At 42.2% G+C, this 72,089-nt stretch overlaps 1 protein-coding gene and 1 non-coding gene across 2 annotated transcripts; both read left to right on the top strand.

Moving 5' to 3' along the window:
* Nucleotides 1-22,352: 22,352 nt before the first annotated feature.
* LOC101596437 (cytochrome b5 type B) lies at nucleotides 22,353-64,140 on the top strand. Its single transcript, XM_004661655.2, has 5 exons — nucleotides 22,353-22,603; nucleotides 46,806-46,934; nucleotides 47,571-47,600; nucleotides 58,562-58,590; nucleotides 63,188-64,140. The coding sequence occupies exons 1-5, from the start codon at nucleotides 22,442-22,444 to the stop codon at nucleotides 63,276-63,278; spliced, it is 441 nt and encodes a 146-aa protein (XP_004661712.1). The 5' UTR covers nucleotides 22,353-22,441; the 3' UTR covers nucleotides 63,279-64,140.
* Nucleotides 57,837-57,956, top strand: LOC123457833. Its single transcript, XR_006635195.1, has one exon. It is a non-coding gene; the product is annotated as a small nucleolar RNA SNORA28 (small nucleolar RNA).
* Nucleotides 64,141-72,089: the final 7,949 nt, after the last annotated feature.

Here is a 72,089-nt window from a genome sequence, read left to right as displayed (position 1 = left end):
TAAACTTTGGAAACCTGTTAATTTTTAAAAATTTATTTGAGAGACAGACATAGAGAAAATGGACACGCCAGAGCCTCCAGCCACTGCAAACAAACTCCAGATGCGTGTACCAACTCGTGCATCTGGAGAATTGAACCTAGGTCCTTAGCTTCACAGCAAGTGCCTTAACTGCTAAGGCATCCCTCCAGCCCAAACTGCATTTTCAAGAATAAACCAAGGAACTTTCTTTAGTTATAGCTAAACTAATGCTGTACCATGGAGCTATCTCCCCAGCATCAAGATGCATTAAGTAAAATCAGAAAGGTCCAGACTTTGTGTTGTTCATTACCTTTGATAACAAAATGGAATAAAATGAGCATTCCTATATTTATTTGTATTTACATAAAGAAATAGGAAAAATTGCTGGGTGTGGTGGCACATGCCTTTAATCCCAGCACTTGGGAGGCAGAGGTAGGAGGATGGTCATGAGTTTGAGGCCACCCTGAGACTACATAGTGGATTCTAGGTCAGTCTGGACTAGAGTGAAATCCTACCTTGAAAACAACAACAACAACAACAACAACCAAAAAGGAAAAATCACTCAAAATTATTGTAACTGATAATTGGATTGGGTGGGTAGAAAGGAAAACTGGGTTAAAATGGTGGGTAATGCTGGCTGGAGAAATGTCTTAGTGGTCAAAGATGCTTACAAAGCCTAACAACTTGGGTTCAATTCCTGAGTACCCACATAAAGCCAGATGTACAAAGTGGTGCATGCATCTTGAGTTTGTTCACAATGGCAGGAGGCCCTGGTGCACCACACTCTCTCTCTTTTTGTCTGTCTCTTTCTCTTTCAAATATATAAGTAGCCAAAAGTGGTGGTTCACGCCTTAAACTCCAGCACTAGGGAGGCAGAGAGAGGAGGATGGCCATGAGTTCAAGGCCACCCTGAGATTACATACTGAACTCCAAGTCAGACCCTAGACTAGAATGAAACTCTATCTCAAAACACCACCACCACCACCAACAATATACATATATATATGCAGTATGTGTATGTATATACACACCTTTTTAAAATTATTTTTGGTTTTTCAAGGTAGGGTCTCACTCTAGCCCAGGCCTGACTTGGAATTCACTATGAAGTCTCAGGGTGGCTTCAAACTCAGGGGGATCCTCTTACCTCTGCCTTCCTAGTGCTGGGATTAAAGGCATACACCACTATGCCCAGTTTATTTTGTTTTATGTTATTTTTTCAAGGTAGGGTCTTGCTCTAGCCCAGGCTGACCTGGAATTCACACTGTAGTCCCAGGCTGGCCTTGAACTCACAAAGATCCTTCCACCTCAGCTTCCCAAGTGCCAGGATTAAAGGCATGTGCCACCAGGCCCAGCCAAAAATAATTTTATTTTGAGATAGTCTATTATCATTAGAATATGAAATGTCCCCCACAGGCTCATGTATTTGACTACTTGGTCCTCAGCTGGTGGCCCTGTTTTGGGAAGTTTGGAACCTTTAGAAGGTGAGGCATATGTGGAGGAAGTAGATCACTGGTAGGTGTATCTTATCCCTAGCTGCTGCCTATTTTTTAAATTATTTAATAACACTCTATACATACATACATATTTTTAAAATTTTTGTTCATTTTTTAAAATTTATTTGAGAGTGACAGACGCAGAGAGAAAAGGAGAGAGAAAGAGAGAGAGAGAGATCGAGAGAGGGAGAGAATGGGCGTGCCAGGGCCTCCAGCCACTGCAAACGAACTCCAGATGTGTGCTCCCCCTTGTGCATCTGGCTAATGTGGGTCTTGGGGAAGGGACCCTCAAACCGGGATTCTTAGGCTTCACAGGCAAGCGCTTAACCGCTAAGCCATGTCTCCAGCCCACGTACACTGATTTTAACACCATCATTTATTTATTGTTAAACATGAATTCAAAGCAAGTAGGTGGTTTGTTTTATAGTAGATGGAGCCAGGACAATTGGTGTCATGGAATCTTAATCTTCAGAGAACATCTCCACGAGGTTAGCCTGAAGGCACTCAGAGTCTACCAGGTTTTGAGGTGTTTCATATTTTAAATTTTATTAGCAAGGATAGAGGGAGAGAAAGAGAGAAAGGGCACACCTGGGCTTCTAGCCACTTTAAACAAACTCCACATGCATGCGCCACCCGATTTTTGGTGTGTGTGAGTATGGGTGTGCATACATGTCACAGCACACACGTAGAGGTCAGAGGATGTGTTTTTGTGTCTGTTCTTGCCTTCTACCTTGTTTGAGGCAGGGTCTTTCGTTCACTATTGCATTTGAAGGGCTGTTGGCCTGTGAACTCCTGACAGGTTCCCCCATCTCTTCCTCCCAGCATGCCACAGGCTCACTAGGATTACAGATACTACTTACTGCTGCATTTGGCTTCAGGTGGGTTTTGAACTCAGGTACTCATGTTTGAGCAGCAAGCACTTTATCCTCTGAGCCATCTCCCTACCCCCAACTCCCCATCCCTAAGCTATATTCATGACTCCATGTTTTAGGACTTTCTGTTTTGTTTCCTGGGTCTGTATGTTGGTTGTGTGCATTGCTGATAAGACTTTATGAAAGCAGTTATCCTTTTGCAATATTGGTAGGTATGTAAATTGACACATATATGAAAGGTAATTAAGTGGTATGTAACATAATTACATACTGTCTTTTTGTCCAGCTAGTCTCACTTCTTCACATTTCTGAGAACATTATCCTATAGATAGAATTATATATGAAGAAAATAGTAGGTGTAAACTGGGCATGGTGGTGCACGCCTTTAATCCCAGCACTGGGGAGGCAAAGGGAGGAGGATCACTGTTAGTTTGAGGGCAGTCGAGATTACATAGTAAATTCCAGGTTAGCCTGGGCTATAGTGTGACCCTACTTCAAAAACAAAAAAGCAAGAAAATAGTAGATGTACATATGTATTCATTGAAGTATGAAAGATAATACAAAGCTGAAGAAACAGTTTGGGGAGATGGCTCAGCAGTTAAAGGTGGTTGCTTGCAAAGCCTGCTGGCCTGGGTTCTATTCCCCGCATAAAGCCAGATGCACAAAGTGGCACATGCACCCGGAGTTCATTTGCAACAGTATACCTATACTCTCATTCCCTCTCTCTCAAATATATATATTTTGGTTTCTCAAGGTAGAGTCTCGCTCTAGCCCAGGCTGACCTGGAATTCACTATGTAGTCTCAGGTGGTCTCAAACTCACAGTGATCCTCCTACCTCAGCCTCCCAAGTGTTCGGATTAAAGGCGTGCGCCACCATGCCCTAACTAAAAAAAATGAAGCAAAAGAAAAAAAAGCCACACCAGGGAGATGGCTTAGTGGTTAAGGTGCTTTCCAGCAAAGCCAAAGGACCCAAGTTCGATTCCCCAGTATCCATGCAAAGCCAGATGTACAAGTTGGCACATGTGTCTGGAGTTTGTTTACTGTGGCTAGATATGGTATGTCTTGGTATGCCCATTCTCTCTCCCTTTCTCTGCCTCTTTCTCCTCTTAAATAAATAAATAATAATAAATTTAAATGAGACTACATAGTGAATTCCAGGTCAGCCTGAGCTAGAGTGAGAAGCTACCTTGAAAAACTAAAAAAACTTAAAAAAAAAAAAAGCCAGGCATGGTGGTATACACCTGTAAACCTTTAATCCCGTCACTGAGAAAGGCTGAGTTAGGAGGCTCATGGTGGTTTAGAGACCAGACTGGGCTAGAGTGAGACCTAGTCTCAAAATAAAAAATTTAACAAAAAACCACAAAAAATCTCCAGGAAGGGAAAAAATGTTAAATAGATAAAGCAACATGCACAAAGTCTGTAAAATGAGTTATGCTTTGTATGCAAAAGGTGTACAGAAGATAAATAAGCAAAAGAAAGTGATGGGGATTAGAGATCAATATCTAGACAGATAAGAAAGATGTAGATATTTGCATACTTTTTTTAATTTTTTTTTTATTTTTTTTTGTTTCTCAAGGTATGGTCTCACTCTAGCTCAAGCTGACCTGGAATTCACTCTGTAGTCTCAGGGCGGCCCCGAAATCACAGCAATCCTCCTATCTCTGCCTCCCGAGTGCCGGGATTAAAGGCGTGCGCCACCACGCCTGGCTTAAGTTTTTATTTTTATTTATTTATCTGCAAGTGGAGAGAGAGGTGTGTGTGTGTGGAGCGGGGGGGGGGTGCTCACTAGGGGCTCCTGCCTTGCAAAGGCACTCCAGATGCATGCACCACATTGTGCATCTGGCTTTATGAAGGTTCTGGGGAATTGAACCCCTGTTGTTAGACTTTGCAGTCAAGCACCTTAACCCCAGTCCCTCTCTTCAGGTTTTTTTTTTTTGTTTGTTTTTTGAGGTAGGGTCTCACTCTGGCCCAGGCTGACCTGGAAGTAACTCTGTAGTCTCAGGGTGGCCTCGAACTCATGGCGATCCTCCTACCTCTGCCTCCTGAGTGCTGGGATTAAAGATGTGCGCCGCCACGCCTGGCGGTTTTTTCTGTTTTTAATATTACCTTCAATATATCTACTATTTCCTTCATATGCTAGAAAGCCATCTCTCTAGCCCCAATTATATCTAAGTCCATGCTGACATGACACTCATTCTAAAGTCTCCAGGTGGTCTTGAACTCATGGTGATCCTCCTAACTTGGTCTCCGGAGTGCTGGGATGAAAGGTGTGTGCCACCATGCCCAGCTCCAAATGTTTAAAAAAATATTTTTGGTAATGCCAGGGGAAGAGATTGAGTAAAAGAAGGGTGGGTCAATCAAAATTCAAGATATTTTGGGTTGGAGGGATAAGCTTAGTGGTTAAGGCATTTGCCTGCAAAACTAAAGGACCCAGGTTCAATTCCCCAGGACCCACGTTAGCCAGATGCACAAGGGGGCACATGCGTCTGGAGTTTGTTTGCAATGGCTGGAGGCCCTGGCGCACCCATTCTCTCTCTCTCCCCCTCTTTCTCTATCAAATAAATATTTGAAAATGCAAGATACTCTGAATAAGACATATGAAAGCCTACTTTTTTGGATAATGGCACATCCAGAAGCCATAGGTTGTTACTAGAAAATTTTCAGTGCTAGGGATGGTATACCTTCCAGCGAGTTGTTGGCCAGGGAGGTCCCTGTTGCCTCCAAAACATTATAGGCTATTGCCAAGGCCCTTAGTTTCCCATGAGAAACAGATGGCAAGACCCTATTGCTGGAGACTTCATATTGCCTGGGCATCAAGGTCACTGAGAAATCAAGGTGGTGCTGAGTTGAAAACCTCTTCCCTGTAGACCAGCCGATTGCAAGCTGGAAAAAGCTGTACTGTATGCAGCTCTATGGGAGACAGAAGTCATCAGCGGTGAAAACAGTAGACACTGGAAGCCTCAAGTTTGGCCAGATAGGCCAAGTGACTGAACAGGTGCAATAGTGACATGTCTGCTCTGGGGAAAACCAACAACTCTTTAATTGGACTGGAGGCTCACTCTATTGGAGGGAATACATGCTTGGTACTGAAAACTTAGTCAATGGCCTATGGCAGGGGAGGTCATGAGCCTTAGGGGTATAAAGTCTGCTCTTGTCTGGTTAAATGCATATATAATGCTTACCAAACTTCCCTGAATACACTACACTTAATGTTCATATTTATATGTTAATGATACTCTCACTTCTGGTTAGAGAAGCTTCTCTTTTCAGATGGTAGTGACCTTGGGATGACCCAAAAGGCAACATAGTGCTGAGAAGAAGTGACAGAGGAGGGTCCCGCACTGAAACAGCTCTACCACACCTTCCAAGGCTCAGGGTCCAATGCTGAAGAGGTGGCAGAAAGAATGTGAGAGGCAAAGGAAAGATACCACTCCTTACAATGCAACTGTCCAGACAGACACTGGCCTCGATATCCACAACCTTGTAGTGCCTAGCGATACCTTCACAAGACCCTCATAATAGGAGAAAAAGATGATGACATCAAAATAAAAGAGACTAATGGAGAGAGGAAGGGGATATGATGGAGAGTGGAGCTGTGAAGGGGAAAGTGGGGGAGGGAATTATCATGGCTTGTTGTCTGTAAGTACAGAAGTTGTAAATGAAATAATTATACATTTTTAAAAAAGTATTTTGGAGGCTGGAGAAATGGCTCAGCTGTTAAGGCATTTTTCTTGTGAAGCCTAAGGACCCAGGTTCGATTTCCCAGTACCCACATAAGCCAGATGCACAAGGTGGCACATGTGTCTGGAGTTTGTTTGCAGTGGTTAGAGGCCCTGGCATGGCCATTCTACCTGCCTCTTTCTCTTTCAAATAAATAAATAAATAAAATATTAAAAACATTTCTGAGAAGCCAGGTGTGGCGGTGCAAGCCTTTAATCCCAGCACTCGGGAGGCAGAGGTAGGAGGGTTGCCATGAGCTGGAGGCCACCCTGAGACTACATAGTGAATTACAGGTCAGTCTGGGGAGAGTGAGATCCTATCTCAAAAAAAAACAACAAAAAAAATTTTTTGTTTTTTGAGGACTTCTGGTTTAGATGGCGGCGTAGGTACCATGCTACGGCAGCCTAGGGGAGAAAAAAACAAAACAAAACAAAAACCTCAGCAAAATATACTCTTCTACTAAAAAGTGAATGAGTACAAGAAATTATCAACCACAACAGAGAAGTAGGAGAGATCCAGATGGTCTAGAGCCCACAGAAGCAGGCAGAAGCAGTTCCAGTAGCAGGGGCACCAGGTGCCTGTGGCCACCAGGCTTGGCCTGAGCCACAGGAAAAGCCAAGTGAGGGGATTTTTCCACTCACACCAGCCTCCTTGCAAACCTAAGAAATGTGAAGGGTGGACGGCAAGGACCAGCAGAATGGCTCATGAGGAAGAGGATCGTGAGGACCAGTAGGAGAACTTGAGCCACCATCCACAGCCTCCCTTTCCCCCACCACCAGCACAAGAACCAGAGACCTGAGGAAGGGAACTGACCGACACAGCATCTGGCAGAGGCTATCAGAGCAGTGACCCACACTGTGGTGCTTTGATTCAGGTGTCCCCCATAAACTTAGGTGTTCTGAATGCTAGATTTCCCAGCTGATAGAGTTTGGGAATTAACACTACCTGGAGGCAGTGTATTGTTGGGGGCGGGCTTATGGGTGTTATAGCCAGCACCCCCTTGCTAGTGTTTGGCACTTGTTCCTGTTGTCCACCTTATGTGGGCCAAGGGGTGATGTCCACTCTCTGCTCATGACATCATTTCCTCCTGCTATCATGGAGCTTCCCCTTGAGCCTGTAAACCAAAGTAAACCTCTTTTTCCCATAAACTGCTCTTGGTTGGGTGATTTCTACCAGCAATGCAAACCTGACTACAACACCCACTGGCCCAAACAGCCTACCTGAGCCCACAGTGCAGCAGAGTGGGACCCAAGAGGAGCGCAGCATAACTGAGACCAAAGCCATCCCAAAAGGTAATTGGGATTACACCAGGTCAGTACCCGCCAAATAAGCCTAGTATATAGGCTTGCAGTGGAAATGCTAATTGCATGTTCCATGTCAGGGTAAATTATGTGTTAAATCTGATGGATGGTTGGATTTTCCATTCTTTTTTATTTTTTCTAACATTTTATTGTTATTTATTTATTTATTTGATAGAGAAAGAGGGAGGGAGGGAGAGAGAAAGAGAGAGAGAATGGGTGTGCCAGGGCCTCCAGCCACTGCAATTGGACTCCAGACTCATGCACCTCCTTGTGCACCTGGCTAATGTGGGTCTTGGGGATTCAAACCTGGGTCCTTTGCCTTAAATGCTAAGACATCCCTCCAGCCCTAGGTTTGTCATTCTTAAATAAGCTATATTTTGGGTTTGTCATTTGTTACTTCCTGATTTATAGTACCTTTTCCTCCTCTTCTGTCATTTGTTGGGGCAGGGTCTCAGTCACAAGCTGACCTTGGAATCCTCTACAGATCAGAAATCTCAGCCTCCTAGTTGACAGGATTAAGGGTGTGGGGCAACACACATCCTAGGAGCCATGACTTTGTTGGAGGATCTGTTTGTCGTGATACCTACTTTTGATAAATACTCTGCTGGTTTTCATTGAAGGTGTATATTGTTCAGTTAAATTTTAGAAATTGCCTATTTTTTGTTTCACTTAGTCTACTAGAATACTCTCATAGTAGGCAAACCAACACCTAGGGTCACTTTTGTGTTTACTTTGAGAGTCTTAAAAGCCACACTTAGCACCTTAAGCTCCTACCCTGAAGATATGTAACTTCATATTGATTGATACATCTAATAATACTGCAGCTAATTAGAAAAAAACAAGCATTAAATTAATCCAAGATGCAAAAATCTCTGCATTATAATACAAGAAACACAAAAAATCAAGACAATATAAATCCACCAAAAATCATAAATCCATCAGAAATGACCTCTAGTGAGACTGATTTAGAGGAAATGCCTAAGAAATATTTCAAAAGAATGATTGTAAATGTGCTCAAAGAAATCCGAGAGGAAATCAAAGGAATCAAAGAAGACATAGGAAACCAATTTAATGAAATAAGGAAGTTAATACAAGATATAAATAAGGCAATTGAAATAATAAAGAAAAACAAGTCAGAAAAACTAGCATGAAAAACAAGTCAAATAAAAAACTCTATAGAAAATCTCATCAGTAGAATGGATGAAGGAGAGAACAGAATATCTAAACTATAAGACCAGGCGGCAGGTCTAATATGGTCCATCAAAAAGAAAGTAGGAATGGGAATTTCAAAATATTTGGGACACTATGAAAAGACCAAACATAAGAATTCAGGGTATAGTAGAAGGGGAAGAATTTCACTCCAAAGGCATAGTAAGCATTTTCAACAAAATTGTAGGAGAAAACTTCCCCCAAATTGGGAAAGAGATGCCAATGCAGATACAGGAAGCCTTTAGAACACCAAACAGATAAAACCTGGCAAGAACCTCTCCTCACCATATTATAATTAAACTATCACGCATACAAACCAAAGAAAATATATTGAAAGCAGTTAGAGAGACAAATCAAGTCACATACAAAGGCATTCCATCAGGATAAGAGCAGATTAATCAATATAAACTTTAAAAACCAGAAGGGAGCCGGGCATGGTGGCACACACTTTTAATCCGAGCACTGGAGAGGCAGAGGTAGGAGGATCACTGTGAATTTGAGGCCAGCCTGAGACTACATAGTGAATTCCAGGCCAGCCTGAGCTGGAGTGAAACCCTACCAAAAAAAAAAAAAAAAAAAAAGCCAGAAGGGCTTAGAATGATGTACTCCAAGTTCTGAAAGATAACAACTGTCAACCAAGGTTGCTTGATCCTGTAGAGCTATCCATTCAAATAGATGAAAGAATAAGGACATTCCACAACAAAAGCAGGCTAAAGGAATATTTGAAGACAAAACCAGCTCTAAAGAAAATACTTGACAGGATCCTCCATGCTGAAGACAGTGGAACAAAATATAGCAGATGCTAAAATTTAACTAAACAACATACACATTCAATGAAAAGCAGCACAGAGTATTTATGCAAGAGTAGGTATTCTAACAACCAGATCCTCTAACAAAGTCACTGTCCCTTTGGGTGTGTGGTGCCCCACACCCTTAATCCTGTCAACTAGGAGGTTAAGACTTCTGGTCTGTTGAGGGTTCCAAGTCAGCTTGTGGCCAAGTGAGACCCTTCTGTAATGTACACAGAAGAGGAAAGAAAGCCACTATAAATCAAGAAGCAACAAATAACAGTCCCAAAATATAGCTTATTTAAGAATGGCAAATATGACCATCCATCAGATTTAACATAAAATTTATCCTGATATGGAGGGTGCAATTAGCACTTCTGGTTCATGCCTATATACCAGGCTTATTTGATGGGTACTGACCTGGTGTAATCTCAGTTAACTTTTGGGGTGATTTTGGTGTCAGTTATGCTGCGCTCCTGCTTGGGCCCCACTTTGCTGCACTGTGAGCTCATATAGGCTGGCTGGGTTGCTGGATTGCTGTTCTGTTTGCTGTGCTGGGTGTTGTGAGCTCCCTTCCCCAGGTCTCTGGTACTTGCTGGTGCTTGGGCTGGTGGTGGGGGATGGGAGGCTGTGGATGGTGGCTCTAGTTCTCCCACTGGTCCACGTGATCCTCTACCTGGTAATCTGCTCCTCCATTGTTCACTGAGGTCCTCCCTTCATGTTTCTTGACTTTGTGAAGAGCTCTGGTGTGAGTGGAAAATCCCCTCACCTGGCTTTTCCTGCGGCTCAAGCTGAGCCTCGCAGCTGTGGCCCCGCGGACCTGGTGCCGCTGCTGCTGGAGCCGCTTCTGCCTGCCTGTGTGGGCTCTGAGTGCTCTGGATCCCTCCTACTTCTCTGCTGCCATTGGTAATTTCTTACACACCTCACTTTTTTGTAGGAGTGTATTTTGCTGTTGTTTTTTTAAATATTTTATTTTTATTTATTTATTTGACAGAGAAAGAGGAGTGTAGAGAGAGAGAGACAGAGAGAATGAGCACGCCAGGACCTCCAGCCACTGTAAACGAACTCCATACGTGCATCTGGCTTAAGTGGGTCCTGGGGAATAGAACTAGGATTCTTTGGCTTTGCAGGCAAACGCCTTAACCTATAAGCCATCCCTCCAGCCCTTTGCTGGTTTTTATTTTTATTTTTTTGGCCTTTTCTCCCCTAGGCTGCTTTGGAGTGGTTCCTATGCTGCCATTTTAACCAGAAGAATATCCATGCTGAAGAGAAAGAAAAGATAAAAGAACCTGGAAAAAACACACCATACTCAAATAGTAGTTAATACAAGAGAACAAAGATAAAACTGGAAGAACTATAAGACAAGAAATAGGGCAGAAATAAGTACATACTTTTCAATAATAAGTCTTTTTTTTTTTCTTCAAGGTAGGGTCTCACTCTAGCTCAGGCTGACCTAGAATTCACTATGTAGTCTTAGGGTGGCCTTGAACTCATGGTGATGCTCCTACCTCTGCCTCCCAGGTGCTGGGATTAAAGGTGTGCACCACCATGCCTGGCTCTTAATGATAACTCTTAAAATCAGTGGCCTCAATGCCCTAACTAAAAGACAGGTTTGCAGACTGGTTTAAACATCAGGATCCTTCAATATGTTATTTCTAAGAAACTCACCTTTCTGTTTTTGTTTGTTTGTTTGTTTTTTGAAGTAGGGTCTCTGGCCCAGGCTGACCTGGAATTCACTATGGAGTCTCAGGGTGGCCTTGAACTCATGGCAATCCTCCTACCTCTGCCTCCCGAGTGCTGGAATTAAAGGCGTGCACCACCATGCCCAGTTTAGAAACTCACCTTTCTACAAAGGATGGACACTATCTTAGGGTGCAAGGTTGGAAAACAGTGTTTCAAGAAAATTGGCCTAGGAAACAAGCAGGGGTTGCTATCCCAATATCTGACAGGGTACACTTCAGACCAATATTAGTTAGAAAAGATAAGGAAGGTCATTTTATATTGATTAAAGGCACACTCTAACAGGAGGACATTATAATCCTAAACATATATGCACCTAACATGTGGGCTTCCAATTTCATCAAACAAATACTGTTAGAACTAAGGTCACATATAACACCAAACACATTTGTAGTGGGTGATTTTAACACCCCACTCTCATCAATTGACAGGTCATTCAGGCAAAAAAGAAATAAAGATGCGTCTGAATTAAATGAGGTCATAGAAAAAATGGACCTAACAGATATATAAAGGACATTTCATCCAAATGCTGCACATTGCTGTAAAAGAATACACATTCTTTTACAGCAGCACACACAATATTCTCTGAAACTGACCATATATTAGGAACAAAGCCAATCTTAAATACAGGAAAATTGAAAAAACTCCTTGCACTCCATCTAATCACAATGAGATCAAACTACAAATCAATAGCAAGAAAAGCTATAGCACATACACAAAATCATGGAATCTAAACAATATATTACTAAATGATGAATGGGTCAATGAAAAAACCAAGAAGGAAATAAAAAAATTCATAGAATCAAATGATGATGAGAACACAACATACCAAAACCTTGGGTACACAATGAAGGCAGAGATAAGATAGAGATGAGATAGAAATGTATAGCTTTAAGTGCCTGTATTAAGAAACTAGAATGGTTGCAAGTAAACAACTTAAAGCTTCACCTTATGGCCTTGGAAAAAGAAGAACAAAGCAAACCAAAAATCAGTAGATGGAAAGAAATAATAAAGATTAGGGCAGAAATTAATGAAATAGAACAAAAAGAAAAAGAATCAATGAAACAAAGAGTTGGTTATTTGAAAAGGATAAACAAAATTGATGAATCTTTAGCAAATCTGACCAGAAGAAAGAGAGAAGAGACACAAATTAATAAAATTAAAGGTGAGGGCCTGGAGAGATGGCTTAGTGGTTAAGGTGCTTGCCTGCAAAGCCAAAGGACATAGGTTTGGTACCCTAGGACCCAGGGAAGCCAGATGCACAAGGTAGGACATGTGTCTGGAGTTCATTTGCAGTGGCTGGAGGCCCTGGCGTGCCCATTCTCTCTCTATCCCCCCCCCCCCCATCTGCTTCTTTCACTCTCTCTCAAATAAATAAATAAAAGTTAAATTTAAGAAATTAGAGATGAGGGACCTGCTTCTCTGGAGCCTGGAAGGTGGTCTCCGAGCAGGTGGCGCCCAGCATGCACCTTCAAGGGGCACTTGTACAACTTTTGGAGTGCGATCGCATCTTTTCTGAGATGTCTGGGATTGTCCGGTCAACACAATCCTCTCCGGCGTTTAACTTGAGCAGAGGAGATGGCAAAAATTTGTCTATCCAGGTCTTATATAGTTGTGCATATTTATGCAGATGTAATTTTATACCAACCTCATTCTGATAAATGTAATAGGAAATGGAGGCAATAGGGTTAGGAAGTGGAGAGGATCAGAGTTTTTTTTTTTGAGGTAGGGTCTCACTGTAGCCCATGCTGACCTGGAATTCACTATGTAGTCTCAGGTGGCCTTGAGCTCATGGTGATCCTCCTACCTCTGTCTCCCAACTGCTGGGATTAAAGGTGTGTGCCACCACACCTGGCCAGAGTTGTTTCTTTGAGGAGGTGCCATTTGGTTAAGAGGTGAGGTATCTCTGTGCCGCCTAAGATCAGGAGAGCAAATTGGCTAGAATTTGCTCAAAGCAAATTGCTGGTTAAAAAAAAAGAAAAGAAAAGAAATTAGAGATGAAAAAGGCACCATCACAACAGATACCAGAGAAATTAAAAAAATCATAGGGACATACTATAAGAACATATACTCCACTAGTCTGAAAGAAAAGGATGATTTCCTTAATTTATATGACCTAACAAAATTAAAAGAAGAGGAGATTAATTACTTAAATAGATCTACTACAAATATGGAGATCCAAGCAGTTATAAAAAATCTCCCAACTAAAAAATGTCCAGGCCCAGATGGATTCACTGGTGAATTTTACCAGACCTTCATGGCAGAACTAACACCAATGCTTCTCAAACTTCTACATAAAATAGAAGGAATCCTAATGGGGGTTAAAAGCCCTAAGTGAGGTCAGGGAAAGAGACTTAGTAAAGGAAAGGTGAAGGGAGGGCTAATCAAAATCTAAGAGGATATAAATAAATCATATGGGAACCTACTTTTTTGGACAATGGAACACTCAGGAGCTGTCTTTTGTTGCTAGAAAATTTTCAGTGCCAGTGATGGGATACCTTCCAGTGAGTTGTTGGCCAGGGAGGTCCCTGATGCCCCCAAATAGATGGTAAGACCCTATTGCTGAAGACTCTACATACTTGGGCTGCAAGGCCACTGAGAAATCCTGCTGGAACTGAGCTGATAACCTCCGCCATGTAGACCAGCTGACAGAAAGCTGGAAGAAACCATTATGCATGCAGTTCAATAGGAGAAAGAGAAATCACCAGTGAAGATACTCAACAGTGGACACTACAAGTCTTACATTTGGCCAGCCAGGCCAAATCAGCCAATGGGTGCAATAGTGGCACATCTGTTGTTGTGGAAACTAACTGCCCTCTATTTGGACTGGAGGCCTGCTCCATGGGAGGGAATACATCCCTGATACTGAAAACCTACGACAGGGGTATTCATGAGCCCTAGGGGTGTAACATCTGTTGCTATCTGACTAAACATGTATACTATGCTCATCAAACTGCCCAGTAAGCACTTCTCTTAATGTTCATACCCATAAGTTAAGCTACTCTCACTTTTGGTTACAGAACCTTCTCTTTTCAGATGGAAGTAACCTTCGGATGACTCAGAAGACACCATGGTGTTGACAAGATGTGACAGAGGAGTGCTCAACACTGAAATACCTTTATTATCACATCTTCCAAGACTCAGGGTCCATTGCGGAAGAGGTGGCAGAAAGAATGTATGAGCCAAAGGAAGGGTAAGACTCCTTACAATGTGCTCCTCCAGACACAAAATGGCCTGGATATCCATGACCTCACAGTGCCTGACACTACCTATACAAGACCATCATAACAGGAGGAAAAGATGATGACATCAAAATAAAAGAGAGACTGATTGAGAGGAGGAGGGGATATAATGGAGAATGAAGTTTCAAAGGGGAAAGTGGGGAGAGGAAGGGCATTATCATGGGATATTGTTTACAATCATGGAAGTTGTTAACAAAAATAATAAAAAAATAGAAGGAATCCTATAAACCACTTCTACCAAGCCAGTATCACCCTGATACCAAAACCAGACAAAGATAGAATAGAAAAAGAAAAACTACAGACCAATCTCCCTCATGAACATAGATGCAAAAATTCTTAACAAAATATTGGCAAATAGAATACAAGAATATATCAGAAAAATCATTCACTCCAACCAAGTAGGCTTCATCTCAGAGATGCAGGGATGGTTCAACCATATGCAGATTGATAAATGTACTATATTATATAAGTGGACTGAAGGACAAAAATCACATGATCATCTCATTAGATGTAGGAAAAGCATTTGACAAAATCGAACATCCCATCGTGATAAAAGTCCTATGGCAACTAGGACTAGAAGGAACATATCTCAACATAATAAAGGTTATTTATGACACCTACAGTCAACATAATATTAAATGGAGAAAAACTTGGTGCTTTTCCACTAAAATCTGGAACAAGACAAGGGTGTCCACTGTGCCCACTTTTATTTAATATAGTACTGGAAGTCTTAGCCATAGTAATAAGGCAAGAGACACACATAAAAGGGATACAAATTGGAAAGGAAGAGAGCAAGTTATCATTATTTGCAGATGACATGATTCTATACATAAAGGACCCTAAAGACTCTACTAGCAAACTGTTACAGCTGATAAATACTTATAGCCATGTAGCATGATTCAAAGTAAACACATAGAAATCAGTAGCCTTCCTATATGCTAACAACTAATGCACAGAGGATGGAATCAGAGAATCACTCCCATTCACAATTGCATTTTTAAAAAAAGTACCTTGGAATAAACCTAACGAAGGAAGTGAAGGATCTCTACAATGAAACAAGGAAGAAATTGCAGATGACACTAGGAAATGGAGAGACATCCCCTGTTCTTGGATTGAAAGAATAAATATTGTGAAAATGGCAATCTTACCCAAAGCAATCTACACATTTAATGCAATCCCCATCAAATTTCCAACAGCATTCTTCACAGAAATAGAGAAAACAATAAAAAAAAATTCATTTGGAAGCAAAAAAAAAAAAAAATCTCAAATATCTAAAACATTTTTTTTTGTTTGTTTTTTCGAGGTAGGGTCTCACTCTGGTCCAGGCTGACCTGGCATTAACTCTGTCATCTCAGGGTGGCCTTGAACTCATAGCAATCCTCCTACCTCTGCCTATCGAGTGCTGGGATTAAAGGCGTGTGGCACCATGCCCGGCTATCTAAAACAAAAATAAGCCTGGTGGGGCTGGAGAGATGGTTCAGCAGTTAAGCACTTGCCTGTGAAGCCTAAGGACCCTAGTTCGAGGCTCGATTCCCCAGGACCCACGTTAGCCAGATGTACAAGGGGGCACACGTGTCTGGAGTTCGTTTGCAGTGGCTGAAAGCCCTGGCGCGCCCATTCTCTCTGTCTCTATCTGCCTCTTCCTCTCTCTGTCTGTCACTCTCAAAAAAAAAAAAAAAAAGCCTGGTGGTATCACCATACCTGATTTTAACCTATACTACAGAGCCATAGTAACAAAAATAGCATGGCCCTAGCACAAAAACAAACATGTAGACCAATGGAACAGAACAGAGGATCCTGATGTAAGTCCGGGTAGCTATAGCCACCTGATCTTTGACAAAATGACAAAAATACTCATTGGAGAAAAGACAGCTTCTTCAGCAAATGGTGCTGAGAAAACTGGATATGTACATGTAGAAGGATGAAAATAGATCCTATCTCTCTCCATGCACAAGAATTATGTCCAAATGGATCAAAGACTTTAATATCAGATTTGAAACTCTGAAACTGATAGAGGAAAAAGTAGGGGAAACCCTTCAACATATTAGTCTTGGCAAAGACTTTCTGAATATAACCCCAATTGTTCAGGAAATAAAACCACAGATCAACCACTGGGACCTCATGAAGTTACAAAGGATTTGTGTAGCAAGGGACACTGTGAATACAGCAAAGAGGCAACCTACAGAACTGGAGAAAAATCTTTGCCATTCATCTGACAGAGGGTTGATATTCAAAATATACAAATAACTCAAAAAACTAAATAATAAGAAATCAAACAAGCGATGGATCTAAATAGAGAGTTCTCAAAAGAACAAGATGGCATATAAACATCTAAAAAAAGTTCTACATCCTTAGCCATCAGGGAAATGCAGATTAAAACTACATTGAGAGTCCATCTCATTCCTGTGACATTGGCTACCATCATGAAAACAAATGACCATAAATTCTGGTGAGGAGGTGGAAAAAGAGGAACCCTTCTACACTGTTGGTGGGAATGCAATCTGGTCCAGCTACTATGGAAAACAGTGTGGATGTTCCTGAGACAGCTACAAATAGATTTACCATATGGCCCAGCTATACCACTCCTAGGCATATTTCTTAAGGACTCAACTCACTACCTTAGAGATACTTGCTCAAGCATGTTTATTGCCTCTCTATTCACAATAGCTGGGAAATGGAAACAGCCTAAATGTCCCTCAACTGATGAGTGGATAATGAAGATGTGGCACATTTACACAATGGAGTTCTACTCAGTGGTAAAGAAAAATGAAATTATGAAATTTGCAGGAAAATGGATGGATCTGGAAAGGATTATACTTAGAGGTAACCTAGGCTCAGAAAGCCAAACGTTACATGTTCTCTCTCATATGTGGATCTTAGCTACAAATGATTGGACTTCTGTGTGAGTAGGAATAAAACTCAGTAGCAAAGGCCAATAAGCTAGAAATGGGACATAAGTGGAACAGAAAGGGAGGGAGGAGGTACTTAATAGGATGCTGTTGTATATATGTAAGTAGAATAGATTAATGGGGGAGAAAAAGCCCAAGTGAGGTCAGGGGAAGAAATTGAGTAAAGGAAAGGTGGAGGGAGGGCTAATCAAAATCTAAGAGGATAAAAATAAATCATATGGAAACCTACTTTTTTGGCAATGAAACACTAAGAAGCCATAGGTTGTTACTAGAAAATTTTCAGTGCCGGGGATGGGATACATTCCAGTGAGTTGTTGGCCAGGGTAGGCCATTTCAGAGGCTCTTGGTTTCCCCCCAAGAATAAATGGTAAGACCTCATTGCTGAAGACTCCACATACTTGGGCTACAAGGTTACTGAGAAATCCTGCTGCAGCTGAGCTGAAAACCTCCTCCATGTAGACCAGCTGACGGAAAGCTTCACAGGAAAGCACTTTACTATGCCATCTTTCCAGCCCTCTACAGAGTTTTTTATTTCACTCACTCTGTTCTTCATTGTGAGTATTTCTGACTGGTTTTCCTTTATTATTTCTATTTCCTTATTTCTGTCTTGTATTGACCTTATTTCATTAAATTGGTTTCCTATGTCTTCTTTGATTCCTTTGATTTCCTGTTAGATTTCTTTGAACAAATTTATCATCATTCTTTTGAAATCTTTCTCAGGCATTTCCTCTAAATCAGTCTCACTGGAGGTCGTTTCTAACACATTAATACTTTTTGGTGGATTTATATTGTATTGATTTTTGTGTTTCTTGTATTATAAGGTAGAGATTTTAATTTTAATTTTATTTATTTATTTACCTGACAGGGAGAGAGAGAGAGAGAGAGAGGGAATGAATGGGCATGACAGGGCCTCCAGCCACTGCAAATGAACTCCAGACACATGCTCTCCCTTGTACATCTGGCTAACGTGGGACCTGGGGAATCGAACGTGGGTCCTGTGGCTTTGCAGGCACATGCCTTTATCACTAAGCCATCACTCTGTAATGAGATTTTTGCAGCTTGGATTAATTTAATGCTTAGATTTTCTAATTAACTGCAGTATTATTAGATGTATCAATCAATCTGATGTTATATATCTTTAGGATAGGAGCTTAAGTTGCTAGGTGTGGCTCTTAAGACTCTCAGAGTAACCACGAAAGTGACCTTAGGTGTTGGGTTTGCCTGCTATAAGAGTATTCAAATATGCTGAGTGGAACAAAATACAGGCAAATTCTAAAACTTAACTAAACAATGTACACATTTAATGAAAAATAGCAGAGTATGCAAGAGCAGGTATTATGACAACCAGATCTGCTAAAAAGTCACAGTCCCTAAAGATGTGTCTTGCCCCACACCCTTAATCCTGTCAACTGGGAAGCTAAAATTTCTGGTCTGTAGAGGGCTGCAAGTCAGCTTGTGATCAAGTGAGACCCTTCCTCAACGAACAACAGAAGAGGAAACAAAGGCACTGTAAATAGGGAGCAACGAATTACAAGCCCAAAATACAGTTTATTTAAGAATGACAATTCGACCATCCATCAGATTTAACACGTAATTTATCCTGACATGGAAGGTGCAATTAGCACTTCTGATTGAAGCCTATATACCAGGCTTATTTTGCTTCTGCTTGGGTCTCTCTTTGCTGTGCTGTGGGCTCAGGTAGGCTGGCTGGGTCACTGGGTTGCTGCTCTGATCGCCTGTGCTGGGTGCTTTGTAGGTGAGCTCCCTTCCCCAGGTCTCTGGTGCTTGTGCTGGCGGTGGGGGAGGGGAGGCTGTGGATGGTGGCTGAAGTACTCCCACTGGGTGATCCTCTTCCTCAAGAGCTGCTTCATTGGTCTCTGCTGTCCTTCCTTCACATTTCTTGAGTTTGCAAGGAGTCCCGGTGTGAGTGGAGAACCCCTCACTTGGCTTTTCCTGCAGCTCAGGCTGAGCCTTGTGGCTGGGGCCACTTGGACTTGGCTCCGCTGCTGCTGGAGGTGCTCTGGATCTCTCCTACTTTTCTCCTGCAGTTGATCATTTCTTATACACCTCACTTTTTGGTAGAAGTGTGTATTTTTTTTTTGGCTTTTTCTCCGCTAGGCTGCTTTGGTGTGGTTCCTATGCCACCATCTTACCTGAAAGTCCTTTTTTTTTTTTTTTCCCTTTGGTTTTCCAAGATAGGGTTTCATTCTAGCCCAGGCTGACCTGGAATTCACTATGTAGTCTCAGGGTGATCCACCTCTGCCTCCCACGTGCTGGGATTAAAGGCGTGCGCCACCATGCCCAGCTTGCTTGCCTGCCTGCTTTTTTTTTTTTTTTTTTTTTTTTTAGGTAGGGTTTCACTCTAGCCAAGGCTGGAATTCATTCTGCAGTTACAGGCTGGCCTCAAACTCACAGCAACCCTCCTACTTCTGCTTCCTAAATGTTGGGATTAAAGGTGTGTGCCACCACGCCCACCCAAAAAGGTAGAGTCTGGATTAGACTCTCTGCAAGTGGAACAGAGAATCCTCAGGAGACTCTTGTATACTGGGGTTAGGTGTGCGTTACTCAACAAATATTTGCTGAGAGCTGGTTCTCATGCATTTGGCATTAATCTCTTCTAGAAATTAAATTACATGGTCACATATGTTGGTATATGTGGTGGTTTGATTCAGGTGTCCCCCATAAACTTAGGTGTTCTGAATGCTAGGTTCCCAGCTGATGGATATTTGGGAAGTAATGCCTCCTGGAGGGAGTGTATTGTTGGGGGCGGGTTTATGGGCTTTATAGCCAGTTTCCCCATGCCAGTGTTTGGCACACCCTCCTGTTGCTGTGGTCTCCCTTCTGTTGGCCAGGGGGTGATGTCCACCCTCTGCTCATGCCATCGTTTTCCCCTGCCATCATGGAGCTTCCCCTCGAGCCTGTAAGCCAAAATAAATCTCTTTTTCCCAGAAGCTGCTCTTGGTTGGGTGATTTCTAACAGCAATGCAAACCGGACTGCAACAGTATATGTCTCTGTATCTAATGTTTTAATCTCATTGACAGAACTTGTGCTTTTGGATTTTTCCTTCCTTTCAGAGTTGGGAACTAAAGCCAGGGCCTCATGCACGCTAGTTAAGCATGTTACCATTACATACACAGTCTTCAGAATTTTTTTTTTTTTCCTGGACATGCTGACCCATAACTGTAATCCCAGCATTTGGGGTCTGGAGGCAGGAGGATCTGGAGTTCATGGTTATCCTTGATTTGATTACCTGGTGAATTCAAGTCCAGTCTGGGCTACATGAAACTCTGTCTCAAAATCCAAAATAAAACAAACAAAAACACAGATAGTACTGAGAACTCTTTTCTTTTTCTTCCTTCTTCCCATCCCTCCTCCTCCTCGTTTTTTGTTTTTTAGTTTTTCTTCGAGGTAGGGTCTCATTTTAGCTCAGGCTAACCTGGATCTCACTCTAGTGTCAGGCTGGCGTTGAACTCATGGTGATTCTCCTCCTCTGCCTCTGAAGTGCTGGCATTAAAGGTGTGCACTACTGTGCCCGTTTTAGAGCTTGTTTCTCGTATTGCCATTCTATCTCCAGACCCTATCATAGAAACTGTTATGCGGTAAATTTTGGGAAAAAAATCCCTAAAATGAATGCAAATATTTGAATTTAGACATTGTGGAAGACCCTAAACATCATAAGTGTTTGCCCTCATAGTTTGTATGGTTAGGGAAGTAGACTATGGAAAGTTTAGGTTTATAGTGGGGTTCCTAGAGCAGTTTGTGCTTTGGTCCTAAAAAGGGAGTGGGTTTGGAGAGATGGCTCAGAGGTTAAAGATGCTTGATTATTTTTGCTAGGCATGGTGGTGCATGCCTTTAATCCCAGCACTGTGGAGGCAGAGGTAGGAGGATGGCCATGAGTTCGAGGCCACCCTCAGAGTATATAGTGAATTCCAGATCAGCATGAGCTACAGCGAGACCCTACCTTGAAAAAAAAAAAAAAGTTGCTTGTTTTCGAAGTCTGATGGCCTGGGTTAGTCTCATTCTGCAGAACCCATGTAAAGCCAGATGCACAAAGTGGTTCATGCGTCTGGAGTTCATTTGCTTTGGCAAGAGGCCCTAGTGCACCTATTCTTTTTGTGGGCTTTGCCAAAAACAAAGAACAAAAAACAAGGGAGTGCTTGTTACACAAGGATTATAACAGGAATGGTGGAAAATACTCCATGAAAGAGATTGCAAATGTATCCTGGAGAGTCCTAAAGTGGGCTGTGAAAGTGACACACTGAAACAATTTAGGTTGATCCGTCTGTCAGCTTTAATGTCAGTTAAAATAAGTAGCTAAAAGAAAAGTAGCTCACACTACACATTAACCAAACTTGGAATTCGAAAATTCCTATAATTCTAGTACCGAACATATGAGTTGAATTCTATTTTGGGTCATGTAAAAATTAAAAAAAAAAAAAAAAGTCGGGCATGGTGGGGCTTAATCCCAGCACTCTGGAAGCTGAGAGAAGGATCACTGTGAGTTCGAGGCCAGCCTGAGACTTGGTCTGGGCTACAGCGAGACCCTACCTTGAATAAAAAAAAAAAAGGCTAAAATAGTGTACCTAAAGTCCTGATTACCAAATAATTTTTTAAAAAATCATTTTTCTTAGTATTGATGAGTCTTAGGATATTCCATATTTTAGCCTCCATCGCTGGCTTAAGGTCGTGGGCCAGTCGCCCGGAGTATCTAATGCCAGCTGTCAGTGACGCGTGGACTGCTCGCGCTCCGAGCTTTCCAGCACTCATTCAGTGTGCCACCAGTAAGGAGGGTGTCAGTTCTCGCGCCCATTTTCCCGCTGAGCAAACCGAACGTTATCGGGCCGGAGGGGAAAAGCGACCGTGGAGACCTCCCCGATTCAGGACGCTGCAGGCACGCGGGCCAGGGCTCTAGAAGAAAATCTCTCCCAAGGTAACCACAGCCCGCAGGCCTCTTTTGGGCGCCGTTCCAAAATCATGGTCTCTGATTGGCAGGGTTGGGAAAGGCTGGACGACTCTTATTGGCTAATTGGACGTCGAACCAGGTCTTCACCCGGTTACGGAAGCCGACGAGGGCCCAGCGCTGGCTCTGCCTGGAGGAAGTTAACCGCAGAAACCTAGACAGCGGCGCTCTGGTGTCTTGGACTGCAATGGCTACTGCAGAAGCGAGCGGTAGCGAGCGGAAAGGAGAGGGCGGCGACACCTCTGTCACCTACTACCGGCTGGCGGAGGTGGCGAAGCGGAACACGTCGAAGGAAGTATGGATGGTGATCCACGGACGCGTCTACGATGTCACCCGCTTCCTCAACGAGGTGGGGCCCTGGGAGGTGCCCCCGGGAACTGCAGGGCTGAGGGGTGACCCTGTGGCGTGGAATGTGTGCAGGAAGGAAAAGAGGCCTGGCGGAGCGCGATAAGGCCCCCGACAGGGGCCGCGACCCCCTACGCAGGGAACGGGCGTGGTGGTGGTGGTGGTGGGGTGGCCCAGCAAGCTTGGGTCGGCCTGCATTTCCATCTGACACCGAATCCCCTGGCCTAAGGCGGCGTGTGCATTTCTCATGCTTTGACCACTTGCTGTGCGCTAGGCTAAACTCTCAAGCCACCAGCCCCGTTTTACATAAAAGGAAACTGAGGCGCAGAGAAGCTGCGAACTCTCAAGGTCACACACTTACTACCTAAGCCATTCGAACAGGAGTGCTCTATACTTGTGTTCTTTCCAGTATGCCTGCTTCCCCTCCCCCCCACCAATGGAAGGAAAGGTTCTCACTCTAGCCCAGGTGAACCTGCAACTCACTCTGTAGACCCAGGCTGGCCTCGTGCTCACGCGATTCTCCTACCTCTGCCTCCTAAGTGCATGTGCCACCATACCCGCCTGGGGTTTTCACTTTCTTAAGGGCATGCTGAGATTTAAAAAAAAAAAAAAAAAATTAAAAACAATTTTTAAATTAAAACTTTTTTTTTTTTTTGGTTTTTAGAGGTAGGGTCTCACTAGCCCAGACTGACCTGGAATTCACTCTGTAGTCTCAGGGTGGCCTCAAACTCTTGGTGATCCTCCTACCTCTGCCTCCCGAGTGCTGGGATTAAAGGCGTGCGCCACCATGCCCGGCAAAAGATTTTATTTTTATTTATTTATTTGAGACAGAGAGGAGAGAGAGAAAATAGATGCATCAGGGCCTCTAGTCACTGCAAACGAACTCCAGACGCATGAGCCACCCTGTGCATCTGGTTTACGTGGGACCTGGGTCCTTAGGCTTCTCAGGCATGTGCCTTAACTGCTAAGTCATCTCTCCAGGCCGCATGCTGAGATTTTTATTTTCTACCCCTGCCCTGGATTATGTTGCAGATGACTTAAAATGGTTTGAAATGATTTCTTCCCCTGCTTTGAGTTGACCCTGAAGCCAGGTCATGAGTTAAACCTTTTTTTTTTTCTTTCCCCTGTTATTATGTTCCCTCACCCTCTTAAATATTTTGGAAATAATATTTTGTGGTACTGGGTCCTGTGCATGCTAGGCAAGTACTGTACCACTAAGCCAGTTCTCTCACCCTCTTTCTCAACTCTTAGCTGGTTGTAATAGGTTTTATTACACAATTTCTCTTTCAGATCATTGCACAACTGATTTTATTTATTTATTTGAAACACGTTCTCATGTAGCCCAGGCTGGCCTTGAATTCACTCTGTAGCTGAGATGACCATGAGCTGCTGATCTTCCTGCTTCCACTTCCAAGTGCTGGCTTTACCACCACACCTGGATTTTGATTTGCTTTTTATGTTTTTTTTTTTTTAATTAATTTGAAGAGAATGAGTGTGGTTATGCCAAGGACTTTTGCCACTGCAAACTCCAGTTGCATGCACCATCTTTATGTGCTTCTCCAGCCCTAACCTAATTTATTTTTAATTTGAGGAAACAGAACAGGCCTTTTTATTTATTTAAATGAACTTTATTAAAAGTGCTGTTTACATACTGTGAGTTGTGCACATTTAAAATTTAGTTTTGAGCCGGGTGTGGTGGCGCACACCTTTAATCCCAGCAGTCGGGAGGCAGAGGCAGGAGGATTGCTGAAAGTTCGAGGTCACCCCGAGACTCCATAGTGAATTCCAGGTCAGCCTGAGCTACAGTGAGACCCTACCTTGGAAAACCAAACACACACACATGTATGTATGTATGTATGTATGTATGTATATATGTATGTATGTACTTTGCTTGGTCCTTAGTCCCAGGATTTGGGAAGCTGAGATAGGAGGATCACTATGAGTTCAAGGAAACCTGGAGCTACACAGTGAGTTCCAGATTAGCCTGGGCTATAGTGGGTTCCATACCTTGAATAAAACAACAACCAATATAGAATATGTATATACACAATTTACTGAGCTTTGACAAATGTATTGAGCCATGTAACCACAACCTCAATGAAGAAGTAAAACATTTCCATTACCCTGAAAAATGTCCTGGTGTTCCTTTGCTGCCATTCTCCTCACCCAGGGAACCATTGTAGCCACTAAAGATTAGTTTGGGAAGATGGACTGGGGATGGAGGTTACTGGATCTCTTTGTTCTTCTCAGTGGGGTTACATGGAATAAGTCTCCTTTTAATGCCTTTCACTGTTAATTTGGCTCTTTTAACTGGCTTGTGAAGGCTGGATGGTCAAGCCTGGTTTGAAGCTGCCAGGCATAGGATCTGACCCTGATTCCAGTAATCATTTTGGTGAGCCATTGCAGAAGAAAAGAAAAGTTTGGCTACCAGCCATTCACAAGTTGACCCCAGATGGAGGGAAAGATTAAAGGGTCTCAATAGCTTCAGGAATCATTTTATTCCAGGGACATTTTCTTGTTTTCCCACTTCTGTCATCAGCTCCTTGTTACCTTTAGTTGCTGAGTCAGAAAAAGGAGTACTTAGATTTTGTTTTGGTCTTTCAAGAAATTTTGACCTTTGTTACCCATTAACTTATCAACAGTGGAGAATTTTGAAGATACTGAGGAAGGTTATAGAAGATTATTTATTAATTCAGTTTTGATTTATTTATTTTTGAGATATCCATCTTTCCAGCCCTGTATAAAAGCTTTTTTTTTTTTTTTTTTTTTTTTTTTTTTTTTTTTTTTGTGGTAGGGTCTCCCTCTAGCCCAGGCTGACTTGAAATTCACTCTGTTCTCAGGGTGCCCTTGAACTTAATGACCATTCTACCTCTGCCTCCTGAGCTGGGATTAAAGTGTGTCCCATGACACCCAGCATAAAAATATTTTTAAAAATAATTTCAGCCAGGCATTATGGCGCACACCTTTAATCCCAGCACTTGGGAGGCAGAGGTAGGAGGATCGCTGTGAGTTTGAGGCCACCCTGAGACTAGATAGTGAATTCCAGGTCAGTCGTGATTGAGTGAGACCCTACCTTGAAAAACTTGTTTACTTGAGAGACAGTCAGTGAATATGGGCACACTAGGGCCTCTTGACACTACAAACTCTAGGTGCATGCACCACTTTATGCATCTGGCTTTATGTGGGTACTGAGGAAGTGAACCCAGGCTGGCAGGCTTTATAAGCAAGTGCCTTTAACTGCTGAGCCATCTCTGTAGCCTGTGAAGCTTTTAAAGATTGGACTAATGAATCTTTCTAGTGGACAAGAAATTCAATTCAAGAATTAAATAATTGCTTACATATGTATAGTATATCTCTTTGTTTGTTTTTCAAGGTAGGGTCTCGCTCTAGCCCAGGCTGACCTGGGTATCACTATGTAGTCTCAGGCTGGCCTCAAACTCATGGTGATCCTCCTACCTCTGCCTCCCGAGTGCTGGGATTAAAGGCATGCACCATCATGTCGGGCTAGTACATCACTTTCTCTTCAGGACTAGAATTTGAATCCACTGGCCTCTTGTTCTTAGGCAAGTACTCTACCACTGAAGTACATTCCAGATTCATCTTTTGTTTATTTGAGGCACAATTTCATCATGAAGCTTAGGATGAGCCCTGAACTGTCTGTGGTCCTTCTACCGCAACCTCCTGATTACTAGGATTACAAGCCTGTACCATTACATCTGGCTTCTAGCTTCATTACAACAAATTTTTTTTAACAAATTTTTAATTTTATTTATTTTTTAAGTATTTATTTACTTAGAAATAGAAAAGAGGCAGAGAGAGAGAGAGACAGAGTCAGAGACAGACAGACAGTGGGCATGCCAGGGCCTCTAGCCACTGCAAATGAGCTCCAGATGCATGTACCACTTTGTGCATGTGCCCTTGTATAGATTCTGTGGAATTGAACCCAGGCCATCAAACTTTGCAAGCAAGCACCTTTAACCATTGAGCCATCTCTCCAGCCCTCCCAAAATATAACTTAGAACATCATTTATTTACTCTTGGTTTTCCAAGGTAGGGTCTCACTCTAGCTCAGGATGACCTGGAGTTCACTATGTAGTCTCAGGGCAGCCTCAAACTCATATTGATCTCTTATATCTGCCTCCTGAGTGCTGGGATTAAAGGTGTGTGCCACCACACCTGGCTAAAACATCATTTATAATAAGTAGGTAGTTATATACTTTTTTTGTTTGTTTGTTTTTGTTTTTTCCAGGTAGAGTCTTGCTCTAGTCCAGGCTGACCTGGAATTAGTCTCAGGCTGTCTTAACAATCCTTCTACCTCAGCCTCCAAAATGCTTGGGTTAAAGGTGTGAGCCACTAGGCCTGGCTAGTGCAGTTTTTGTGGTTTTATTGTCCCAAAATTTCTTCCTGATTCAGAATAGGTAGTGAATTTGCAAGGGACCAGTTATATAGTGGTTTTGCATACTTGTTTCAACATGTACCGATGTAGTGAGAGATATATCTGGTGTGCAAGTTTTCTCTTGAAGTTTGAGCCAAAGACCTTTAGCTGTAGCTAGCTATGATGGTGATGATGGTTAATAGTAGAGGTAGGGAACGGGATCTAGAACTTGCTCTGTAGCTAAGGCTGCCCTTGCATTTACAATTCTACCTCAGCCTCCTGAATGCTGGGGTTAAAGGAGTTCTAATTCCATCACTCCAGCTAAGCTACTCACAGTCCTGGAAAACTTCATCCAGGGTCGGCAGCTTTCCACTACAACCCATGGTCCATCCTCACGGCTGCATTGGGTTCTCAATGCAGGCATTCAGCAAACCTGCTTCACACTGCCCATGGCCATTTCCAAAACACAAGACTGCATTGCAAACTCAATGATCCTCTCTTTCCTGCATTTTTTTTTTTTTTTTTTCCGAGGTAGGGTCTCACTCTAGCTCAGGCTGACCTGAAATTCACTATGGAGTCTCAGGGTGGCCTCAAACTCACGGTGATCCTTCTACCTCTGCCTGGGATTGAAGGCGTGTACCACCATGCCCGGCTTCTTTCCTGCATTTCTTATACTCCACAATACCAGGTAGGGAGCCAATTTGTTAATCCCGGGGGGAATAAAGCAGACTTTGAAGAACAGGACACTCCTTGAGCTCTCAGGTCCCCTCAAAAAAGTCTGCATTCTTCTAGTTGCCCCAGTTGCAGGTCAGCTGGCCCAGTCTCAGTGGTTGTAATCTCATATAATTACAGCTGAACAGGTAGAAGTTTGGACCCAAAGATTTCTTTCTTTTTTTTTTTTTTTTTCCCTGTGTCATATCTCTCTGCTCACATCAGTGTGTTTGTATGCAAAGGAACCCTGCACAAGTTCTCAGGACTCTGGCATAACAGCAAACCTCTCACACAAACTGCTTCTAGCTCAGTTCAGGCAGTTTTTTCTCACCCTCATAAGCCAAACTTCACAGTCCATAGTTGTTATTACATTCAAGTCTTTCAACTTTGAAGGGCTGGAGAGATGGCTTAGTGGTTAAGCGCTTGCCTGTGAAGCCTAAGGACCCCGGTTCAAGGCTCGGTTCCCCAGGTCCCACGTTAGCCAGATGCACAAGGGGGCGCACGCGTCTGGAGTTCGTTTGCAGAGGCTGGAAGCCCTGGCGCGCCCATTCTCTCTCTCTCCCTCTATCTGTCTTTCTCTCTGTGTCTGTCGCTCTCAAATAAATAAATAAAAAATTAAAAAAAAAAAAAAGAATGGTCCATCAAGCTGTGCTCATAGCACTGCAAGGTGTCTCTTAGGCCAAGGTTTCAAGTCCTTCCATATTCCTCTTGAAAATCAGCTTTAAAAGACCAAAGTTGGGCTGGAGAGATGGCTTAGCGGTTAAGCGCTTGCCTGTGAAGCCTAAGGACCCCGGTTCGAGGCTTGGTTCCCCAGGTCCCACGTTAGCCAGATGCACAAGGGGGTGCACGCGTCTGGAGTTCGTTTGCAGAGGCTGGAAGCCCTGGCGCGCCCATTCTTTCTCTTCCTCTATCTGTCTTTCTCTCTGTGTCTGTCGCTCTCAAATAAAAAAAAAAAAAAGACCAAAGCTACACAGTCAGGTATCTAGCAGCAATCCCACTCATTGGTGCCAATATTACTGTTGAAATCAGGTTCATATTGCTGGCAGAAATCACCTGACCAAGAGCAGCTTTTGGGGAGAAAAGGGTTTATTTTGGCTTATAGATTCTAAGGGAAGCTCCATGATGGTGGGAGAAAACGATGGCATGAGCAGAGGTGGATATTACCCCCTGGCCAACATAAGGTAGACAATAGCAACAGGAGATTATGTCTAACACTTGCAAGGGGGAGCTGGCTATGACACCCATAAGCCTTCCCCCAACAGTACACTACCTCCTGGAGGTGTTAATCCCCAAATCTCCATCAGTGGGGAACCAAGCATTCAGACACCTAAGTTTGTAGGGGGGCATCTGAATCAAACCACCACAGCATGTGTTGCCATACTGAGTTTACTACAGTGTTAGAGACGAGACCCCAGAGTGTGTGCATGCAAGGTAAATGCACTACCAACTGAGCCACACCCCCAGCTCTGCTATTGGTTTTATGTATTAAGATTATGACTGGAAATGGAAATAGAATCTGCCATTAGTTCCCCCACCCGCCTCCATGTAGTGTCTCACTCTAGTCTAGGCTGACCTGGAATTCACTGTGTAGTCTCAAAGTGGCCTCGAATTCACAGCGATCCTTCTTCCTCTACCTCCCGAGTACTGGGGTGCTGGGATTAAAGGCATGTGCAATTATGCCTGGCTGCAGTTGTTTTTTTGAGGCAGGGTTTTATGTAAACTAGGCTTGCCTTAAATTTTCTATGTAGTAAAAGGTGACATTGTTCATAAACTTCTTTTTTTTTTTTTTTTTTTTTTTGAGGTAGGGTTTTGCTCTAGCCTGCCCTGGAATTCACTGTGTAGTCTCAGGATAGCCTTGAAGTCACAGTGATCTTCCTATCTCAGCCTCCCGAGTGCTGGGATTAAAGGTGTGTGCCACCACTCTCAGCTGTCCCTTTTTAAAAATATATATATTTATTTAGTTGGGAGAGGAGTGGCAGATAGAAAGAATGGGCACATCAGGACCTCCAGCCATTACAAATGAACTCCAGACTCATGTACCATCTTTTTTTTTTTTTTTTTTTTTTTGGTTTTTTGAGGTAGGGTCTCACTCTGGCTCAGGCTGACCTGGAATTCACTATGTAGTAGTCTCAGGGTGGCCTCGAACTCTCAGCGATCCTCCTACCTCTGCCTCCCGAGTGCTGGGATTAAAGGCGTGCGCCACCACGCCCGGCTCTCATGTACCATCTTGTGCATGTGGCTTTACTTGGTACTGGGGAATTGAACTTGGGTCCTTTGGCTTCGCAGGCTAGTGCCTTAACCACTATGTCATTTCCCCAGCCCTATCCTTTAAACAGATGTTACTGTCTCCAGCTTCTGAGTGGCTAGGATTATAGGAATGCCATGCTTAGTTTTAATGTGGTGCTGGTGCTCAAACTTAGGGCTTCATGAATGCCAGGCACGCACTCTACCAAATGAGGAATATACCCAGCTCCGTTCTTCCCCCTCCCCCGCGCCCCCCCCCCCCCCCCCCGCAGGGTTTCACTGTTGCTCAGGCTGACCTAGAGTTCATTATGTAGTGTCAGGGTGGCCTCCAACTCATGGCGATCCTCCTACCTTTGCCTCCTGAGTGCTGGGATTAAAGGCGTGTGCCACCATGCCCTGCTTTTGCAAGCAATTGCTTTTAACCACCACACCAGGGCCTTTAACCACTGCAAAGGAGCTCCAGATGCATGTGCCCCTTGTGCATCTGGCTTATATGGGTATTAGGTAATCAAACCTGGGTTCTTAGGCTTCACAGGTAAACACCTTAACTGCTTAGCCATCTCTCCAGCCCTTACCTGTTTTCTTTTTCTGTGTATTAGCAATTTGTTTATTTTATTTTATGACTATGCCAAAATTTGTTGATTCATTCACCTATTGATTGGTATTTGGATAGTTTCCAGTTTGGGGCTATTGTGAATAAACCTGCTTGCTCATTTTTATGTACTGATCCTATGTGGGTGTATATTTCATTCTTGAGTAACGACCAACTAGTAAAATTGATGAGTGAGATTATATAGCTTTAATTTTATAAATAAGTGCCAGAGCTTTCCATAGAACCCACAGCATTTTATATTCACACTAGGTACAATACATGAGTTTTCCAATTTCTCCACATCTTCATTGACATGTTGCAGTTTTTAGTCATTTTACTTCCAGCTAGCATAATGGGTAAGCAGTGGTATATAATTTACAGTTTTTAAAATTTTATTTTTATTTATTTATTTATATTAGAGAGAAACAGGCAGAGAGAGAGAGAGAGAGAGAGAATGGGCATACCAGGGCTTTCAGCCACTGCAGATGAACTCCAGATGCATGCGTCCCCTTGTGCATCTGGTTTACATGGGTCCTGGGGAATCAAACCAAGGTCCTTTGGCTTTGCAGGTAAGCACCTTAACCACGAAGACATCTCTCCAACCTCTAATTTACAGTTTTTACTTTCATTTTCCTAAAGACTCATGGTTTTAGTGTCTTTTGTTGGGCTTTTTGGCCATTTTTGTGTCTTTTATGGGATCTGTTCAATCTTGCTCATTTTTCAATAAGTTTTTGTTGTTCGTGTTACTATTTTTGGACAGGGTCTTACCAAATTACCCAAGTTGGCTGAGGCTGGCCCCAAATTCATGTTGATCCTCCTTTGTTGGCCTCTTAAGTGCTGGTATGCAATATTGTTTGTATTCATGTTTTTTTTTTTGTTCTTTCTTTTATTTTGGCTTGTTTTTTGTTTTTTCCAGGTAGGGTCTCACTCAAGCTCAGGCTGACTTGGAATTCACTATGTATTCTCAGGGTGCCCTCGAACTCATGGTGATCCTTCTACCTCTGCCTCCCAGTGCTGGGATTAAAGGCGTGCACCACAACACCTTGTGAAATAATAGTACATTCTTTACAGGGTGGTTCTGACAAATAATTTAAATAATGCTTATTAGATTAGAGTACCCACATACAGAGCTTAGTGAGTTGGTGATTACTTTTGCAATTAATACAAATCCATGTTGTTTCCAAATTATTATTATTATTATTATTATTATTTTTTTAATATTTTGTTCATTTTTTATTTATTTGAGAGTGACAGACACAGAGAGAAAGACAGATAGAGGGAGAGAGAGAGAATGGGCGCGCCAGGGCTTCCAGCCTCTGCAAATGAACTCCAGACGCGTGCGCCCCCTTGTGCATCTGGCTAACGTGGGACCTGGGGAATCGAGCCTCGAACTGGGGTCCTTAGGCTTCACAGGCAAGCGCTTAACCGCTAAGCCATCTCTCCAGCCCTATTTTGTTGTTTTTTGAGGTAGGGTTTCACTCTAGCTCAGACTGACCTGGAATTCACTATGTAGTCTCGGGGTGGCCTTGAACTCATGGTGATCCTCTTACCTCTGCCTCCTGAGTGCTGGGATTAAAGGAGCGTGCACCACCACACCTGGCTTTCCAGTGTATTTACTTATTTAGTGGTGGAGGAGATCACACCCAAGACTTGTGTTCCAGCAGTTCTAAGGAGATAGTCCCAGGGAAGACTAGAAGTCAGGTTAGGCAAAATTTAACCTTCAGCAGTACCAAGGTGAGGTGACGTGACTGAGTCTGTTTTCCTTTACTTAGTCATTTCTCTGTGCGCTCCCAGGCGTGCCTCGCCTGCTTTTGTGTTGAGAACAGAGTGGGTGTTCTCCGGTCTCACTGTGTTCCAGGCACCCTGCTGTATTCTGAAATAGTCATGAGTAAGACAGCTGTGGTCTTGGTTCCGAAGAGTTTATAGTCTGGGCTGGGAGGATGCTATGCAAGCGTAACTATTTGAGTTTGGATCTCCTAACCCATGTACAGATGGGCACAGTAGGGAGAGCATCTGTAATCCCAGCCCTCATGGTGAGATGGGAGGTGGAGATGGGAATCTTTGGAAGGTCATGGCTATCCTGGCGTACTCAGTGGTGAACACAGACCCCGCCTCAAACAAGGTGGAGGGTGAGGACAGGCGCCCAAGATTGTTCTTTGTCCGCATGCATGCTGTCATTACAGGCTTGTGCACACATGTGCATACAAAGTTTATAGTCTGGTGGTGAAGAAACATGTTAAACAAGGTAATTATTATGAAGGTGCCTAAATAGTTGTAACAATGTTGACGTGAAACCTAATCTGGAGGGGTTTAAGTCTGTTGGTTTATGTTGGAATTTGCAGACCTGAACTTGAGACTCATGTTAGCTTCCAGGTTAGTTTGTCTATGCTGTGACAACCCCTGTTTTACCCAGATCATTCTTGTGTTTTTAAAGTTTTGTTTTGTTTTTGTTTTTCGAGGTAGGGTCTCACTGTAGCCCAGGCTGACCTGGAATTCACTATGGAGTCTCAGGGTGGCCTCGAACTCACAGTGATCCTCCTACCTCTGCCTCCTGAGTGCTGGGATTAAAGGTGTGTGCCACCATGCCCAGCCTTCCCAGACCATTCTTTTTAAAGAAATAGTTATTTATTTGAGAGAGAGTATGTGTGTGCCAGGGCCTCTAGCTGCTGCAAATGAACTCCAGACACATGCACCACCTTGTGCATCTGGCTTTTGTGGGTACTGGGGAATTGAACCTGGGTCCTCAGGCTTCGCAGGCAAGCACCTTAACTGCTAACCCATCTCTCCAGTATCCCCTCAGCTCATTCTCTCTCTCTCTTTTAATTTGGTCTTTCAAGGTTAAGGCTAAGGTGCTTGCCTGTGAAGCCTAAGGACCCATGTTTGATTCTACAGGACCCACGCAAGCCTGGTGCACATGGTGGCACATGCATCTGAAGTTCATTTGCAATGGCTAGAGGCCCTGGTGTGCCCATTCTCTCTCTCTATCTAATAAATAAATAAAATTATGATGGGATCTCACTCTAGCCCAGGCGGGCCTGGAATTCACTATGTAGTCTCAGGCTGTCCTTGAACTCACTGTTATCTTCTTACCTTTACCTCCCAAGTGCTGTGATAAAAGGAGTGCGCCATCATGTCCGGCTTCATTCTTATCCAAAAGCAAGTATCATTTCCTCCTGTTCACCACCCAGCTTTCTCTCTGCTCTATCAGATTTTCTATTAGGAAGTAGTTCTTGTCCTCTCTGAAATTCTAATCCCCCTATTTTATTTTTATTTTATTTTGATGATGTCATGTATTTGGCTAGAGGTCATTCTTTTCATATTCCAGCCCAGTTTTGCAGCTTCCTCAAGTCCAGTGTTTCTCAATTTAATTTTCCAAGTCAGGTGGTCCCTAGTAGAGTTTCATTGTTACATTTTTATTACATCTGTATGGAATTTCCAGCCACAGAGAACTGGTGCAACTTTTTTTCCAGCAAGGTTTGTATTCTGTGACTGTCATTCTTCACATTCTCTCGTCAGCCCATCAGCCCTGTGTTCTTTCCATAGAAGTACTGTGTTCCATTAGTAATTTGTCATCTTTCGTTCTTTTTATTTTTTATTTATTTTTTGGTTTTTTTGTTTTTCGAGGTAGGGTCTGCTCAGGCTGACCAGGAATTCACTATGTAGTCTCAGGGTGGCCTTGAACTCACGGCGATCTTCCTACCTCTGCCTCCCTAAGTGCTGGGATTAAAGGTGTACGCCACCACTTCTGGCTTCATTTTTCCTTACTAAAGCCGATTTTCTATCTTCTTTACTACTTAGTAAAGTAATTGAATTTAGGACTGCTGTTCTCTTTCACATTGTTTTTGGATAGCTGTACTAATGTGCTTCACATGGGGACTTTGCAAAAATTTCTCTAGCTGTACAGTATTTTACTTTTTTTTTTGCTTGAGTGCAATAGAAATGAATAGACTATACATAGTCATTGTTTTTTATCTGTTGTGATAAGGCCTTAGTTGCAGTATACTTTATTTGAAATATATTATTTGTAATATTACGTCTGCATAATGTAAGTAGAGACCAGGTCCATGGTATTAAAATACAATAGTCTTACGGTCAAAAGAATTATTTCTTTTGCAGATTTATATGAGATTTGAATGGTGTAGCTGTGGTGCATGCCTGTAACCCCAGCACTTGGGAGGTGGAGGCAAGAGAAGTTCAAAGTCACCCTCAACTACAGAGTGCAAGGCCAGCCTGGCCTTCGTGAGACCCTGTCTCAGGAAAAAAAAAAAAAAAAAAAAAAAGAAAATTGACAGAATGGATGAAAAAAAGCAATCCAGCTATGTTTGGTATACAAGATATTCACTTGAGATCTGAAGGCACTAATACGTTAGAAGTAAAAGAATGGGGTAAGAGGGCTGGGCATGGTAATGCATGCCTTTAGTCCAAGCATTTGGGAGGTAGAGGTAGGAAGGATCACTTTGAGTTCGAGGCCAGCCTTGGACCACAGAGTGAGTTCCAGGTCAGCCTGGGCTAGAATGACACCCTGCCTCAAAAGAAAAAAAAAAAAAAGATTGGGAAAGATATTCCTTTTGTATAGGAACCAAGAGAGAGCAGGCATGGCTTGCCTGATATGAGACAAAATAGATTTGAAATCAGGTAGTTTTTCTTGGGTATGGATTTTTAGTTTTGTAATATTAAAAAGATTCTGGAAATGGATAATGGTCTTGGTTATAGAACAGTATGAATGTACTTAACTATCATTTAAAACTAGTTATATGATAATTCATTTGTACTACTACAATGAAATGACCTGAGAACTGGGCGTGGCGGCAGCCACCTTTAATCCCAGCACCCGGAGGGGCAGAGGTAGGAGGATCACTGAGAGTTAAGAGGCCACCCTGAGATTATGTAGTGAATTCCATGTCAGTCTGAGCTAGAGTGACACCCTACCTCGAAAAACCAAAACCAAAACAGAAGAAAGGAAGGACAAATGAACGAACAAACCTGAGTGGGGAGTAGTTTATGAAGAATGGAAATTCATTTTCTCTTTGTTAAAGGTGGGGAAGTCCAAGATTAGGGTGTCGGCAAATTGTGTGGTGGGAGTTGTTCTCTGCTTCTGGGGTAGGTTCCTCCTAATCCTCTAGAGCCCAGTTGCTTAAACTGGGTCAAGGCCTAATGGAATCATGTAAGTGAATACAAAATAGTTTGGCTGTAGTGAAAGTTTCTGAATGTGCAGCAACCAAAAATCAATCCAAAGTAAAGCACATAATGAATCTGAGGTGTTTTGGCATTACTTGCTGGTGCATCATGACTTTACCACAGCCTTGGTTCTGAACATACCACATGAGCACTTTGTACGTGGAGCGCAACACAGTGGTTTAGATTCAAGACCATAACACGTTGTGAATTAAAGCGCATGCAAAGATTGTTGCTCTTTAGAAGCAATTGGCTTAATTATAAAAAACAGAGTTTTATTATTTTTCTACTGTCATTCCTCAGCATGTAAGTATAAAATTAGTATTTTTTCTTTCTTCCTTTTTTTTTTTTTTTTTTTGGTTTTTCAAGGTTGGGTTTCTCTCTAGCCCAGTGTGACCTGGAATTCACTATGTAGTCTCAGGTGGCCTCAAACTCAACAGCAGTCCTCCTATCTCTGCCTCCTAAGTGCTAGGATTAAAGTCGTGCACTACCATGCCTGGCTAGAATGTGTGATTTTAAAAATTGCTACTTGATGGGGCTGGAGAGATGGCTTAGTGATTAAAGCACTTGCGTTTGAAGCCCAAGAACCCAGGTTTGATTCCCCAGTTCCCACATAAGCCAGTTCATTTGCAGTGGCTGGAGGCCCTGTTACGTCCATGTACTCTATCTGCCTCTTTCTCTCAAATAAATAAACAAAATATTTTTTAAACTTGCTGCTTGACTTGGGTGGTGGTGGCATACTCCTTTAATGTCAGCGCTCTGGAGGCAGAGGTAGGAGGATCACCCTGACTTCTAGGTCACCCTGAGACTACATAGTGAATTCCAGGTCAGCCTGAGCTAGAGAGAGACCCTATTTAGAAAAATAAACAAAAAAAAATCATTAAGCAAATTTTGGCTTGAGATTAGAACAGTTCCTAGTAACTTTTTAAATGGTTCTAAGGATATGTCTTTCATTTGTAATATGTGTTTATGTGAGGCAGCATTCTCAGCGTTGACAATTAGAAAATCAAAATGAAGATCAACTCTAAAAAACATTAATGATGTTATACATCCTGCAGTATCAAATATTTAGCCAAAATTTAATCTTTGTTTGGTTTGGTTTTTCGAGGTAGGATCTTGCTGTAGCCCAGGCTGACCTGGAATTACCATGTAGTCTCAGGGTGGCCTTGTACTCACTGACAACCTTAGGTATTACATATAAGTGGAATCAGGCTGGAGAGGTGGCTCAGCGGCTAAAGCTTAAAAACATGAGTTCAATTCCCCAGTACTCTTATAAAGCCAGATGTACAAAGTTGTGCATGCATCTGGAGTCTGTAGGCACTGGCTAGAGGTCCTGGTGTGTCCAATTTCTCTTGTGTGTCCTATCTATCTCTCTCTGCTTGCAAATAGATAAGAATATAAAAAAAATACACATAACTGGAATCATGAAAGACTTTGTAGTTGAATTATTTCACTGAGCATAATGTCCTCATGGCTCATCTATTGTAGCATGTGATATGATCTTATGCTTTTAAATCTAAAAGTGAATTACATGAATACACACACACACACACATATGTATATATAGACAACTTCTATACTTACAGAAAACAAACCATGGTACTTCCCTCCTCTACTTTCCCTTTCATAACTCTGCCCTCCATCATGTTCCCTCCCTCTCTCCATTAGTCTCTTAATTTGATGTCAACATCTTTTTCTCCTATTATGAGGGTCTTGTATGGTATTGCTAGGCACTGCAAGGTCTTGGATATTGAGGCCAAATTCTGTCCAGACAATTGTATGTAAGGAGTGGTACCCTTCCTTTGGCTCTTACATTCTTTCTGCCACCTCTTCTGCAATGGACCCTGAGCCTTGGAAGGTGTGAGATGTTTCAGTGCTGGACCACCCTCTGTCCCTTCTTCTCAGCACTATGTTGACTTTTGGGTCATCCCAGTGGTCATTGCCATCTGAAAGAGAAGCTTCTCTAACCAGAAGTGAGAGTAGCATTAATACATGAGTATGAACATTAAGTGTAGTGCTTTCAGGGCAATTTAGTGAGAGTAATATATGCATTTATCCAGACAAGAGCAGGCATAGGCTATCAGTACGAGGCATGTATTCCCTCCCATAGAGTGGGCCTTCAGTCCAATTAGAGATATGCCCTCTCTTTTATCAGTTCATCTGTTGATGAGCATTTAAATTGCATTCACCTCTTGGCTGTTGCAAATAATGCTCTGAACCTGGGTGAGCTTGATGCCAGCCTGAGCTATATATAGTGAGACCTTGTTTTAGCAAACACAAACTCTTTGAGACCTTTGTTGAATTCTTTTTGAATATCCACCTGAAATTAGAAGTTTTGGTTATTTATTTTATGGTGCTGAGGATTGAACATGGGGCCTCACCCCAGAGCTAAATCCCTACCTCTGCTTGCTTTCTCTCCCTCATCTCTCTCTCTCCCCCTCTTTCTTTCTTAATGGAACCACCAGGAAAATACAGAAATTATGTTTTCTATTTTTTTATTTTGTGGTCCTGTGGGTCAAACCCTGGCCAGATAAGTGCTCTGTAGCTGAGCTAAACCTTTAGCTCCCACCCCTCATTTTTTCCTAGTAGCCATGATAATAGATATGAAGACATTTCTCATTGTCTTGGTATTTATTTATCTGTCTGATAACTAGTGATATTGAATATCTTTTTATGTCATTTTGTTTGGCTTATGTGGGTCGTAGGGACTCAAACCTTGGTCCTTTGGCTTTGCAGGCAAGCACCTTAACCTTTAAGCCATTTCTCCAGCCCATAAGTATATTCAGCTTTTTGTTTGTTTGTTTTTGAGGTAGCCTAGGGTGACCTGGAATATCTCAGGGTGGCCTCAAACTCAGTGATATTCCTACCTCTGCCGCCTGAGTGCTGGGATTAAAGGTGTGTACCACCATGCCCAGCAATTCTGAATATCTTTATGTCTTTGGAGAACTTCCTGTTTAGATTTTTTGTGGCCCTTCCATCTGTATGGGCTACCATGCTTTCCTTGGTTTGTTTCATGGAAATGGGAAGGTTTAATTTGCAGAGTCAAGAACCATTTGTTATGGATACTATGGTCAACATGCAAATGACATCTGCTTCTTGAAACAGAAATGGCATCCTGCCACTTCTCTGGAACATTTAATCCAGACAGCATAATTCCTGGGCAGCCCATTTCTATGTGTGTGCCAGTCATTGTCTTCTCTTATTTTACTATGTTATGTAAACTGTATTATCCAGACCAACTAGGTCTTTAGTACAGTTGAGTAACTGTATATAGTATAGCAACAATGATTTTTCTATAACCTTAATATATTTACTTTTAAATATTACTATTATTATTTATAAGAGAGAGAGAGAGAGAGAGAGAGAGAGAGAGAGGCGCAGATATATAGAGAGAATGGGCACACCAGGGCCTCCAGCCACTGCAGACAAACTCCAGACGCTTGTGCCACCTTGGGCATCTGACTTATGTGGGCTCTAGGGAATCAAACCTGGGTCCTTAGGCTTTGCAGGCAAGTACCATAACCACTAGGCCATTTCTCCAGCCCCAGACTTTGATATATTCTTAATTCTAAGTCAAGAACCTTCATAATTTAACCCATCTTTGATGATCCCCAAAATACTTGAGGATCTAGCAGTATATTAGGGCCATTGATTTTCTATGGATAGTATTAAAAGGTATAGAATAGTTGTTAAGCCTGTCCTGGCCCTGAGTATTCATTCTGAAAAGAGTTTATATGAGGTAACATGTGCTCTTTATGTTGGTTTGTCAAAGTGATCAGTTCAGAGAAATTTTATTTTGCTTATCTATAGTTTCTAATTTTTTTCCCCAAGATAGGGTCTTGCTCTAGCTTAGGCTGACCTGGAATTCACTATGTAGTCTCAGGGTGACCTCAAATTCAAAGTATTCCTGAGTGCCTCCTGAGTGGTGGGATTAAAGGCACGTGCCATCATGACTGGTTTAAATTCTTTTGGCGCGGGGTTGTTTTAGTTTGATTTTTCAAGGTAGAGTCTCACTGTAGTCCAAGCTGACCTGGAATTCACTATGTATTCGCAGGGTGGCCTCAAATTCAAAGCATTCCTCCTACCTCTGCCTCCTGACTTGTGGGATTAAAGGCATGCACCACCATGACTGGCTTAAATTCTTTCGGTGGGCAGTTGTTTTGGTTTGGTTTTTCAAGGTAGAGTCTCACTGTATTCCAGGCTGACCCTGGAATTCACTATGTAGTGTCAGTGTGGTTTCGAATTTTAAAGGTGTGTGCCACCATGCCTGTTTTTTTTTTTTTTTTTTTTTTTTTTTTTTCCTGAGGTAGGGTCTCATTCTAGCTCAGGCTGACCTGGAATTCACTATATAGTCTCAGGGTGGCCTTGAACTCAACAGCGATCCTCCTACCTTTGCCTCCCAAGTGCTGGGATTAAAGGCGTGCGTCACCACGCCCAGCTACCATGCCTGGTTTAAACCAGTTTTTATTTTGTTTGTTAAAATATTATTTATTTATTTATTGGAGAGAGTGTGAGAGAGAAAGGAGAGAGAGAATGGGCATGCTAGGGCCTCTAGCCACTGCAAATGAACTCCAGACGCTTGTGCCACCTTGTGCATCTGGCTTCACATGGGTACTGGAGAATTGAACATGTGTCCTTTGGCTTTGCAGGCAAGTGCCTGAACTGCTAAGCTATCATCTCTCCAGACCTTAAATCAGTTTTTAAAGAGAGTGGGCATGTCAGGGCATCTAGCCACTGCAAATGAATCCCAGATGCATGTACCACCTTGTGCATCTAGCTTACATAGGTATTGGAGAATCAAACCTGCATCCTTAGGCTTTGCAGTCAAGTGCCTTAACTACTAAGCCATCTCTGGAGCCTCCTGAACCATAGCTCTTTCCTTGTAAGTTACCCATTTCACTTGTCATTTCCTCTAGTTTCAGTTATAAAGCAGAACAGCGTTCAGATAGGAATGATTCGTGCTGGATGCTACTGGTGGTGGGAATGAAGTAGGTGGTGAGTGAAGCTCCCAGAATTGGTATTGGGTGTCTTTTCCCTGTAGTCAAGATGAGTGTGTCTCTCTGAGAGGTGACTTAGGTAAGGAAGGTGTTTGCCAGCAACACCAAAAGACCCCGGTTCGGTTCTCCAGTGCTCACATAAAACCAGATGCACAAGGCAAATGTCATGTAAGCATAGGGCCTGAGTTCAATGCCCAGCATTCATGTAAAAGGATGAGAGTGGAACATGGGTCCTTAGGTTTCACAGATAAGTGCCTTAACTGCTAAGCCATCTCTGCAGCCCTCCCCCCTTCACACACTCTCTCTTTCTATACACACACACACACACACACACACACACACACACACACACATATATATAATATGTTATTTTTTTTCTTTTTGGGTTTTTTGAGGTAGGGTCTTACTCTAGCCTGGCTGACCTGGAATTCACTCTGTGGTCTCAGGGTGGGCTTGAACTCACAGCGATCTTCCTATCTCTGCCTCCCAAGTGCTGGGATTAAAGGTGTGAGCCACGCCTGGCTTCCCTCTCTGTCTATTTTTTTTTTTTAGGTATTCTATATATTTCTTTCTTTATATTTTTCTTGTTTGCTTTTCATTCAGTTGTTTTGTTTTTTGTTTGTTTGTTTGTTTGAGGTAGGGTCTCGCTGTAGCCCAGGCTGACCTGGAATTTACTGTGTAGTCTCAGGGTGGCCTTGAACTCACAGCAATCCTTCTACCTTTGCTTCCCAAGTGCTGGGATTAAAGGTGTGTGCCACTATGCCTGGCTCATTCAGTTATTTATAAGTGGTGGCTGGTGAAATGAAAGTACTTGTTGAAAGAGCTATATAGGAAGTTACAAATTCAGTTCCAGAAAGTCAAGAAGCTGGCTATCTGTCTATTTATTTAATACTGGGACTGAATCTAGGGCTTCGTGCAGTCTAGGCTAGTGTTCTATCTTTGGACTATATTCCTAGTCCTCTTTTTTAAAAAAATATTTTATTTTTTTGAGAGAGTGAATATGGCCTCTTGCCACTGCAAATAAGCACTAGACACATGTGCCACTTTGCATCTGGCATTACATGGGTACTAGGAATTCAAACCCAAGACAGCAGGCTTTTCAAGCAAGCACCTCTAACTGCGGAGCCATCTTCCTAGCCCTTTTTTTTTATGTACACCAAGTCAAAAATTATTTTAATAGTTACATTTTTTACACAATCAGTATAAAATAGCAGTTGATTATTTTATAATTATGAGAATTATTTAGACTTGAGGTCTTGGCTAAGTGGGGCCAAAATCAACAAAAGGTCTTGGACTGTTGGTTCAGAAATTATCCTAGGATGCTGTGGTGGTTTGATTCAGGTGTCCCCCATAAACTTAGGTGTTCTGAATGCTAGGTTCCCAACTGATGGAGATTTGGGACTTAATTCCTCCTGGAGGGAGTGTATTGTTGGGGGCTGGATTGTGGGTGTTATAGCCAGTTTCCCCTTGCCAGTGTTTGGCACACCTTCCTGTTCCTATTGTCTACCATATGTTGGCCAGGCAGTGATGTCCACCCTCTGCTCATGCCATCGTTTCCCCCTGACATTGTGGAGCTTCCCCTCGAGCCTGAAAGCCAAAATAAAGCTCTTTTTCCCCACAAACTGCTCATGGTTGGGTGATTTCTGTCACCAATACGAACCTGACTGCAACAGACGCCCACCCTGTTGATGTCCGTCATGCTTAGCTCTGACGAGATGACCCAGTCCTTAACAAAAAAAGTCTCTCTTTATTCATTCTTTGGAGGCTTGAAGTGAATTCGGAAGCATTCGTTAAACACCTTTGTTTGTTCTTTTCTAAGTTTCTTTAATAACGTTAAATCATCCAAATTCCTTTCTCTTTCTTCTCGGAGGTTTTTTACTACTGCGGATGTCTGGGCTATACTGTGTTATATAACTCTGTCCCTACCGATGTGAGCTGCCATCAAAGACTCACAAAGTTGTTTATAGGTTTGGCTGGCATCAATTTTCCCTGCAAAGGAAGCTATTGAAACTGTACTGTTTAATTCATGTACTATTCTGTCATCAATTGTCCGCGTCATCTTGCGTACTTCCTGGAACGTGGCGAACTCCTCACAGTTCACACTGCCACTGGGTGCTGCCATATTCCCTAGCCCTTATATTTTATTTTGAAACAAAGGTCTCATAAAGTTGCCTATGCTGGTCTTAAACTCATTTATAGCCAAGGTAGGCCTTGCACTTGGTATATGTCCACCTGAACTTCTTGAATTGTTGGAAGTATAGGCCTGTGCTACGGCCTGACATATCTTCTTAGTATGAAAAGCAGTTTAAAGCCAGGCATGATAGTGCATGCTTTTAACCCCAGCACTTGAGAGGCAGAGGTAGGAGGATCGCTGTGAGTTCGAGGTGAATTCCAGGTCAGCCTGAGCTAGAGTGAGACCCAACCTAAAATTAAAAAAAAAAGGCAATATAATTTATAATTGTTGAGATATGTCATAAATGGGAAATATCTTATATATTTCAGATACATAGAGCAAATTGGTATAATTCCAAAAGTAATGGCTTATTTTCATCTCAAGGTGTAATTTCATCTCAAGTGGTTCAGATGAAATAGGTGAATGTGGGCGCTCTTACTCTTGCTTTAAAATAACAAGCATTAATACCCTGGGTGGAGACCTTTTAGGGGACCAAAATAGAAGCAGTCCTTATATTTAGGGTACTCATAAGCAAATGACTTTGATTGAGTGTTTTGTATTTCAGGTGAATTTTAGTCTTTAAATCAGAAATGATTTACATTAATTCTGCTTAAATGGTTGTTCTAAAAAGTAATTATGGAAACAAGAAGGATAAGCTGGGTGTGGTGGCACACGTCTTTGATCTCAGCACTCAGGAGGCAGAGGTATGATTGCCATGAGTTTGAGGCCAGCTTGGGACTACATAGTGAGTGCCAGGTTGGCCTGAGGTAGAATGAGACCTTACCTTGATAAAAACAAAGATGGGCTGGAGAGATGGCTCAGCAGTTATGGCGATCCTCCTACCTCTGCCTCCCAAGTGCTGGGATTAAAGTTGTATGCTACCACACCCGGCTTTCAATGTTTTATTTTATTTTTTTTTTAATTTATTTGAGAGAGAGGAAAAGAGAGAAAGAGAATGAATGAATGAATGAGCATGCCAGGGCCACCCAGCCACTGTAAACAAATTCTAGATGCATGTGCCATCTTGTATATCTGGCTTACATGGGTCCTGGGGAATTGAACCTGGGTCCTTTGTCTTTGCAGGCAAGTGCCTTAACTGCTAATCCATCTCTCCAGCCCTGATTATGTAATTTTTAATGTAATTTAAAAATATATATGCTCATTTATTTGAAAGATAGAGAAAGAGGCAGAGAGAGAGAAAGAATGGGTGTGCAAGGCCTCTAGCCATTGCATATAACTCTAGACATAAGCTACCTTGTTCATCTGGCTGTCCATGGGTACTGGGGAATTGAACCCAGGTCTTTAGGCTTTGCAAGCGGGCACTGTAACTGCCAAGTCATCTTTCCAGCCCTAGTGTAATTTGTTTTGCTGATTAATTTTTTTTGGAAATTTTGTGTGGATACATCATGTGTTAGTACCATCATTTCTCTCCTCCTGCCCTCACTTCACTGAGGGCCCTTTTTAGTGGGATTGTTGGTATTGCCCATGGAGTTGTGGATTATGAATTAAAAGAAAAGCAGTCAGTCACTATGGGGAGGGCAATATCTCTGGATATTTTTAATTTAGGGTTTGTTTTTTTTTTTTTTTTTTTTTTTTTTGGTTTTTCGAGGTAGGTTTACATACCAGCCCAGGTTGACCTGGAATTCACTGTGTAATCTTAGGCTGGTCTTGAACTCATGGCAGTCCTTCCAGCTCTGCCCCCTGAGTGCTGGGATTAAAGGTGCACCACCACGCCTGGCTTAATTTTTTTTATTGACAGTTTCCATAATTTTGACAACCCATGGTAATTCCCTCCCTCCCCCCACTTGTCCGTTTGAAACTCCACTCTCCATCATATCCCCTCCCCCTCTCAATCAGTCTCTCTCTTCTTTTGATGTCATGATCTTTTCCTCCTAATATGATGATCTTATGTAGGTAGTGTGAGGTCCTGGATATCCAGGCCAATTTGTGCCTGTAGGAGCATGTTGTAAGGAGTTCTACCCTTCTTTTGGCTCTTACATTCTTTCTGCTACCTCTTCCACAATGGACCTTGAGCCTTGGAAGATGTGATAGAGATATTTTAGTTCTGAGCACTCTTCTATTACTTCTTCTCAGCACTGTTGTGCCTTCTAAGTCATCCTAGAGGTTACCGCCATCTGAAAAGAGAAGCTTTTCTAACCCAAAGTGAGAGTACTATTAATATATGGGTATGAACATTGGGCTCATGATTTCCCCCATCATAGGTTTTCAGTATCAAGCATGTGTTCCCTCCTGTGGAGCAAGCTTCTAGTCCATTTAGAGAGTGGTTGGCTTTTCTATAATAGACATGCCACTATTACACCATTGGCTCATTTGGCCTAGCTGGCCAAATTTACATCTTGCAGTGTCCACTGTTGTTTATCTCCACTGGTGGATTTATTATTTAGTTTTTTGAGTTCTTTGTAGATTCTAGATATTATTAGGCTTCTGTCAGTGTAGTGTAGCCAGTGAACATTTTTTCCATTCAGTGGGTAATCTGTTGGCTCTGCTTATGGTATGTTTGTTTGTGCAGAAGCTTTTTAGCTTCATGAGATCCCATTGGTTGAGTGATTGCTTAATTTCCTGGGCTACGGGGGTTTTGTTCAGGAACTCTTTCCCCCATAACAGATGTGCCACTATTGCACCTATTAGCTCATTTGGCCTGGCTGGCCAAATTTAAGGCTTGCAGTGTCCACTGTTGAATATCTTCACTGGTGATTTCTCTCTCTTCCATTTAACTGCATGCAGCATGTTTTTTTTTTCCCAGCTTTCTGTCAGCTGGTCTACATGCAGGAGGTTTTCAGCTCAGCTCCAGCAGGATTTCTCAGTAACCTTGCAGACCAAGTATATGGAGTCTTCAGCAGTGGGGTTTTGCCATCTATTCCTCTTGGGAAACCAAGGGCCTTGGCAATGACCTATAATGTTTTGGGGTATCAGTGACCTCCCTGGTCAAAAACTCGCTGGAAGGTATCCCATCCCTGGCATTGATAATTTTCTAGTGACAATCTATGGCTTCTGAGTGTTCCATTGTCCAAAAACAGAGGATTCCATATGATTTATTTATATCCTCTTCGATTTTGATTAGTCCTCCCTCCGCCTTCCCTTTACTCAGTCTCTTCCCCTGACCTCACTTGGGCCTTTTCACCCCCATTAATCTATTCTTCTATTTACATATATTCAATTCCATCCTATTAAATACCTCCCTCTCTTCCTTTCTCTTCCCTTTACATCTCTTTTCTAACTTACTGGCCTTTGCTACTGAGTTTTCTTCTTACTCACACAGAAGTCCAATCATCTGTAGCTAGGATCCACATATGAAAGAGAAAATGAGATGTTTGGCTTTCTGGTCCTGGCATACCTCATTAAGTACAATCCTTTCCAGATCCATCCATTTTCCTGCAAATTTCATAGTTCCATTTTTCTTTACCACTGAGTAGAACTCCATTGTATAAATGTGCCACATCTTCATTGTCCACTCATCAATTGGGGGGCTGGTTCCATTTCCTAGCTATTTTGAATAGAGTGGCAATAAACATGGTTGAGCAAGTATCTAAGGTAATGAGGTGAGTCCTTAGGATAGATGCCTAGCAGTGGTACAGCTGGGTCATATGGTAAATCTATTTGTATCTGTCTTAGTAACCTCCATACTGTTTTCCACAATAGCTGGACCATAGAGAAAGGGATGGAGGGGGGCAGTAGAAATTTTTTTTGCTTACATTTGTCATTTGTCAGTAATAATCATATTATACAGTCTGGTCAGAATATTGTAGAAGTTATGCTGTGTTCTTTCTCTTGCACAGGTGGCTCATAGTATGGACTAACAAGGAATAGAACATGATTGTCATTAAAGGAGAAAAACATACAAGAGGAATGGGGATGGAAGAAGGACTTTGAGTTTGGGTTTCCAGGAATTCACTGTTTAGTCTTGTCTTTTCCTCGCAGCATCCTGGTGGGGAAGAGGTTCTGCTGGAACAAGCTGGTGTAGATGCAAGTGAAAGCTTTGAAGACGTAGGCCATTCCTATGATGCCAGGGAAATGCTGAAGGAGTACTATATCGGTGATGTCCACCCGGTAAGATCTGTCAGAGAAGTAGAATCATTTATTTATGTAGGGAGAACTATGGAACATAAATGTAATAGGATGAGAGAATGAATTATATAATTATTAAAATTCACTCAGTCTAGCTACAGGCTAAGTTTCTCCTAATCATCTGTACTTACAGCATAGCTCATAGTTCTCTGAATAGTTAAGGGAACTGATTTGTGTGCTTATTGATTGATCTTTCTTCAGTGCAATTTATAACATCTGTACCTTAAATAATGGTTTTGTTATTCTTTTTTTGAGGTAGGGTCTTGCTGTAGCCCAGGCTGACCCGGAATTCACTATGTAGTCTAAGGGTGGCCTCAAATTTATGGCAGTCCTCCTACCTCTGCCTCCCACGTGCTGGGATTAGAGGTGTGTGCCATGATGCCCAGTATGGTTTGGTTATTCTTGAAAGTCCTTTGCTAAAAGGACTTTTAAGTCCTTTGTACCTACCACTGTAACAGGGAGCCCTGATATGCTAAGAGGCGGGGAACCAGATTCCTTCTTCAAACCCTGGAATCTTGGATATTTACCACCACCAAAATGCAGTCTTAGTCCAAGGTAGAGACTAACACATAGTTCATTTGGATATGTGTTGAAATATTGTTCTCCTCTTTTTAACAGAGTGACCTTAAACCTCAAGGTGGTAACAAGGTAAGAAGTCTTCAACTTATCTTATTTGTTTCAAGTGTTTATATTTCTGCTTACTTAAGAATAAAGACTTAAGGGCTGGAGAGATGGTTTAGCAGTTAAGCGCTTGCCTGTGAAGCCTCACGACCCCGGTTCAAGGCTCGTTTCCCCAGGACCCACGTTAGCCAGATGCACAAGGGCGTGCATGCGTCTGGAGTTCGTTTGCAGTGGCTGGAAGCCCTGGTGCGCCCATTCTCTCTCTATCTGTCTCTTTCTCTCCCTCTCTCTCTGTCACTTTCAAATAAATAAATAAAAATGAACAAAAAAAATTAAAAAAGAGAATAAAGACTTTAAAAATTGTAATTTAACAAGAGAAATTAAAATGTATTTACTTTTTCCAAAGAAAAATTCAATTTTGAGGAATTTGAACTCAATACCCATCAGGAAAAAAAGAAAACCTGTCTTAAAGTAGTAGGAAAAGGGCTGGAGAGATGGCTTAGCAGTTAAGTGCTTGCCTGTGAAGCCTAAGGATCCTGGTTGGAGGCTTGATTCCCCGGGACCCATGTTAGCCAGATGCACAAGATGGCACATGCATCTGGAGTTTGTTTGCAGTTGCTGGAGGCCCTGGTGTGTCCGTTCATTCCCTTTGTCTCTGCTTGCAAATACATTAAAAAAAAAAAAGAAAAAAGAAAGAAAGAAGAAGAAGAAAAGAAAAGAAAATGGTGGGTCCAGTTAGAGGAAAGCAGCTTACATTTATCCATCTTATGAGGACAGGTGATAATAACTGCTCCTGTAGAAAAAGGGTTTTCTCTTACAATTGTATATATTTATTTATTTAGTTAGTTAGTTAGTGTTGAGAGAGAGAGAAAATTGGCATGCCAAGACATTAGCCACTGAAGTTGAACTCCAGACTGTTGGGCCACCTAGTAGGCATGTGCAACCTTGTGCTTGCCTCACTTTTGTGTGTCTGGCTAACGTGGGATCTGGAGAGTTGAACATGGATCCTTAGGCTTTGCTGACAAGCTCCTTAACCCCTAAGCCATCTCTCCAGCCCTTCTTTGTATTCTTTAGTAATAGGCCTTTTTTGTCACTATTTCCCAGAATTAGTTCTTTTATCTTGTGGATGCAAATGGGCCCATGCCCTTCCCAGTTACTCAGTGATGTTGCCAAAGGAGAAGATTCTGTATGTTGAGTCTTTGAAGGCCTCAATGTGCTCTGCATTTTATACCAGGAAGAAGGCATGAATGCCTGTTCTGCTGCCCACATACCGAGGGTTCCATTTCCATATTCTCTTGTCCTTTCCCTTGACTTCTTCACATGGTGTTTTATTGTTACTGATTAAAGGGACTAACTACAGTCTAGGTGCTGTGTAGAGCATAATGGCCTCCCATTTTCTGCTTCTAGCTTCCTATTCCTTGTTGAGCCAGAATTACAGAGCAGGTTTGACATAGCAGTTTGAACTGGTCTGGGTATAGGAATTCTTTCAATTGAAGAGACTGCTTGCTTGGCAGTGTCTGCCATCTCTTGCCTTGTATCTAGGATGTCTGTACAACTTAGCTCTTCCTTTTGCTAGACTCTTCCACTCTGAACTATTCACTTGTTTATGGAATGGGAATTAAATTCTTCTTTAAATACTTTGTAAGTATGGGGGGTTGGTTTTGCCCTCCCTCTTCATGGCCTGTACTTACCCTTTATTGAATCCTCATTTGTGATATTAAGGTAAAATTTAAACTAAGTATGGCTTTGATTTTAGTACAGTGCACATGTCTAGAAAATACCACTCTTAGAAGTCAACATTCCAACTCATTTCTCCACAAACCTCATGAAAAAAATTATAATGTCTAGAAGTCTATAAAATAATGTATATAGGGCTGGAGAGATGGCTTAGTGGTTAAGCACTTGCCTGTGAAGCCTAAGGACCCCGGTTCAAGGCTTGATTCCCCAGGACCCACGGGGGCGCACACATCTGGAGTTCATTTGCAGTGGCTGGAAGCCCTGGCACACCTATTCTCTCACTCTCTGTCTCTGCCTTTTTCTCTCTCTATGTCACTCTCAAATAAATAAATAAAAATTAACAAAAAAAAATTAAAAAATGGTATATGTATGTGTGGGTGTCTATGTATTATGTGTATGTATATATGAATGAGTGATATGTGGGGTGTGGTAATTTGTGGTGATGTGTGTACTGTATGCACATGGGTATATGCTCTGTGTGCATGCTTATGGAGGGCAGAGGAGAAGATCAAGTGTTCTCTTTTTTCACTCATCCACTTGTTGCTTTGAGATAGTCTCTTACTCAAACCCAGAGCTGCCATTTTTAAAATATATTTTATTTATTTATTCATTTTAGAGAAAGGAAGAGGTAGAGAGAGAGAATGGGTGCACCAGGGCCTCCAGCCACTGCAGACAAACCTCAGAAGCGTGCGCCTCGTTGTGCATCTGGTTTATGTCGGTCCTGGGGAATTGAACCAGGGTCCTTTGCTTTGCAGGCAAATGCCTTAACTGCTAAGCTATCTTCTCCAGCCCTTTACTATTTTTTTAGTCAGCGAGCTCCATTGATTTTCTTATCTCTGGGACTGGGGTTATAGACTTCTAGCTATTTTCACAGGTACTAGAGAATTGCATTTGGACAGCAAGCACTCTTTAGTGCCGAGTTATCTCCCTAGCCTCTGTAAATTGTTTCTAGTGGCTGTTTTTCTTTTTTGGTAATATGTGAAGTAGTTAGGACCATTTTTAGGAATGGAGAGAAGAGTTCCACAAGTTCTGTTCCTTTTACCAATTTAGGAAGAAGTTGGAATCGTTTAGATTGAACACGAAAATACACAGAAAGTGTTTATTTCCTGGTCTCCTTTTATGGCTTGTTCAGAATCTCTGGATTGGGAATTTGCATTTTAAGTGGCCTAGGTGATAAGTACAGTGTCAAGAACTCAACTTCTTATTGAATAATTATGTCCATTTTTTTTTTTTTTGTTTTTTGAGGTAGGGTCTCACTCTGGCTCAAGCTGACCTGGAATGCACTATGTAGTCTCAGGGTATCCTTGAATTCACAGCAATTCTCCTACCTCTGCCTCCCGGGTGCTGGGATTAAAGGTGTGCACCACCACACCCGGCTTTATGTCCATTTTTTTTTTTTTTTCACTTGAAAACCTAAGGAAATTTAATTACTTCTATACAAGGCTTTTTCTGCCTTCTGTAAGCTAAAGAATTATTAGAGATTTCTCAGTGAAATTAAAACTATTGTGTCTTTTTGTTTTTTGTAAGCATAGGAAAAAGCATTTCAAACTCACTAAGTTCTATGATAATTTAGAACTCTCCAAATGTAGTTTAGCCTCATCCTGAGTTGCAGTGACTACAATCAGTGTTTTCACGCCTGTTTTCCTCATGCTATCTGTACCCAGGGAACCTGTGTCCATTAGATAGAGTCTGGCTATTGTTTATTTCTGATTACACTGTTATACCTCAGGCAGACCAGCCAAGGAAAAGAAAGCCTTCTGGAGAAATTTCAAGCCCACCTACATAGGTTTTCATAGAACTATTTCCCAACCTGATTTCAGTTCCAGGAAGAAATTCTTGATTCCTCAGGTTTATCACTATCCTAGATCTTAGCCACAAGGCCAAGAAGTGATCAGATTTATTTCTCACTGAAGTAAGTTTGTTTATTTTCAAGGTATGGTCTCATTCTAGCCCAGGCTGACTTGGAACTCACCCTGTCGTCCCAGGCTGACCTTGAACTCACAGTGATCTTCCTACCTCTCCTTCCCAAATTCTGGGATTAAAGGCGTACACCACCACACACAGCTTTTAATTGCCTTTTTTTGTGGTTCAGGAAATCTCTGTGAAGAGATAATTCCTATTTAAACCCTGATTAAGCAGTCTTCAGACACATAGGATATAGTCTTTTTTTTAATTTTATTTTTTGAGGTAGTCTCACTCTGGCCTAGGCTAAACAGGCATTCATTCAGAAGTCCCAGGCTAGCCTTGAACTCGCAGCAATCCTCCTCCTTCTGTCTACTGAGTGCTAGGATTAAAGGTGTGTGCCACCATGCCTGGCATTTGTCCCACTTTTAAAAAATTTAAAATATTTTATTTTTATTTGTTTATTTGAGCCATAGAGAAAGAGAGAGAGGGAGAGGAGAAAGAGAATTGGGCATACCAGGGCCTCTAGCCACTGCTAACAAACTCCAGATGCATGTGTCAACATGTCCATCTGGCTTATATTGGTACTAGGGAATCGAACCTGGGTCCTTAGGCTTTGCAGGCAAGTGCCTTAATCATTAAGCTATTTCTCCAGCCCTTTGTTCCACTGGTTTATGTGGGTGTCTTGGGAATTGAACCTGGCCTGGCAAGCTTTGCAAGCAAGTACCTTTAACTGATGAGCCATCTTCTTGGCTCTGGAATTTTAATTTTCACTCTCCTTTCCCCTCTATTTCTTCATGTCTCTCCCATCTTCATATCTCTGTATCTCCATATTTTCAGGTTTAGAGAGACTTTTTATTACATTATTAAGAAAGTATAGGGAGCTCCTGCCATGTAGGAGTAGGGTTAGGTGGATCTCCTCCATATTCTTCACATGGAGTGGGAGGGAACCAAAAATCCTAAAAACCCAAACCCCACAGCTGAAATGTTGCTATTCCAAAGTGTGATTCAGTTTACATTTCCAAGTTCTTCATTTATTTACATGTATCTAATGTCTGTATGTGGCACACAGCTGTCTGTGCTACACCCTCCTGAGATAGGGTCTGTTGTCACTGCAAACCAGTCTGGCCTATGAGTAGCTTTATGTGGGCTCTGGAAATTGAATCCACATGGTTGGTTTTGTAAGCCAGCACCTTCAATCACTGAGCCATATCCATAGCAGCCCCCAGTTTCTTTTCTTTTCTTTATTTCTTTTTTTTTACATTCTTTAAAAATTTTTTAATTTAGAGAGACAGAGAGAGAGAATTGGTGCACCAGGGCCTCAGCCACTGATGTTGAACTCCAGAAGCTTGTGCCACCTAGTGGACATGTGTGACCTTGCACTTGCCTTACTTTGTTCATCTGGCTAACGTGGGATCTGGAGAGTTGAACATGGGTCCTTAGGCTTTGTAGGCAAGCGCCTTAACCACTAATACATCTCTCCAGCCTCCTGGTTTTTGTTTTTATTTTTTTGAGGTGGGGTCTCACTCTGGCCCAGGCTGACCTGGAATTCACTATGTAGTCTCAGGGTGGCCTTGAACTCACAGTGATCCTCCTACCTGTGCCTCCTGAGTGCTGGGATTAAAGGTGTGCGCCACCATGCCCACCTTAGCCTTGGATTCAATATGTAGTAGCTGGGAATGACCTTGAATTCTTGATGCTGCTGCCTCTATCTCCCAACCTGGGATTACAGGCTATGCCACTACGTCTGGCCTTCATGTGCCAGTTCTTTTAGAAACTACCATTTATGTTGCTTTATTACAATATATACAGATAAATAACCAATGTTCACTGTTACTTCCTACATAGATTGATAATACCTGAGCTGAGAGCTCAGAAATACTGTAACAGTTTTAATAGATTTAAACTATAAATCTAACAACAATGTTGTCATTATTGCTACAATGATAACTAACTAGAATTTTTTTTTTTAAATTGTCTTTGTGATCTCTTCTTTGCTAGGATTAATCTGCATGCTTAGTGCCATCAATTTTCTAATTATGTTTGACTTAACATTTTACTGGTCTCCTTTTGGTAATGGAAACTCACCTTAGAAACAGACTTGGTGCTGTTTGTTAGTATTGTGTTACCTTCTCATTGCTAGACAAACACCTGACCAGAAGCAGCTGATGGGAGGAAGGGCTTATTTCAGGCTTACAGATTCCAGAGAAGCCCCACCATGGTTAAAGATGATTAAAGATGTGCACCATAACACCCAGCAATAAACCTTGAATTCTTAATCCTTCTGCTTGTACATCCTAAGTGCTAGCATTGCAGATGTGTGCTACCATACTCTATTAGTTTTAAGCTGAAGTCATAGTAGACTTAGAACGATTTTAGTTTTTGTAAGTGTATTCTAAAGTATTTAGAGAATAAAGAACCATGTATATTAACTACCTAGCAGGGCTTACCTTAGAACCTTGGATGTGATTTGCTCTCAAGTAAATAGCATAGTGTTGCTGTTAGAACTGTCTGTATGAAAGGTTGAAAGCATTCAGATCTGGGCAGGAATTTCCTAGGCCAGATATGCCTGAACACCCACAGGGATAAGTGAAAGTCAGCTGTAGACTGTAGGACTTTCAGTTCAGCATCCTTTAGATTCAGCACTGAGCTGAGGATTGGGGAATATGTGTAGATGAGGGAGGGTGGATGTGAAGGAAAGTTACATGTTTTAAAGACTTCTTCTTTTCAATTTTGTAAAATTAAGAAAGAATAACAACAACACACACACAAAAAGGCTTAGATGACTTTTTTTTTTTTCCAAATTTGGCTAAAGGATTTGGCTCTTAAGAGCTGTACCTTTCATTATTGCTGGCCAGAACGTGGAGCCTCAGCTTGGGTTACTTGGCAGTCCATTTTCTAAAGGGACTGGATGCTACTTTCTCTTCTCTTTCCTCCAGTGTGTTAGGCAACAAGTTGGATTTTTTTTTAATTTTGTTGCCTCCAGAAATAGATTGATCCTAAAGGGGGGGGGGGTACTTACTTTTTTTGATGCAAGCCCAACAGACTGCTTTTTTTTTAATGCAAGAGTGTGTATGTGTGTGTGTGAGAGAGAGGGGGGGGGGGGAATTGGTGTACCAAGGTCTCCAGCCACTACAATCAAACTATAGAACTATAGATGAATGTGCCCCCTTGCTCACTTACTTCACTGTGTGTCTGGCTTACGTGGGACCTGGAGAGTCAAACATGAGTCCTTAAGCTTTGCAGGCAAGCACCTTAACCTCTAAGCCTATTTTTTTTAAATGACATTTTAAAATGAACTTATTATTTGCTAGAAATGATTACCATCTCAGCATATTATGGTTAGTTTTCTCTCTTCTTGTTTATTACATTGTCTAAGGCTTACTCTAGTTAACACACCTCCAGGGCCTTTGGATATAAAAGAAGCCAAAAGCTTTGAGATGTAGAGAATCCATTTAATGTAATTGTAAATGGAGTACCATAACACATATAGTACCCTGAGATGCTCTTATCTAAGCCTTTCATATAATCCCAAGGTAATTTTGTTTTGCTGTTTTTCTTTTCAGTACTGGGCATCACAAGTACACTGCCACTGAGCTGCATTTCAGGGTTTTTCATTTGTTAGTTAGTTTGTTTTTTCAAGATAGGGTCTTGCTCTAGCCCAGGCTGACCTGGAATATGTAGTTTCAGGGTGGCCTCAAACTCCCGGTGATCCTTCTACCTTTGCCTCCCAAGTGCTGGGATTAAAGGTGTGTGCCTCCATGCCTGACTCCAGTTTTTTTTTTTTTTTTCAAATATCTTATTTATTTGCAAGAAGTGTGGGGGGTAAATAGGCACATCAGGGCCTCTAGCCATTGCAAACAAACTCCAGATGCATGTGCCACTTTGCACATCTGCCTTTATGTGGGTGCTGGGGAATAGAACCCTGGTCATTAGGCTGTGAAGGTGTCTTTTTTTTTTTTTTTTTTTTTGGTTTTTTGAGGTAAAGTCTCACTCTAACCCAGGCTGACCTGGAATTCACTATGGAGTCTCAGGGTGGCCTCGAACTCACGGCGATCCTCCTACCTCTGCCTCCCGAGTTCTGGGATTAAAGGAGTGTGCCACCACGCTCGGCTGGCAAGTGTCTTAACCATTGAGCTATAACTCCAGCTGTTGTTTTTTAAAATCGTAACTATTACTACAACAACAACAACTACTACTACTACTAGCACTTACTATTATTTATTATTTATTTTTTGAGGTAGGGTCTCACTCTAGCCCAGGCTGACCTGGAATTCACTATGTAGTCTCAGGGTGGTCTCAAAGTTATGGCGATCCTCCTACCTCTGCCTCTTGAATTCTGGGATTAAAGGCATGTGCCACCATGGCTGGCGAAATAGTGACTACATGTTTTTTGGTTTTTCGAGATAGGTCTCATGCTAGCCCAGGGTGACCTGGAATTTACTATGTAGTCTAGGGTGGCCTCGAACTCACAGTGATTCTTCTACCTCTGCCTCCCGAGGGCTGGGATTAAAGGCGTGTGCCACCACTACTGTTTTAAAACAAATATTTATTTATTTGGGAGAGAGAAAAGAAGACAGATAGAGAATGAGCCGGGCGTGGTGGCACACGCCTTTAATCCCAGCACCTGGGAGGGAGAGGTAGGAGGATCGCCGTGAGTTCGAGGCCACCCTGAAACTACATAGTGAATTCCAGGTCAGCCTGGGCTAGAGTGAGACCCTACCTCCAAAAAACAACAACAACAATAACAAAAAGAGAATGGGCGTGTGCCAGGATCTTTAGCCACTGCTAATGAACTCTAGACACATGTACCACCTTGTACATCTGGCTTACATGAGTACTGGGGAATCAAACCTGGGTCCTTTGGCTTTGCAGGCAAGTGCCTTAACCACTAAACCACCTCTCCAGTCCCATAGCTACATTTTTTTTTTTTAATTCTATAAACCATTGGTATGTGTGTGGATTAAGCATGAACATTTCTTGATGGTATTCAGTTATTTCTTGGCTACAGAGTGCTGGGATTAGGGCTGGAGAGATGGCTTAGTGGTTAAGCGCTTGTCTGTGGAGCCTAAGGACCCTGGTTCGGGGCTTGATTCCCCAGGACCCACGTTAGCCAGATGCACAAGGGGTCGCACGCATCTGGAGTTAGTTTGCAGTCGCTGGAAGCCCTGGTGCGCCCACTCTCCTCTCTCTCTCTCTCTCTCTCTCTCTCTCTCTCTGTCACTCTCAAATAAATAAGTAAAAGTAAACAAAGTGCTGGGATTAAAGGCATATGCCCCTACACCTGGCTAAAATTTAATTTTTAATATTACTTTGGTTTGTTTTTTTAAAAATTATTTATTTATTTATTTGAGAGCGACAGACACAGAGAGAAAGACAGATAGAGGGAGAGTGAGAGAATGGGCGCGCCAGGGCTTCCAGACTCTGCAAACGAACTCCAGACGCGTGCGCCCCCTTGTGCATCTGGCTAACGTGGGACCTGGGGAACCGAGCCTCGAACCAGGGTCCTTAGGCTTCATAGGCAAGCACTTAACCGCTAAGCCATCTCTCCAGCCCATAATTTTTAATATTACTTTGGAACCAGGTATAGTGACCATTTGTAATCCTAGCACTCAGAAGGTTGAAGCAGGAGGATCCTAAATTAAAGGACATTCTGGTTGTATAGAGAGATCCTGTCTCAAAAAAAGTTTCTGAGTAGCCAGGTTATTTCTTTAGTCCAGAGGCAGTCATCTGTGTGATCCTAGGCTAAGAGCAGGGTGTCACTCTTGCCCGGCTGATATCAAACTCATAGCAACCCTCCCACTTCAGCTTCTGTATATTGGAATTATATGTAAGAGCATTTGGCAGTTGATACATACTTTCACAAGAGAAGAGCATCAGGGCTCTTTATAAGGTTTTCTAAAAATATAATCTTAGCTTCTGCCCAGTTGAATGATAGGCCCAGTTGAATCAAGTCTATCATGGGGATTAAAAACAAAATTATTCAATTTCAGGACTGGAGAGATGGCTTAATGGTTAAGGTGCTTACCTGTGAAGCCAAAGGACCCAGATTCAATTCCCCATTACCTATGTAAGCCAAATGCCCAAGGGGGTGCATACATCTGGAGTTCACTTATAGTGGCTAGAGGCCCCAGTGTGCCCATTCTCTCTCTTTCTCCTTTCTCTCTGTCTCTGAGCTTTCAAATAAATAAATAAAATAAAATGAATTTAAAACAAAAATTATTCAATTTCAACAGTTTCTTTCTTTTCAAGGTATGATCTCAGTCTAGCCCAGGCTGATCTGGAATTCACTATGTAGTCTCAGGCTGACCTCGAACTCATGGCAATCTTCCTACCTCTGCATCCCAAGTGCTAGGATTAGAGCCATCCCGCCTGGCTCTTCTTTTTAAATTTTCAAAAATATTTTATTTATTAATTTGAGAGAGATAAAGAGGCAGATAGAGAGAAAATGGGTGGTCTAGGGCCTCTAGCCACTCCAAATGAACTCCAGACACATGGACCATGTTGTTCATCTGGCTTACATGGGTACTGGGGAATCAAACCTGGGTCCGTAGGCTTTGCAGGCAAGTGCCTTAACCTCTAAGCCATCTCTCCAGCCCCAAAATACCTTTAAAATAAAATTGCAAGCAATACTCTGTGGCAGATAATCAAAACCAACACAATTTGAACTTGCTATAGCAAGAAAGTCTAACCTCTTCTGGTGTTCTTTCCCATGAGAAAAGCCATTACATAGACTTAAACAGTATATGAAAAAATAAACTAAAATAAAAATATTTAGGTTATTTCTGGGCTGGAGAGGTGACTTGGTGGTTAAGGCGCTTGCCTGCGAATCCTAAGGACCCAGGTTTGATTCCCCAGTACCCATGTAAGCCAGATGCACAAGGTGGCACTTGTACCTGGGTTTTGTTTGTAGTGGCTGGAAGCCCTGGCACACCCATCCTCCCTTTCTCTCTCTCTTTCAAATAAATAAAGAAAGAAGGGTTGGGGATTTAGATCAGTGGATGAGCACTTGCATAGCAAGTACAAGGCCCTGGGTTCGGTCCTCAGCACCAAAAAAAGAAGAAAGGAAGGAAGGAAGGACGGATGGACGGACGAAAGGAAGGAAGGAAGGAACATATTTTTTAAATGTTAAGTTATTTCTGTGCTTTTGTTAGTGAATTTTAACTTGCGATTACCAATATGTTATTAGAAATAAAATTGTCTGTATACCCATTGCTTATAGATATATAAACATAAAAAAATACACGAAAAGAGTTTTGTTATCTAGAGTTTATATAGATAATAAAAAAGGTCTATAGGCACTATGCTAATCATTTTTTTCTTTTTCTTTTGGAACATTTACGTCTCAGGATCCTTCAAGAAACAATTCATGTAAAAGGTTAGTATCTACTAATGGATTCCTTACACTCTGCATGTCTGACAAGAAATCCTTTAAATATACATGTTCAACATAATGTTTAACATTCTTTGAGAGTACAGTTTGACAGTTTTGATTTTTTTTTTAATAATCAGAATGTTTATACATTGAGTAATCTTTAAAATATTTTATTTTTGTTTGTTTATTTGAGACCGGGGCGGGAAGGGAAAGAATGAGCATGCCAGGGTCTCCACCCACTGCAAAGGAACTCCAGATACATGCACCACCTTGTGCATCTGGCTTATATGGGTCCTGGGGAATCTAACCTGGTTCCTTTGGCTTTGCAGGCAAGTGACTTAACCACTAAGCCATCTCTCCAGCCCTATTGAGTAGTCATTAAATCTTACTGTAATATAAATCAGAACCAAACTCAGTAAGAAGCTAATGTACACAGACAGGTAACTACTATCAAACCCTGAAAGCCTACAGTTTGCCCAACTATGTGATACTCATTTAAATTAAAAAATATATACATACATACATACATACATACATACATACATTGGGCTGGAGAGATGGCTTAGTAGTTAAGGCGCTTGCCTGCAAAGCCAAAGGACCTCCGTTCGATTCTCCAGGACCCATGTAAGCCAGATGAACAAGGTGGTGCATGCATCTGGAATTCGTTTGCAGTGGCTGGAGGCCCTAGCACTCCCACTCTTTCTCTCAAAATAATAAATAAAATAAAATATTTTTTTAAAAATGATTTATTTGAGAGAGAGAGAGAGACAGAGAGAATGGGCACACTAGGGCCTCCAACCACTGCAAACAAACTCCAGATGCATGTGCCACCTTGTGCTTATTATGTATCTGGCTTATATGAGTCCTGGGGAATTGAACCTGTGTCCTTTGGCTTTGTAGGCAAGCACCTTAACCTCTACGCCATCTCTTTAGCCCTTAAATTTTTTTTAAAAGGCTATGTTTTTTATTTTACTAAGTTGAAACTTGGTATGGCTACATCAAGTGTTGGTACCATCATTTCCCTCCTCCCTGCCCCCATTCCACTGCTAAGAAACCAAAGGAGACAGTGAAGACAGAGGAGTACCCATTGCATTTGGCTAAATGGATCTTTTACCACAACTGCGTTTTTATATCTGTTTTCTTTCAAATGTGCATTTATGTCTCAACTGTGTTCTGCCATGAGATTATATATCTCCTATCATATTTGATGGCAAAATAAACTATAAATCACTTAGCTGAATTTAAAAAAGAAAAGAAAGAAAACCATGAGTCTGAGGCATCCACTGTGGAAAGTGCAAGCTTATGACCTCAAAGCCAAAGGACCCAGCCTCGAAAACAAAAAAGAAGATATTTAATTTATTTATTTGCAAGGAGAGAGGGAGGGAGAGAAAGAGAGAGATAGAGAGAGAGAAAGAATATGAGAATGGGCATGCCAGGGGCATCTAGCCACTTGCAAGTGAACTCCAGACACAAGCGCCCCTTTGTGAATCTGGCTTTATGTGCAGCCCTTAAAATTTAATCTCACATAATTCTCATGATCACGTTGTAAAGGTAGTCGCTATTATTACATTTATTTTTTGTGAAGCAAAAAATATTGGAAGTGACAAAGTCCCAAAATGTTAGGGCAAGTATCCTTAGGATTTTGGCCAGCATCCAAAGAAGAGAAAGGGGGAAACAAAACATGGAAAATTTTGGCTTTTTAAAAAAAGATTTATTTATTTATGACAGAGAGAGAGCTCGATACAGTGGGTGCACCAGGGTGTCTAGCCACTCCAAACAAACACCAGATGCATGTACCACCTTGTGCATCTGACTTTATGTGGATATTGGGGAATCAAGCCCAGGTTCTTAGGCGTTTTTGTTGTTGTTTTGTTTTTCAAGATAGGGTCTCGCTCTAGGTCAGACTGACCTGAAATTCATTATGTACTCTCAGGGTGGCCTTAAACTCATGGCAATCTGCCTACCTGTACCTCCTGAGTGCTGGCATTAAAGGCATGTACCACCATGCCCAGCTTAAAATATCTATATATATTTATTTACAAGTACAGAGGGAGGGAAAGGGAGAGAGAATGGGCACTAGAGCCTCCAGCCACTACAAACTAACTCCCGATGTACACACCACTTCATGCATCCTTCTTTAAGTGGGTATTGGGCAATCAGACTCTGCTTGCCCGGTATTGGGGAGGCCAAGGTAGGATCACTGAGTTGAAGGCCAACCTGAGACTACATAGTGAATTCCATATTAGCCTGGGCTAGAGTGAGACCCTACCTCGAAAAAGCAAGGTAGTAGTGGAGATGAGGTGGCACAGTAATCCTAGTACTTGGGAGGTGGAGATAGGTGGATCAGAAGCCAAAGGTCATCTTCAGCTACATAGGAGATTGCAGGCCAGCCTGGGACAACAGAAGAACCTATCTCTAAAATAGTGATGGATGGATGGATGGATGGATGGATGGATGGATGGATGGATGGATAGATGGATGGATGTGATGGTATATGCCTACAATCCTGGAATTCAAGAGGTTTTTATAAAGCCAGGTATGGTGGCGCATGCCTTTAATCCCAGCACTCTAGAGGCAGAGGTAGGATCGTCATGAGTTCAAGGCCATCCTGAGACTACATAGTGAATTCCAGGTCAGTCTGGACTAGAGTGAAACCCTACCTCAACCCCCCCTCCAAAATAAAGAAGTTTTGATAAGGGGATGAAAGTTACATGCCAGCCTGGGCTACATAGTGAGATAACATCCCAAAAAATTAAGAAGGGGGCTGAAGAAATAGCTAAGCTATAAAACCGCATAGCACAAGTTGATTCCTTGATTCCTCATAAAGCCAGTTTCACAAATTGTGACACATGCACCTGGAGTTTGTTTGCAGTGGCTGGAGGCCCAGTCTTGCCTATTCTCTCTCTCTCATTCTTTTTCTCTATCTACCTCTTTTTCTGTCATTCTCTCCCAAATAAATTAAAACTTGTGTTTTTGAGGCAAGGCCAACAGACTGGCCCTTTTTTTTTTTTTTGGTTTTTCGAGGTAGGGTCTCACTCTGGTCCAGGCTGACCTGGAATTAACTCTGTAGTCTCAGGGTGGCCTTGAACTCACGGTGATCCTCCTACCTCTGCCTCCCGAGTGCTGGGATTAAAGAGAGAATTGGCACGCGAGGGCCACCAGCCATTGCAGTCGAGCTCCAGCTGTGTGTGCCACCTTGTACGTATATGCTACCTTGTGCACTTGCATCACCTGGAGAGTAGAACGTGGGTTCTTAGGGTTCGCAGGCAAACACCTTAATTGCTAAGTCATCTGTCCAGCCCTTAAATGTTTTTTTATAAGAAAGAACAAAGCAAAAGAAAAATATATAAAATAATAGTGTAAATGTAAATTCGATTTTCTTTTTTTTTCCCCCGAGGTAGGGTCTCACTCTATCTCAGGCTGACCTGGAACTCACTCTGGAGTTTCAGGGTGGCCTCGAACTCATGGTGATCCTCCTATCTCTGCCTCCCAAATGTTGGGAATAAAGGTAGGTGCCACCATGCTTGGCTAAATTGGATTTTCTTAATACTAAGGATTTAGGCTCAGCCAAACAATGAACAAAGAATTTTAATATATTTTCCACAAACTTTCAGTAGACTTATGGTACATATGAAACCACACCTCTTTTGCTATTCTACATTCCACTTTTTTTTTTTTTTTTTTTTTTGGTTTTTCAGGGTAGGGTTTCACTCTAGCCCATGCTAACCTGGAATTCACTATGGAGTCTCAGGGTGGCCTTGAACTCATGGTGATCCTACTTCTGCCTCCTGAGTGCTGGGATTAAAGGCATGCGCCACCATGCTGGGCTTGTTGTTGTTTTTCAAGCCCAGTACCTTATGTATAGTAAATAAGCACTCTACCACTAAGCTACATGCCTTTGAAAATAACTTTTCCTTTTCAAAATATTGTTTTAAGGACTTGAGAGATGGCTTGGGGGTTAAAGGTGCTTGCTTGTAAAGCCTGATAGCCTGGGTTCAATTCCCCAGTTCACTTGTAAAGCCAGATGCACAAAGTGGCACGTGTGTTTGGGGTTCATTTGTAGTGACAGGAGACCCTGCCTGGCCTATACTCACTCCTCTGTCTCATAAATTAAAAAATAAAAATCCAATTGTGGTGGCGCACACCTTTAATCCCAGCATTCAGGAGGCAGAGGTAGGAGGATTGCCATGAGTTCGAGACCACCCTGAGACTACATAGTGAATTCCAGGTCAGCCTGGGCCAGAGTGAGACCCTACCTTGAAAAATCAAAAAATGATAAATAAATAAATATTCAAATATTTTGTAATTTTTTCCCCCAAGTGCTGTGTGGTTAAAAGCACTTTAATTTCTTTCTTTTTTTATTTTTTAAAATTTTTATTAGCATTTTCCATGATTATAAAAAAAATCCCATGGTAATTCCCTCCCCCCCCCCCCACTTTCCCCTTTGAAATTCCGTTCTCCATCATATTACCTCCCCATCAGTTTAATTTCTTAAGATAAATCAAAACTCTTCATATGGATATTCAGATGTGAATGCTGGAAGACATTGACTATTTGCTGTAATATATTCACAACTTCATTTCTTTTTCCTCCACTCTAGTTGCTGGGCATATTGGATTTTGCCGATTGTAGGTGCTGTCCTTATAGGTTTACTGTATCGTCACTACACGGCAGACAGCAAATCCTCCTGAGGAGTCTTGTTGAAGTCCCAGAACACGTCCTCTTGAGAAGGAAAAGTAGAGACTTGATTTGGGGGGCCTTGGCAGTGTCCCCTCCTTGAATCCTGCCAGTTGTCTTCTTTCCCCTTGGAGCCAAGACGGTTGACCAGGCGTCCATCCACCTTCAATCTGGGACCAGTGTCCTTCCTGTTTCAGAGCCTTACTCCCAAGTGTCCACTCACTGTTCTGTGTTCTTCCTTTCACTGGTTTCTACACGTACCCTTGTATTTCACAAGCTTATGTTAATGATCATGATTCCTGTGTTGTAGTGCCATTGCCTTTGGTAAAAACACCTGATTTCCAGTATGTTGAACTCACAGTAAATTTGTAAGGGGCCAGTGCTATAGTTTTGAAGCTTTTCTGTTTCCACTTTTCTTTTAAGTAAATTTTAAAATTCTGAGTTAATCTGGGTATTTATCATAGGGGTTTAATTCATGAAAGTAAGGTGTATCTATCACTTAAACCATATCTGCCAAATGATTTTATTCTTTACTGATGTTTGTTAAAACCAGAAAGAACTTTGTGGTCATCTCCCCTTTTTGAGGCCAATGTAGATGGTGGCTCTCCCCATTCCCTCTCTTCTCAAGGGTGCTAAACAAAAACTGTGCTTCCTCTTGATTTCTTGGGGGTGGAAGAGCCAAAGGAACAGGTGATGAACTGGTTTGAATTCAGAATAATCTTTCTTCTGAAAAACACTGAAGACGCTACTTAACAGGACAGTTGATTAAAGAAAGCACCGAAGCCTTTTCTCTCATCTGGTACCAGACATTAACCACTGTGTTTTCCTCCAGCTGTCTTTGATTGGTAAACATAAATGTGTGATTACATCTGTAAAGCCTTTACTATTCTTGCTATTTTTGTTTATTTACTATTAGCAAATGTTTTAGTCCCTGGTATATAAAAGTAAGAGGCTCCACGCCAGGCGTGGTGGTGCACACCATTAATCCCAGCACTCTGGATGCAGAGGTAGGAGGATTGCTGAGAGTTAAGGCCACCCTGAGAGTACATAGTAAATTCCAGTTTTGGGCTAGAGCGAAACCCTACCTCAAAACACACACACACACACACACACACACACACACACACATACACACACACACACACACCCCTATATATACAGAGAGAGAGAGAGAGAAAGAAACTCCAGTATGATCTTCTGTTTATACAGATAAAATAACTTCCATATAAAATGTTATGTGGGGGAAAAGTGTCATTTGAAATCAGGAGATCATGACTTCTTTGTTTCATCTGTATTTCACCTCCATGAGTCCAACATGTGGTTTTGCTCAATTTTTCCAGTGAGAATTAGAAACAAAACAAACAACAACAACAACAAAAAAAAAAAACTAATAGTTTTTGGTTTTGCTTGGGAATATATTGAATTGAAAAGTAGGTTATTATTTAGAATTACATTACTGTTTTCTTCTTGGCACAGACATTTCTCTGACACCTTTGAATTTATGATGATTTTTCCAGGCCAGCAGCTGAGGAGCTAGTATAGCAGTTAAAGCAATGGCAGGTTTTCTCCCTGTCCTCTAATCTCGAGCAGTCGTCTGCTTCTGGGCCATTGTTCTATCTAGCAGGGTGCAGCTGGGTTCAGGAAGGATCAGAGTTGCTGGACAGTGTCTCCCTCCCCCCTTCTAGCTTGCCAGGGACTTGACAGGGTTCTGCCCAGTAAACTAGAGTCTGCCCATGCAAACTATTTAAGAAAAAGTTCAGCCCAGGTCTTATATCCTGTGACTTAGCAGCTGAATGAATTCAGAGTTCATCAAAATAATATTAACCTTTCCCTTGCATACTTGCATAAGATATTTTGAAATAATTTCTTATCAGAAATAAGGGTTTAACCAAACCTATTTTTTAAAACTTATTTATCTGAATGAGAGAGAGAGAGGCTTATGTGGGTCCTAGAGAATTGAACCTGGGTCCTTTGGCTTTGCAGGCCAAGTGCCTTAAGTGCTAAGCCATCTCTCCAGCCCAAAACTTTATTTTTTATTTTATTTATTTATTTATTTGAGAGAGAGCCTGAGCAAGAAAGAGACAGATAGAAGGAGAATGGCACACCAGGGCCTCCAGCCACTGCAGATGAACTCCAGGTACATGCACCACCTTGTGCATCTGGCTTTCATGTGTACTGGGGAATCGAGCCTTGAGCTGGAGTCCTTAGTCTTCACAAGCAAGCGCTTAACAGCTAAGCCATCCCTCCAGCCCTCAAACTTTTATCTTTAGAAGATATCTGTAATATTTTAAGAAGGAACAACAACAACAAAAAAGTGCCAGGCATGGTGGAGTATGTCTTTAGTCCCAGTGCTTGGGAGGCAGAGGTAGAAGGGTCACTGAATTCGAGGCTACCCTAAGATTACAGAGTGAGTTTCAAGTCAGCCTGGGCTGGCACAAGACCCTGTCTTGAAAAAACAACAACAAAAAGCTTTTGGTTTTTATGTAACAGAAGTGATATGATTTATTTTAATGCACCTTCATTTGAAGGCAAGGACGGCTTGTCTTCACTAAGGGTTGGTACGTAATTGCTTTGATAGCTGCATGGCATTGGAGTACACTGGGGTAGAGGTAAAGAACAAAGGCGCGTTGGTAACTGGAAAGGGAATGTTCAAGCTAACACGAAGCCAGAAGTTAACTTGGATCAAGTTGTAAAAGTGCATTGGCAGACTCTTCACACTGAATAAAAAACATCTGGCTTATAAGAGATGTTAAAGAACTTTTTCTTGTTTTGTTTTGCTTTGTTTTGGTTTTGTTTTTTGATTTAGGATCTCAATCTAGCCCAGGCTGACCTGGAATTCACTATGTAGTCTCATGGTGGCCTCGAACTCACAGCAATCCTCCTACTTCAGCCTCCCAAGTGCTGAGATTAAAGGTGTGAGCCACCACATCTGGCCCCAAGAACTACATTTTTTAAGTAAAATTGGTGTTTTTGATATTTCTAGGGTACACCAATGCAACAAGTATGTTTTTCTTCTGTTGCATACCGGTTTCCTTTTCCTGTTTATATCTTGCACTTGTTTTTACTAAGAGCCAGAAAGAAACGACTTTCAGACTTTGTCTTTTCTGTTCATGAAATCCATCCAATACCCAGGGCTTCTTTTGAACTGCTGCTAGTATGATACCATTTTGTATTGTAAAAAGCATTTTTTGGAGCCGGGTGTGATGGGGCATGTCTTTAATCCCAGCACTCGGGAGGTGGAGGTAGGAGGATCGTCGTGAATTCGAGGCCATAAACCAACCAACCAACCAACCACTTTTGGGGTGCTTTGTAATTCTGTCGTCTACATTAATAGGCAAAAGGTAGATTTTTTTTTTTTTTTTAAAGAGAGACAGGCAGACACAGAGAGTGAGCATGGATGTTCCAGGGCTTCCTGTCAGTGCAAACCAACTCCAGATGCATGTACCACTTTGTGTGTCTGGCATTATGTATGTGCTGGGTAATTGAACTGTGGTCCTTAGGTGTTTGGGTAAGTGACTTAACTGCTGAGCCATCTCTCCAGCCCAGATCTTTTTTAAAAGAAATTTTTGTTGACAACCTCCATACATATAGACACTATGCTGTGATATAATCCTATCACTCAACCCTTCTTTTTCCTCCTCCTCTACCCCTCTGCACTGAATTTCTTTTTATTTTATTTTTATTTATTTATTTGACAGAGACGGGAGGGAGAGAGAGAATGGGCATGCCAGGGCCTCTCTCTAGCCACTGCAAATGAACTCCAGATATGTGCGCCTCCTTGGGCATCTGGCTAACGTGGATCCTAGGGAATCAGACCTGGGTCCTTTGGCTTTGCAGACAAATGCCTTAACTGCTAAGCCATCCCTTCGGCCCTCTGCACTGAATTTCTTATTTCCAACTAATATGTATATTTTTAATTAGGGTCTCAGTCTAGCCCAGGCTGACCTAGTGTTCACTATGTCTCAGGGTCACCTCAAACTCATGGTGATCCTCCTACCTCTGCCTCCTGAGTGCTGGCATTAAAGGCATGTGCTACCACCCCTGGCACCTCTTCTATTCCTTAAAAAATATTTTTTAATTTATTTGCAAGAAGATTGAGAGAGGGAGAATGGTTACATCAGAACCTCCAGCTGCTGCAAATGAACTGCAAATACATGTGCTACCTTGTGTATCTGGTTTACATGGGTACTGGGGAATTGAACCCAGGTCATTGGGTTATGCAGGCAAATGCCTTAACCACAGAGCCATCTCTTCAGCCCCTTCTATTTTGCTGTCATTTCCCCCCCTCACATTATGCAGGTCTTGTGTAGGTGGTGTCGGCCACTATGAGGTCATGAATGTAATGGCCACCTTGTCTGGCAGACCATTTTCCAAAGCACTGCTCATCCTTTGGCTCTACATTTCCACAGTGGTCCCTGAGCCTTGGAGGGTGTGATAAAGTGACACTTCATTCACTGTCAGCCTATTGATGAGTATTGTGTCTCCCCAGTAGTGTTTGGCATTTGAAAAGAAAAGTTTCTCTAACTAAAAATGAGAGTGGGGCTGGAGAGATGGCTCAGTGGTTTAAGGTGATTGCTTGCAAAGCCTCACAGTCTGGATTCAATTCCCTACACAAAGCCAGATGCACAAAGTAGCACATTTATTTGGAGCTCCTTTGCAGTGGCTGGAACCCCCTAGAAGCGCCCATACTTTCTCTGCTTTCAAATAAATTAAAATATATGTATATATATTTTCAAGGTAGGGTCTTATTCTAGCCCAGGATAATCTAGAATTCACTCGTAATTCCAGGCTGGCCTTAAACTCACACTAATCCTCCTACCTCTGCCTCCCAAGGGCTAGGATTAAAGGCATGTGCCACCATGCCCAGCAAAAATAATAAAAAAAAGAGTGACATTAATAAATGGGTATAAACACATTAATATCTAGAGGGCAAGTATGTAGGTACAATATATTCATTTAGTCCAACAAAAGTAGTAGCTTCCCCCAGGGTCTATGACCTTCCTAACTATGGGCTTTTGACTAGGTTTTTCAGTCCCAGGCATAAATTCCTCCCACAGAGTAGTAGATCAGAGAGTGTTTGTTTTCCCCCATTAAAAAGAATAAGAAAAGAAAACCTTAAGTGAATTTACCAAGATTATTCTTTTTTCTTTCTTTTTAAACACGCTCCAGATGCATGCATCACCTGTGCATCTGGCTTTACATGAGTACTGGGGAATTGAACCCAGGTCCTTAGACTTTGTAGGCAACCTCCTTACCTGCTGAGCCATTTCTCCAGCTTTTTTTTTTTTTTTTTTTTTAGGTAGGATCTTGTTCTAGCCCAGGCTGACTTCCCTATGTAGTCTCAGGCTGGCCTCAAACTCATCAGTGATGCTCATACCTCTGTGTCCCAAATGCTGGATTAAAGACGTATGCCACCATGCCTTAGGATTTTCTGATCAATAAAGTAATACAACATGTGAGCCAATTTTGTCAAAAAGGGCTTAAGCAGACTAGAGGTGTCAGCACTGTGGAGGCTGAGGTAGGAAGATCATGGTGAGTTTGGGGCCAGCCTGGGCTACAGAGTGAGTGCCAGGTTAGCCTGGCTGTAGTGAGGTATGCCTCTAAAACTGCTCTGGAGAGCAAGACTAGCCAGTCCCCGGGGGCTGACAGTGAGTGTGCTGTGGTCTCTGGAGTGGCTGGCTAGTTATTGTTCCTTCCTGAGGGCTGGCAGCTGCTGCACACCATACTGTACGTGTGACAGCTGGTAAACAAAGAAGGAGGTGAAGGAAATGTACCACCAAAGCACAGACGAGAGTGCTGGAGGGATGGCTTAGCAGTTAAGGCACTTGCCTGCAAAGCCAAAGGACTCAGGTTCGATTCTTCAGGACCCACGTAAGCCAGGTGCACAAGACGGCACATGTGTCTGGAGTTCGTGTGCAGTGGCTGGAGGCCCTGGCACACCCATTCTTTCGCCCTGTCAAATAAATAAATAAAAATAAAAAGCTTTTTTTTAAAAAAAGACTGTGAAACTGGATGTGGTTCCAGCGCTTGGGAGGTGGAGGCAGGAGGATCAGAAATTCAAGGCCCATCTGGACTATGAGACCCTGTTGCAAAAATAATATAGGATAGTTGGGCGTGTTGGCGCATGCCTTTAATCCCAGCACTTGGGAGGCAGAGGTAGGAGGATCACCGAGAGTTTGAGGCCACCCTGAGACTACATAGTGAATTCCAGGTCAGCCTGAGCTAGAGTGAGACCCTACCTCAAAAAAAGAAATAATACAGGATGTTTATTTTCTAATACCTCCCAGCCCCTGACTCCTTGGAATTAATTTTTAATTTTATTTTCAGATGCCTTGTATATTTTCAAAGAAAGGAAAGGGGGGGGGGCTGGAGAGATGGTTCAGTGGTTAAGGCACTTGCCTACAAAGCCTAGTGACCTGGGGTTCGATTCCCTAGTACATACATAAAGACAGATGCACAAAATGGCACATGCATCTGGAGGTCATTTGTAAAGTGGTAGGAAGCCCTGGTGGACCCATTCTCTGTTTCTCTGGTTGCAAAGAAATAAAATATTTTTAAAAGAAAGCAATGGAGCAGAGCCGGGCGTGGTGGCACGCCTTTAATACCACCACTTGGGAGGCAGAAGTAGGAGGATCGCTGTGAGTTCGAGGCCACCCTGAGACTACCGAGTGAATTCCAGGTCAGTGCTTGGGCCAGAGTGAGACCCTACCTCGATAAATCAAAAACAAACAAACAAACAAACAAACAAAAAAACCCTATCAACATATCATTTGAGCCTACAGAAATTTTTAGCATTGGTGCTTATTTTGTGAAGTAAGAAAACTATGGGAGGGCTGGAGAGATGGCTTAGTAGTTAAGCGCTTGCCTGTGAAGCCTAAGGACCCCGGTTCGAGGCTCGCTTCCCCAGGTCCCACGTTAGCCAGATGTACAAGGGGGCGCACGTGTCTGGAGTTCGTTTGCAGAGGCTGGAAGCCCTGGCGCACCCATTCTCTCTCTCCCTCTATCTGTCTTTCTCTCTATGTCTGTCGCTCTCAAATAAATAAATAATAATAATAAAAAAGAAAACTATGGGAGTTATGTTTATATAGTTCAGATGTGGAGCTAGGAAAAATGCTTTTTCAAGCCAGATGTGTCACTTGGTAGTGATATTTGATACTTAAAAATCTCAAGTGATGTCTACCTGGTTAAATTCCCTTTTCAGAGACATAGAACAAGAATGTTCCTTATCTCCTCCTATCCCAGGAGAAATGAGTTCAAACATGTCTTGTCTCAACAAGAAATTGATTTTTTAAACCATCACATTCTGTTGCCAAGTATCACAAAAGTAATGGGAGTTTAATTATATTTGACTGCTGGGCTCTGGATTAGCCAAGTTGGAGTTTGTGGTGGTGATAACAGGAAGGTTCTAAAGGAGCAGAGAGAATTGTCCAGTCACCTACCTTATAGTTAGTATCTGTGGTGGTTTGAGTCAGGTGTCCTCCATAAACTTAGGTGTTCTGAATGCTAGGTTCCCAGCTGATGGCGATTTGGGAATTAACGCCTCCTGGAGGGAGTGTATTGTTGGGGGCGGGCTTATGGGTGTTATAGCCAGTTTCCCCTTGCCAGTGTTTGGCACACTCTCCTGTTGTTCACTTTATGTGGGCCAGGGGGTGATGTCCACCCTCTGCTCATGCCATTGTTCCCCCCCTCCTGCCATCGTGGAGCTTCCCCTCCAGCCTGTAACCCAAAATAAACCTCTTTTCCCCACAAGCTGCTCTTGGTTGGGTGATTTCTACCAGCAATGCGAACCTGACTGCAATGGTATCTTAAGAATTTTCTTAAGAATTTAGGTGACACACGCCTTTAATCCCAGCCCTTGGGAGGCAGAGGTAGGGGGGTTCCCGTGAGTTCAAGGCCAGTCCTGAGACTACAGAGTGAATTCTAGGTCAGCCTGGGCTAAAGTGAGACCCTACCTCAAAAAAAAAAAAAAAAAAAAAAAAAAAAAAGGCAAAACAAGAATTTTAGTGGCTGCTCCTAGCTCATGCCTATTCTGCATTTGCTACTTGTGCAAAATCTTACTTGTTTAACTTTCCTTTTACTTCACCATCCACTTTGAGTGAGTAATGCTAGCATTCCTTTTGTGTATTCAATAATGAAGTTTGTTTACCTATTTGTTTTTAGCATATTTTGAACAAAGATCTTTGTCTCTTGCTGCTGGAATGTGCGCACAGTGAGTGATTGTTAGAACTACTCACAATAAGGATACTGTGTTCCTTCTCTAGTCCTGACTCTGGCTGCTTTAAAGAGAGGCGGGGGCACAGAGAGAGAGGGCGGGAGAGAAAGCGTTGACAGGGTCGTTCTCAGGTGTTCTGAAGGAAATAATTTAAGGTCCTGAGGTTTACCGGTATCTCTGCTAACATTGGGTTTAGTATTGCTTGACAGGGTTTTCGTGGTTCTTTGGGATTCTCGCCACTGCTCCTGGCTAGAAGTGAGTTTCTCACTCAATAATTGTCAGATGCAAAAAAGAAAAAGAAAAAGTCAAGGTTTTTCCATACCAATGGATGGGAAGTGGGAAATAGTTTGGGGTTCTGTTTCTACAATATGGTTTTGATAATATTTTGTTATCTGTAATGCAGGGTTCAAATTACAGTTGTTATTCTTGGAAATAGCTAAACTGTTGGGGAAATTTAAACAGAGACTGAAGCTGTAGGGATTGTATTAAGCAAGGGAAATAAACCATTTTTATAATTACCTTTAAAACATACTGATAGCCTTGTAACATTACTAACATTATATGAGATTACTGATGAGAGATCATTCATTAGGATTTGGTTATTTCACTACCA

Source organism: Jaculus jaculus, chromosome 1 (assembly GCF_020740685.1).
Source record: "Jaculus jaculus isolate mJacJac1 chromosome 1, mJacJac1.mat.Y.cur, whole genome shotgun sequence".
Classification (NCBI taxonomy): Eukaryota; Metazoa; Chordata; class Mammalia; order Rodentia; family Dipodidae; genus Jaculus; species Jaculus jaculus.
This window is presented reverse-complemented; position numbering and strand designations above follow the sequence as displayed.

Bases quoted from the DNA above. Each gene is read 5' to 3' on its own strand.
- LOC101596437 (XM_004661655.2), top strand. From the start codon at position 22,442: ATGGCTACTGCAGAAGCGAGCGGTAGCGAGCGGAAAGGAGAGGGCGGC. The intron at 46,935-47,570 runs GTAAGATCTGTC...TCTTTTTAACAG, and splicing joins ATATCGGTGATGTCCACCCG to AGTGACCTTAAACCTCAAGG. The intron at 47,601-58,561 runs GTAAGAAGTCTT...TTTACGTCTCAG, and splicing joins AACCTCAAGGTGGTAACAAG to GATCCTTCAAGAAACAATTC.